This window comes from Sminthopsis crassicaudata, chromosome 2 (assembly GCF_048593235.1).
Source record: "Sminthopsis crassicaudata isolate SCR6 chromosome 2, ASM4859323v1, whole genome shotgun sequence".
NCBI classification, from domain to species: domain Eukaryota; kingdom Metazoa; phylum Chordata; class Mammalia; order Dasyuromorphia; family Dasyuridae; genus Sminthopsis; species Sminthopsis crassicaudata.
This window is the reverse complement of record NC_133618.1, coordinates 364,089,613-364,161,701: the sequence shown is the minus strand read 5'-3', so window position 1 is coordinate 364,161,701 and position 72,089 is coordinate 364,089,613. Positions and strand designations below refer to the sequence as shown.

Genomic DNA, 72,089 nt, shown 5'->3' with positions numbered 1-72,089 from the left:
AGGATCACATTAGAGGGGTCAAGAAACAAGTCTATCCAATCCTCCAGACTCAGATAGTGAGTATACTAATTGGTTGGTTTAATTATATGGCTGGGTCAGGGATGCTTTGTAGGACCAGAGGTCCTAGGCATGATCCATTTTCCCTTCCTTCCTCTTTCTACTATGTCAACTGACAATGCTTCCACTCTCTGCCCTAAGGCTGGCCTCTAAGGAATTGTTCCCAATCTCCATCCCACAGGTGAGCAGATCATATGTGGCTTCCCTAGTGAGGGCCCTGAATATGGGATGGGAAAGGTGATAGATTTGTACTTTTAGATCTGTACTTTATGGAGGTGTTGCTGGGGAAGGGATAAAACTCAATTTGTTCCTAGGATAGAGAGTGGGTTCTGAGAATGTTACTTGATTTCTATTCCATACTTCCTTTCCCCACCTCCTAACCTGGATGCCCATTTAATCTAGAGTCTCTCAATTTTTGAGGGAAGGAACACCCTTGTCAAAGAAACTGCTTTGGAAATGGGGCTAGCTCTGTTCTAACAGTTCATAGCACTAGCTGTGGGTATTAAGTGCAAATGATAGAGGGTACAAGCCACTGACATGCTATTCTTCCTCTGCCACTGAGACAGAAGTTTCTATAGAGGGAGTAGACAATGTGGAAGAGTTGGTGGCAGTGACAAGGATCAGCTTTATTTACAGGGAAACTAAGTCATTAATTGGATATTTTTCTTCCTTTCAAATCCTGAATAGATCTTGAAGTTGGGTGAGGACAGCCTATGATCTCAGACAACATCCTTTTAGAAGGATGAAGGAGTTAAAGTCTGGCATGTAAGTAGGTATGAGAGTGTAAGTAAAAAGTCCCATAATCTAGAACCTTCCCATAATCACAAACAATGATAACCATAAGTCCGTGGACAACAAACACAAATCTTTGATCACTGACTCTTCCAAAGTTTTGACCATTGTCCCTTTCAGGCTAGCTTTCTAGAAGTTTGGCTGGGAAAAAGAAGAGCTACAGCACAATAACTTGAGGAAATGAGAGTATCAATTATAAGGATGAGGGAGATCTGGGCATGTCTATAGATAGCAGGGAGGGAATAAGTGAATAAGGAGAGATTGAAAATAAGAGAAAGAGAAGAATGGCTCAGAGGGCAAGTTTCTGGAAGAAAACGGATTAATGAGATCAAGAAGACAAATGAGAATTCTTCACAAGGAGAAGGTTCATTTCTTCATCTCCTTTAACTAACTAAGGAGAGAATAGGGGATGTTGATAAGGATTGAAGTATAGAATGGGAGAATTAGGTCTTCTGATGTATGAACTCTTATTTTCTCTGTAAAGTAATATATAAGATTCTCTGCTGAGAGGGAGGGTGGAGGAGGAAATTTTGAAGGTCTAAGTAGACAAAGCTTGCAATAATAGCTACAGTAAAGATGTGATAGGGAATTAATAAGGAAAGAACAAAAACACTTATGTAACAGTGAGGACCAAGTTGAAATTATATAACAAATTATGAACTCCGTTGAGACAGTTTCATGATTTTCTTCAGGAATATTTAACACATTGGGTAGAAATAGAGATCTTTGATAGGAGTAATGTAGGATGGGGCAGCTAGGTGGTGAAGTAAATGGAACACCAGCCCTGAAGTCAGGAAGACTTGTTTTCTTTTTTAAATAGCCTAGTGGAGAGAGTACTAGTCCTGAAGTCAGGAAGGCCTGCCTTCAAATCCAGCCTCAGACAGTATCTGTGTGACCTTGGACAAATCACTGCCTCAGTTTCTTCATTTGTAAAATCAGCTGAAAAAGTAAAAGATAAACCACCCAGTTCCTTTGCCAAGAAAACCTCAAATAGGATCATAAAGAGTAAACAAGATCTAAAGGACTGAGTAATAATACAACATGAAAGAAAAAAAGAAAGATTTGTTGGATAACTGAATTAATAGATAGCTAATCTATTCCCCAAAGCTCTGGGTTGATCAATCAAGAGAACTACTCATTTGTTCAAGCTAGTTTTAATTCTGCCTATGTAATTCCGCAGGTCAAAAAGGTACACTGTTCCCCACCTACCTTTCTATACATCTGAAATCCTCAGGTATAAGACCTAGTTTGGGGGTGGAAGTAACTTGAATATTTTCCACCTGAACCATAGGAGTTCTCACTCTGCAGTGTGATCATGCCTAGGTCCAATCCTAGGATCAACAACATCAGAAATCCCACTTCTGACACCAATTGCTAGCTAAGGGGGAAAAAGCTTTAATAAAAAAAAAAAAAAAACTAAATTAAAAAAAATTTCCCTCATTAATTTCTGATTATCCTAAGTGAACAAGTATAGGACAAATGTTAGGTGACCAGTTCTTCATGATCACTCAGTCAATTAAATACATAAAGGATTCCCTCCCTCTCAGTAGGTCACATGGCTCAACTGATGACTCTCAAATTTGCTGCTGCCACAATATAGACAAAGACTAGGTATGTAGTTTATTTTTATTTTCCAACAGATATAGTAGAGTAAGAGAAGTACAGGAAAAGAAAAAGAAAGGGAGAGAGAGAAAAACATGTGTAATTCTTCTGTACATATTTCCACAATTATCATGCTACACAAGAAAAATCAGATCAAAAAGGAAAAAAACTGAGAAAAAACGTAATGTAAGCAAACAACAACAAAAAGAATGAAAATACTATATTGTGATCTACACTCAGTCCCCACAGTGTTCTCCCTGGGTACAAATGGCTCAAGTGAGAGAAGTTCTTATGTGAATTAGTCAAAATAAACTGTAGTCCAGAGTCGATCCATTCTTAGGCTGAATGCTAATACCCTACTAGTATGAAACTCCACTTCCCCCCCCCCCCACTAGGCTTTCTTTAAACTTTTCAAGAAAACTTTTATCTGGTGTCCTATCTAGTGTTATTGGTAGATTTCATCTTGGCAAAAATACTGGAGTGCTTTGCCATTTCCTTTTTTAGCTCATTTTATAAATGAGGAAATCAAGACAAACAAGATTAAGTAGCATATAAATGCATGTATATATATATATATATATACATATATATATATATGTATATATATATATATATATATATATATATATATATATATATATATATATAGAGAGAGAGAGAGAGAGAGAGAGAGAGAGAGAGAGAGAGAGAGAGAGAGAGAACAAACGAGAGAGAACATACAAAAAGCCCTTCAAGATCTTTTAGATCTTCCTCTACAGCTAATTCTTGACCCCCCATGAACAACACCTAGTAATGTGAGAAGTCAGTAGCCTAGGAATTTCAAATAAGTACTGTATGAACTGGAAACCTTGGCTATGAGAACTCTGCTACTGATTTACTACATGACCATAGGTCACTGATTTTCCTGTGTTGTCTCAGTTGTATATGATTATACATGTTACCATGTTACCTTACTAAGGTTCATTCTGTTTCCCATTGTGATATTTCTTTTCTGAACAGGACATTTTCCCATCTAGTTAAATTCTGATTAAATTCTACCTTTGATACTCTGTGAATAATATGAAACTTTGTTATGTGATTGGCTATTAAATGACTCTTGCCTAGAATCAAATAAAGCTAAGGGAGTTTTCTTGAAGGGACAATTTTGATATCATCATAATCATTTCCCTCCATTTTTCTTTCATGTTGTGTTATTGCTCAGTCCTTTCAATCTTGTTTCATTCTTTATGATCCTATTTGAGGTTTTCTTGGCAAAGGAACTGGGTGGTTTATCTTTTACTTTTTCAGCTGATTATACAAATGAAGAAACTGAGGCAGTGATTTGTCCAAGGTCACACAGATACTAACTGTCTGAGGCTGGATTTGAACACAGGCCTTCCTGACTTCAGGACTAGTACTCTCTCCACTAGGCTGCCCTTTTTCTTTTCATAGCAAATTTATAGAAATTTCTATCTCATATATATATATACATATATATATATACATACATATACATACACACATAAAATATAATCTTTGCAGGTGAACAATTGTGAGAAATGATTCATTTGGATCCCTACTCTTCCAATCATTATTAACAGTTTGATATAATTCCATAGGGGATAGTGATTATAATTATTAGGCCCCAGAGTTGTAGATTCTTGGTTCTATAGTCCCATAATCATAGAAAGTTAACTAGAGGGTGTTTTTCCTTGTTATGGTGACCAAGTCCAGTGTGGTAGCTGTGACTCAACTACTTAAAAAGTCCTCCAATTTATTTTTGGATCTCCAAACCATTGTCTCTAGTCCAACATGAGCAGGGACCTTTAATAAAGTACCATTGACTTAGAGCTCTGCCCCAGTCTTTTTTATTGTAGGTTGAACAATTTTAATCCCCACACAATAAACGTTTTGTAGTTGTAATACTAAATCTTGTAGAGGGTCAGAACTCTGAAAAGGTATACTTGAATCAAGTACAGCATGGTGCTTATGGTAATGTAATGGTTGTATGTGTTCAGTGTGTTGTAGTGATGTAATCGTATTGAGGTATTTAAGGGAGTCTCAGACACAGAAGACTCAGCACACAGACACAGAGAAGACTTCAGGTTCCAGACTCTAGATTCCAGACTCCATCTTTGACCAGCTACATGGTAGTTCTCCTGCCTCCATTTGGGCTGAATCTGAAGTTCTCCAGAGAGCTAGCTCAGACATTACATTTTGGCACCCCCCACATGGGGCCTCCAGAAGGACACTACAAAATCTATTGATTAATATATTAATACTAAAACATCTGAATTACTACAAGGGCAGTTTAACTTGTCAGAGGCCAATACTGCTTGTTGCCTTAGTGTTCTTCAATAACGTCTTTTTATCTTAATTTTCCTGAATTTGCTTTATTAATCAGGGCCAGATCAGATAAACATTTTACTTTTAGACAATCCTAATGATGGGCTGAATAGACCCTAGCCCAGTGTCCAGGTGGACCCCAGGAATTACCTTATTCCTAAATGCCTTTTATTTCTTGCATTGACAGGATTATCTTGTACAAATAGAGCTATATTGAATTGATACCCATCATTATTGTATACAATCTGGACACCAAGCTATTGATGTCAACTCTGAAGGTTATTTTGTGTAAACATTCCTTAATGACAGGTTGTTCTTCTGAGACAATCAACACACATAGTTAGAATACTTTGCTTTGAGTCCTTTCCTGTTTTTCCCTTATAAATTCTTGTAAGTTCTGCTAGGGAACTTAACCTGCCTTATTTGATTTGGAGATAGCCTAAAATGATATATGCTTTTGAGATATCTCATGACACCCAGCTTGGAACCCCAATATTTTTGGAGTGAATCATAAAATTAAGACAAATCAGTCCTTTCAATCTTGTCTCACTCTTTATGATCCCATTTGAGGTTTTCTTGGCAAAGGAACTATATATTAATATATTAATATTATTCCTATTCCTATATATTAATTAATTAATTAAATTCTGCTCTGAAGTTTGCTTTTTAACACAAAGTTATTTCTATATTTCAAATGGTTTCATAACTAATGCTTCAGTATGAATAAAAGCCCTGCTATTAAGCACAATAGAATGTGCATATTATTTCTTTTAGATAAAATATATGTGGCTCTTCTGAAGAATAATATATGCTTTAGAATCGTATTTTATTTCTTTCCTTTTGAAAACCATGTGTAGCCTTTAGTTTTCAAAGTTTTCTAAAAAGAAAAGCAGTTTCTTTGTACTTAACCTCTCCTTTGCTTGAATAGTATTTCTTCATTTTGTTCCAGTTCTGTCCTCATCTCATTCTCTTATTGTATTATTTTTAGATATACTTCAAGGTGCTAGGGAAGCTAGGGCAAATTTGTTTAGCTTAAAAAAGTTTTCTCTACTCCCTCAATCCTATATAGCATGTAACATTAGAAACTTTCTGTTTAGAATGAATCACACCAATTTATAGATTTTCCCATGGGGAGATATTTTGCTCTCCTGTACAATGGGCCTCCTCAAGAAAGTCTGGACTTTCTAAGGTTCCTTTGTGGTCTAAAATTTTATCCTGTTAACCAAGCATCCAAAAGATATTGAATGCTTTCTCTTCCTCTTTCCTCTCTTTTATTCTTTCTTCCACTTACTCTTTCTTCCTTTTCTTCTGTGCCCAGTAGACACTGAGTATTTATTGAGAGGACTTTATTCAAAGTGGAAATAGGGTATTTTGCAATGGTGACTCTAGAATGTATCATACATAATAATGTGTCTAATGTGTCATATTGGCTCTGGAGCCATGAGGAATTGGGTTTACTGGTAGACACTTTACTGGCTATGAAATCCTGGAAAAAGTCATCTAAGCTTTCAATGCTCTAGTCAATTCCCTAAAACTATAATTTGCTCAGAGGGTGCTAACATACACTGATAGAATTCTCCCATCTAGCAGATCCCCCTATCAATGAAATCACCCATCCAGGCTCTATCCTGTTAACAAATCCATGTCCAAATCACTGCCCCATTTCTAACCAGTCTAGAAGCTGGAGATCCAGGGAAGAAAGTACTTTGAAAAGGGATAAAGGGGTGTCAGCAGATTTTTTTTTCTCCCTTTGAAAAGCTGCATCTTTAAAAAGAAATGTCTGGCTGTGTGGGGCTCATTATCCAGTTTTTAGAATAAGAAATGCAGCAAAGTGGAACCTTCCCACAATGAGAGAAAGGAAGGAGGGGTTTGGGCCCCTTTATCATTAAGAATGAAAAGGTCATTCATCTCTGCTTACCTTAGGACTAGAATTTTCTTCCTCAGTTATTACCAGCACTCAGGTTGAGTGGCTGTTAATGGGTGCTTTAAAAGACTGGCTGCATAAGTCTCTTTTTTAATGTCACCTCTCTATCAGCTCATGGCATTTCTGCCCAAGTGGTTGAGATGGATATTACTAGTGTGTAAGGTCAGCCTTTATATTACCCTCACCCTACTCTTCCTACTTTAGCCTATGTAAGTTCATACCCTTTCTAGATATTTAGCCATCTTAAGGAATGGTTACTGAGATACAGGAGGCTGGCACCCTACAGTGTGCCTCTCTAGTTTCAGCTACCACCCCCACCTTTTCTCATAATTGGGGCTTAATTTGTGTACTTTTTTTCATTTAAACTGTAAATTGGAAAATGAATAGAAAAGGAACATTTCTCACAGCCCCAAGCCAGCAATCAAGCTGTTCTGAGCAATCTGCTCTGCACAAAGCCATACTTTTTACCAAGTGGATTTTATAAGCTTTGAGGATCTGCATTAGTATAAATCACTTAGAAACCAATTGTCAGGATTGTTGGTTCACATGTAAATCAGAAATAGAAGAACTGGAAATTTAAGTCAAACCATGGTTAAGGGAAGAGAGGGAGAAGAAAATTATAAGGAAGGGAATTTCAGGAGAATATTGAGAGGAGTGGAAACTGTTCTCAATTCATTTGGTTGAGGTCAGATCTCACTTTAGAGAAGTAATCCCCCAGCTCTTTAAAGCTTTGAAATATAAAACTATTTTTTCCATCCTGGAATAAATTTTGTAATCATTTTTCCTCTGCCAGTCTTTCTTCAAGCTGCCTTAAGTTGAGGCTCTTACTCCTTCCTCAAATCCTGTTACTATCCTATCTTGGCATTAATTTTAATTTGCAGATTAAAGTCCATTGGGAGGAGAAAGTAGGGCAGGGAAAGGGCAATTATTTGAGGCGAAAAGAAATCAAGAAAACACTAACCAACCAGCTTTTGAAAATCATTTAAAATAGTTAATGAGACAGAACGCTTGACCATTCAAGGCTGGTGAACAAGCAATCCTAGTCTAAATGTATGCTAACTAAAAACTTCATATGCAATACCAGGTGACACACACAGCATATGGTTATTCACCTCCTCAGAGATGTCATTCCATTATACTTCTCTATTTTATATCTCCTTATTTGTGAACATGCTGTGTCCCTCCAGCAGAATAGAAGCTCCTTAAGAACAGGAATTGTTTTATTTATTTTGTTATTGTATCCTCAGTGCCTAACATTGTGTCTATATTTGGCAATACTTGATGATTTGCATTGACTGATGGAAGAAAAGTTAATGATGAAAAATCCCAATTAGGCAATCAGTACCACTGCTCAATTTTCTTTATCTCTGGGATCATCCATTCTATTTATCTTCTTCTCTGTTTGCAGAGATGGGAGAAATGAGTCAGCTCTCTTAAGGAGACATTCTGAAATATATTAAAGTTTAAAATATTATATGACTATGACATGTTAACAATTAACTGCAATTAAAGCCTTCTGACTGCAAAATAATGCCAATTAGAACTGCCTAATTTAGTGACTGATTTCTATTTTTGTCAATCTAATTCAAGAAACATTAACCACCTATATCCCAGGCACTCTTCTCTGCATTGGGGGGTACAAAGATAAAATGAGATAGTCCCTATATTCAAGGAGCTGAGGAGGGGAGGACCAAGGAGAGAAAGGGAAGAAACCATCATATGTACAGAGATAAGCAAATATAAAATATTAAAAATAAAAAATTGGGGGGAGGGTTTTTCTAAGTGATTGAAATTGAGCTGATCATTAAATAGATTAGGGGTTTGAAGATATGGAAATTAAAGGGAATTCCAGTAATGGGTCACAGCCTATAAAAAAGTATAGAGGTAGGAAATGAAATTTCAGGTTTAGAGCATCTAGTAGGCCACTGTGACTGGACATATAGTATATATTGAGAGTAATATCTAATTATCCTGGAAAGATAAATCAGAACCAGACTTTAATAGGCTCTAATGCCAAATACAGGAGTTTATATTTATTCTAGAAAAGGAAACCATTGAAGTTTCTTGAGCAGGTACATGATACAATGAGACTTATGATTTCTTTTTCTTTTTTTATTATAACATTTTATTGACAGTACATATGCATGGGTAATTTTTTACAATATTACCCCTTACACTCACATCTGTTCCAACTTTTCCTTTCCCTCCCTCTACTCCCTCCCCTAGCTATGTTATAGTATATCTTAGATACAATATATGTGTGTAGAACCGAACAGTTCTCTTGTTGCACTGGAAGAATTGGATTCTAACCTGGGAAGAAAAACAAGAATGCAAACAGTTCACACTCATTTCCCAGTGTTCCTTTTCTGGGTATAGCTGATTCTGTCCATCATTGATCAATTGGAACTGAATTAGATCTTCTTTGTCGAAGATATCCACTTCCATCAGAATACATCCTCATACACTATCGTTGTTGAAGTGTTTAATGATCTCCTGATTCTTCTCGTTTCACTAAGCATCAGTTGATGTAAATCTCTCCAGGCCTCTCTGAAATCATCCTGCTGGTCATTTCTTACAGAACAATAATATTCCATAACATTCATATACCATATTTTACCCAACCATTCTCCAATTGATGGCATCCAATCATTTTCCAGTTTCTAGCCACTACAAAAAAGGGCTACCACAAACATTTTGGCACATACAGGTCTCTTTCCCTTCTTTAGTATCTCTTTGGGATATAAGCTCAGTAGTAGCACTGCTGGATCAAAGGATATGCACAGTTTTATAACTTTTGGGGCATAATTCCAGATTGCTCTCCAGAATGGTTGGATTCATTCACAACTCCATCAGCAATGCATCAGTGTCCCACATTTCCCACATTCCCTCCAACATTCATCATTATCTTTTCCTGTCATCTTAATCAATCTGACAAGTGTGCAGTGGTATCTCAGAGTTGTCTTAATTTGCATTTCTCTGATCAGTAGTGATTTGGAAATAATTTCAATTTCATCATCTGAAAATTGTCTGTTCATATCCTTTGACCATTTATCAATTGGAAAATAGCTTGATTTCTTATAAATTAATAAATTTAAATTAAATTAATTAAATTTAATAAGTCAATTCTCTATATATTTTGGAAATGAGGCCTTTATCAGAACCTTTAACTGTAAAAATGTTTTCCCAGCTTGTTGCTTCCCTTATAATCTTGTTTGCATTTGTTTTGTTTGTACAAAAGCTTTTTAATTTGATATAATCAAAATTTTCTTTTGTGTGATCACTAATGATCTCTAGTTCTTCTTTGGTCATAAATTCCTTTCTCCTCCACAAGTCTGAGAGGTAAACTATTCTATGTTCCTCTAACTTATTTATAATCTCATTCTTTATGCCTAAATCATGAACCCATTTTGATCTTATCTTGGTGTATGGTGTTAAGCGTGGGTCCATGCCTAATTTCTGCCATACTAATTTCCAGTTTTCCCAGCAGTTTTTGTCAAATAATGAAATTTTATCCTAAAAGTTGGGATCTTTGAGTTTGTCAAACACTAGATTGCTATATTGACTATTGACTATTTTCAGACTTATTTCAAATTAACAAGTTCACAGAGATACAGAGGCCAGAGTGATAAGAGTGACTGGAAGCAGGGACCTCAATTGGCTATTGGAATAATCTAAGAGAAATGGGATAAGGGTTTGAACTAAGGTGTTGGCTGTGTGAGCAGAGAAAATGGCATGGATGCAAGGTTGAATCTCTAGTGAAAAGAACCTCAAAGATTTACTTCAGATCTACTTTGCAAATAGTTATCTTTTTATGTATTTGCTCTTTAATCATGTTAGATTTTTTATGACTCCACGGACTTGGGGTTTTCTTGGCAAAAATACTGGAGTAGTTTGCCTTGTCTTTCTCCAGGTGTACCCATTTTACAGATGAGGAACTGAGACAAATTTTACTTGCCTGGGGTCATACTGCTAGGAAATGTCTGAGGCTAGATTTGAATTTAGATCTTCCTGACTTCAAACCCAGTTGTCTATTCACTGCACCATCTAGTTGCTCCTTGTACATGTTATTTTTGAATAGATACGTCATTTTTGACTTTGTAGACATAGTGACCAGCTTAATAACTAATATATAGTATTTGCTTAAGTGTTTGTTTTTTTTCCTAAATAAGTACTTTTTAAAATTGCATATAGGGAGAGTAAAGAGTTAACGATGTCTTTGTGATTGAGAACCAGAAAGGTTCAGGAAGGGTGAAGATACTCTGACAGAAACAAGGAAATGAATAGTTTTGGGGGGAATGTAATGAATTTCAGGTGTCTATGGGACATCCACATGAGGATATACAGCAGGCAGCTAGAGATGTGAGATCTCAGGAAAAAGATCTGATTATATAAATTATAGAGTCCTCAGCATACAGATAATAGCTGAATTCAAGGTAGCTGAGATATATTGTAAATACGGAGTCTTATAGTTATATCAGATTTCTATGCAGCAAATTCTACTTTGTTATTTTTGTTTGTGTGAGAAGTAGCATGGCATAGTGCATAAATGAGCTGGTCTCGGAGCCAGGAGGACCTTGATTCATACTTCTTTTCAGACATGAACCATCTGTGTGAACCTGAGTTTATTCATTTAACTTCTCAAGGTCTTAGGCAACTCTCTAAGACCATAAATTGCAAAGGCCCAACATTCATTAGTACTGTTTTCTCAGCTAGGAATTCCTTGCAAGATTAAATCATAGGTCCAAATTTGATCTATTATTATTTTTGGTTGGCAACTATTTATTTGAAAGGTGTCTCAGTAAACTCCAAATTCATTTCAAGAACAAAGGGGGAAAAGGGCAGCTGCTATGATTGTAGGATTATGGAAAAGATGCCTTTGGAATTAGATTTAGGGAGAAACCCATAGCTGGCAGAAGGCAGTAACTAACCTAGACCATTCCAAGAAGTGGATTAGGGAAAGGGTGGAACAGGGCAGGTAGTTCCCTACTTCCTCTAGGAGGGCTGACTCCAGGTTGATGTATTAGACTTAGGACTTGAAGCAAGGCAAGGCAAAGAAGCAGAAGTGGTCCTTGGCTAGCCAAATTCTGATGCCCCTTTCAATGTCTAATTTCTTCAAGGATATACTGTCATGAAAAGACCCAAGAAAGATAGTTTTTAGAGACTTGTGACAAATCAAGTTGTCATTTAGTGAAAGTTTTTTTTTTTTTTTTTTTTTTTTTTTTTTTTTTTTTTTTTATGGTAGAGGAAACCCAGGCTGAAGGAGGTAAAGAGATTTACCATACAAGATTACAGAGGAAGCTTCCACCAAAGCAAGGTCATTTGTAAACACTTTTGAGGCTGAATCCTCTAACCTTTTTATAAATACATTTGTAATTTCAAAAATACATTGTCTCTGGTTCTGATAGCACTTCAAAGAACAAACACTGTTTTCTAACATTTAAAGCTAAGTTTCCAAATCATGATAGTCCTAAATTGGGAAATATGCCCACACAATTTCACTGTACAAATAATATGCATTTTTACCTTTCAAGTACTATAGCAATTAAGATTGTTATAATCAACTGTATACAGGGACTTTTCTTGTGGACCAATGGATTTAAATGGGCATTTTCTATAGGTTAGCTTTTCACAATGGTAACCTGTTTAGGCTAGTAATTAAAAATTCAACATGAGAATTGTGACTTATTTCTATTACTTCATTTTAGCATATGGGGAACCCTTCAGTTGGAAACAATCTATAGTTTTTTGTTGTTTTTTTTTCCCTCAAATACTAAGTATTCTAAGAAATGCGCTGAGGAAGAAAGAAGTTACAGCACTATAAAATGTCATACTGAAGTACATCAAACAGACAGAATAAAGGAAGTATTGTTTAATTTTCTCCAGAATTAGAACATTCCAAACAATTTCAAATGCTTTTCTGTGTCTTAAAGAAACAAAATCCTTTACATTAGAAAAGTAGTCTACCATTTGATACCAAGATAACCCTTTAGAAATTGGAAACATCCCTCAATTAAAAAGGTTCCCTAGGTACCTTTATAATTAGAAAAAAAGACTATTACAATCATAAAATCTTAAGAGCTTAAAAAGAACAGAGAACACTTCATTTTACATATAAAGAGCATGAAGCCTAAAATCACTGAGCAAATAGATGCATTGTATTTTAGTGTTTTCTTTCATACAAACCTATTAAAACTGGTACCATATTCTTCCTGTTTGTTAAAAGACTAAATACACAAATCATTTCTTATGTGTAGACATTAATAATTAATAAGTTGCTCTTCAATTGGAATGCTACTGCACTATTTTCTTTAAATATTTAGCATGCCATATTGTATAATATCAACACACAAACATCTGTAAAGCTCAAAACGTCAGATTCACAGATTCAAGAGTATGGCACAAAGGTGCTGGATATATCAGAATTAAAAAAAAAAACATTCAAAATACTTCATACAAAAAAGTGGATTCACTGATGTCAAATGCCACTAAACTCATTTACACAACAAGTAACTAAGTCATTTAAATAAGACCCAAAAAATCAAGGGATAATTACTGCAAAAACTCCCTTTGAGAATAAGCTCCATGTTCCACTAGCAGATATCTGGGTATTGCTTCTTTTTAAGGTATAAAATGTCCTTGCAAGAAGAATCCCATTTCACATTCACAGTACGATTGGAATTACATTCACAATGGTCACTAATGGCTGTTCTGTGCCAGGTTTTTAAAAATGAGGTAGGTAGAAAATTCTGGAATTTCAGATGACTCATTTGCTAGTCTGTGTTTAAAACGTTAATCATGTGGTTTAAAAAGATTTAATGAAGACCTTACCTAAAAAGAAAATAAACATTATTTCAAAAAAAGGCAGACATTCGTAAAATGTGGATTCTTCTCTTCATTTAAGAATAAAATACAGCTGATTTGCCAATCCATCGTACCTCACAGGGTTAGATGACATGAACTGACTGCAAAAGTCCTTTACAGCAACTCACGGTTTTTGGCCTCAGGTATATGACATGTGGAATATCAGCAAACACTGAGTTACTTCTGATAAGGGAGCAGAGCAGCTGCTGCCCTTTTGGCCCTTTCACCCTCGGTACCCAAGGTTTAACAGTTCTAAGTGAGAAGTGAATCTCTGAGGATCGGACACCCGCCGGAGATTCGGGCATGAATAGGCGGCTCAGCGCCGCAGAGAAACCCAGATGAGGGATCTGGGTGGGAAGCGGGCCTGGCCAGTGGAGACCAGGTATGGATCACTACCGGGCAGTAGAGGCCAGACGTATGCGATGCTCACCTCACGCTGGCTAATGGCTCTGGAAGAGGTCGGTGGCTGGCCACCGCTTGGAGCCCGTGGCGGAGGCCTGGGCGGACATAGAATGGAAGGCAGGGAGGCCCGGCCTGGCCTTGGCCTTCTTGCGGGGAGCCATGGGGGAGGCGGCCAGGAGCTTACTGAAGGACCCGGACTTCCTGATGCCGCGGGCGAGGTCCTGCAGCATCAGGTCGTCGGCCAGCACTCCCAGGAAGGCGCTGGTGGTGGAGCTGAGAATGGAGGCCGCCACTTGCACAGGCCTCTTGGTGTGGCCGTCGTGCTCCGCTGGGCCGCGAAGGGCGGGGTCGCCCAGCAACAGCCGCAGCGCGTACGAGGCTCCGGGCCGCAGGTACTGGTAGGCGCGCCGGCCGCTGTGATCTCGGACTAGCACTTGCGCGCCGAGGCGCTCCACCAGCAGGACGGCCGCATCTTCGTGGCCGTGCAGGGCCGCCAGGTGCAATGGGGTGTAGCCGCCGTGCGAGCGGGCGTTCACGTCGACGGGCGCCCCCCCGCGGCGCGCCACCTCCACCAGCTGCAGCACCATGTCGCGGTCGCCGCTTTTAGCTGCCCAGTGCAGGGCAGTGAATCCGGACATGAAGTCGCGCTTGGCCGCCAGGCTCCGATCCCGAAGCAGCAGCCCATGAAGCTGGTGAGTCCAATGGCCGCCGGCCGCTCTCACCAGCCATTCGTGCTCGGCCGGCTCCAAGGGCACCGTGGGCGGCGGCTGGGGAACTACGGAGGGCAGCTCCTCGGTCTCGGGGCTTAGTAGGCGCGGGCCAGCCCGGGACAGGCGCCGGAGGTGAGGGGACCGGCCGCCTCCCAGCGCGAGGCTCAGCCCCGCCTCCTCCACCGAAAGCCGCCGCCGCAGCCGCGGGGAGTCCCCGGGCACTGGTAGCAGGCACGAAGCCACTTGCGCCGGCTCTTCGGACAGCTGCCGTCGCAGGCCCTGCTCCTCAGTGCGGATGCGGACTACTGACGGGACGCAACGGACGGGCAGCATGCAGGGCTTCCGCGGTTGGACTGGGGCTAGCTCCCCCGGTGCAGCTGGGACCTGTGGAAGAGCTGCGGGCGAGTCCGTCGACGGTGGGGCTGAAGCCGGGATGGGGGCTGCAGCAGCGGCTTCTTCCTGGTCCGGCAACTGGGGCTGTTCCTCCAACGTCGGGGACTGAGACGTGTGCTCCTCCTGGACATCCACTGCATCCGAGGACGCTTGTAGTGGCGATTCAGCCTGAGGGGCCCCGGCCCGTTCCTGAGCCTCGGAGGTCGCCGGGTCCCCCGGGAGCGGGTCCCCAGCGGCTTCGGGTGGCGTCGGGGGTGAAGGCCGTGGGGCGCAGGAGGCGCGCAGCTTCTTGCGCAGCACCACGAATTTGACCCCGTCTAATTCTTTGACCACTGCCACGTCGTTGACGAATTGCTTGAAATATGCCCTGCGAGCGGCCCGGCCGCCCGGGTCTCCAGCGTCTAGCAGCGGCTTGAAGCGGCTCACCAGCTCCGAGTTGCGCACCTTGCCTCCACGCTCCTGCAGGAAGCCCAGCACAGCCGCTTGGCTCACCCCCGCAGCTGCAGCCGCAGCCGCAGCCGCAGCCGCCGCTGCCAGCGCCATCCCTCCGGCCTTGGGGCTGTCCGGACCTTACCCTGCAGTGGCAGCCTTCCCCCAGGAGACGCCTCCTGCGGCCGGCCCCTCCCCTGGCGCGAGGCCGCTTCCCACCTGTCGGTCCTGGCGGGCAGCTCCTTCCTCGGGGCGCTGTTCCCAGGCACTTGCAGGTGGGCGCTGCCAGGGGAGGGTGTCTGCCGGGGAGGGGAGGGGAGAGGATCCACAGCAGAGGGATCTGGGAGTTGTAGTTTGGATAAGTTTAGGCTTACCTGAGTTTTAACCTTTGCAGTGCCCCTCCCCCACTTTTCGGGGGTGTTAACGCCTCAGCTGGATAGCCTTGCTCCTCCGGGATTCCTTCTCTTTCTGGTTTTTTTAAATCCCGGCCGCCCGGGTTAGAGCTGGTTAGCGCTGCAAAGGGCGCTGAAGCACAGCCCACTGTTGACGGTTTATACAGCCTGAGCTAAGAATTGGAAATACTCTTGACTTCTCCCGTTCCAATCCTCTGGGAATTCAGGCACATTTTAGTACCTACTTCCCCGACCTCCACTCTTTAGTTGGTTACTATTCCCCAGGAAGAGTTCAATAACCTTTAAGTGCCAAGTGTCTTTACTGTTTCATTTCTTATTCATTTGAAAAATTAAAAATGAATATAAATAAAGCTTAATGCTACCTGTAAGGTAATTGATCCATTTTGTTTATATTCTTCAGAATATTCAGGTTTGATTGAGTCAGTTCTTAGGAGCTCATGTACAGTAAAAGAATTCCGAGGTAGATTATCTAACAACTATTAAATCATCCAAAAATAGGAAAGACTTTTTAAAAAATTCAGTGTTGGAGCTGCAAAAACAAACAAACAAACAATAATTTCCTATTGGTAAAGCTGTAAGATGGATCATACTGTTTTGGAAAGCAATGTGGAATTAAATACTACATTTTTAAATTTTCTCACATTCTGTGACCCAGCAATTCCATTATTAGATTTATATCATAAAGAGGTTTTTGTACAAAGTAATACTATGTAGATAGTAAAATGTTAGAAGCAAACTATATTCCTAGATGGTTAAATTAAGTTGTGGTCTGTGAATGTATAGAAAACCTCCTAAGTAGAATAGGAGGCTTATCCTTGGAGTTTGAAATACCTGGGTTAGATTTATAATATCTGGGTGATCTTAGGCAAGTAACTCTTTTTAGTACTCCAGGTCATTTTATGAGATTCTGAATTACTAAATTAATAGCTGCAGGTTTATATCAGTGGAGAAAGGCACTTTGCCTTTCTTTTGCTTTAAGTGAACCAACGAGTTCACTTGTTTTTTTTTTCATGGAATTTACTTTTTAAAAAATCATAGGTTTATATGATAAACAGTTATGAAGTTATTTTTTAAACATATATTTTGTCTTCCCTCATTACATGTTAATCCAGCTTTTAAACATTTGAAAATAAGTTTGAAGTTCCAAATTCTATCTTTGCTTTCCTTCTCCTCTAGGCTCCCTGAGACTGTAAGCAGTCAGATATAGGTTATACATATTCAGTAATGAAAACATTTCCATGTTAGTAAGACTTAAAAGAAAACTTAGAAAAAAAAATGAAAAATAGCATGCTTCAGTCTGTATTCACATATCAGTATCTTGTCTAGCATCAGATAGTATGCTTTATTATTAGTCTTTGGGGATTGTCTTGGATCATTGTATTTCAGAGAATAGCCAAGTCATGCACAATTCTAGCAATAGTGCTAGTTACTGTGCACAATGTTCTCCTGGTTCTAGTCACTTCACTATGCATCAGTTCATGGAAGTCTTTTCAGGTTTTTCTGAAGTCATTTTTAAATTCTTTTTTATAGCACACTAATATTCCATTATAATCATGTACCACACCTTGGTTAGCCATTCTCCAATGAATGGGCATCTCTTGGATTTCCAATTCTTGGTCACTTAAAAAAAAAAAAAAAGATGGGATTTTTGTACATATAGGTTCTTTTTTGGGATGTCTTCTTTCTCCTTTCCACATTATAAAGACATTAGCAAAACAATAGTACAATGAACTGCTCCCTACTACATCAGACCATAGGTTATCTTGGAAGGAGCAGTTTTGATCCAGTCAAAAGCCAGATTTCACTAGAGTTGGAAGTAAGGAAGGGAAGATAATGAGTATTTTTTTCCCCTAGGAGCCCAACTCCTTTGAAAGAAGCCTTAAATAAATAAGAAAAGATTATGAATAGTTGAAGGAGCAGGGGCCCAGAACATACAGGAGGAACTTATATAAAGAATTCATACAGAAGTATTATTCTTAACAAGGACAAGGGCTAAGACTTCCTCAGAGTTTGGAGCAGAAAAGAAGAGAATGGGATATGATGTTCAATATAAGAAGTACTAAACTGTTGAAACAATGGAAAAACATGGTGATGGCCTCTTTTTTTTTTTTTTTTTTTCCCTAGTAAAGGGTAAGGCAAGGGCTAGTGAGGAGAAGAGGAAATGGAGTAGATAGATGGCTTGAGGAGAGGAAGTATCTTGGAGATTATAATTTTTTTTTTAAATCTCATTTTAAAAGATGAAGTTGAGCTCTGGAAGTGGAAGTGCCTTGCTCAAGGTCATATGGCTATTATGTAGTGTTGTGTTTTGCTTTCTAGAGCCCCCAAGTTGGGGGGATAAAATGTATCATACTTTCTAGAGCCCCCATGCCAGGGTGATTAAAATATACTGTCTTAATGGAGAAGTGATGAGGTGGGACACTTGAGGATGGTGGAAAAATGGAGTCCATTTATTCCAAGTTCTTTCCCCTTTTTATACCCTCATACCTTATGTAACAAAAACAACACTGGACATGCGCCAAGTATACTATGCATATGGGACCACATAAACAACTTACTATTGTATGTAGTTTGCCACCTGGTATCTCTCTTCCACCTGGTATCACTCTACTTCAATCACAACACAGGTTGTCACCATCCCCTGACTTCTCGGGAAGGCCGAGACCCTTTAGGAGAGATGGGAAGCCAAACCAGGCATTGTTAGCTGGTTCCCCTGGGCTGAAGGGTCTTATTCCTCACCCAGAGTTCTCCTACTGTCTGTAACCCTCTATAGTGTAGCAGTTCAGATATGAATCCATGTTCCCTGACCTTTTCCATTGTATCATTTTATGTCTCCTGCATCTCCTAATATTTTCTGTTATTTATTATCTAGGATGAAACCATTTAAAAGATTTCTGGGAATCCAGTTATTTCTCTTGCTAACACCTTAAAAAGGTGGGGTTATGACTTACATATTTGTTATTTTCCCTGGTAAATTATATGAATTATTATAATAGTCTTGAAGTACAAGTTTTTGTGATCATAAACATCCTCATTTAGGAAAAAGGAACTATTTTTTTCCCTTGATATTGTGAGTCAGAGTCAGACAGGAAGGGTTAATTAAACAAAGCCATGCTCGAATCATAGAAACTTTTTTTTTTTTTTTTTTTTTTTACAAAAATGATTTAATCAAACTTTTTAAAAATGGCTTTTAATTTTTCCAAATATATGCAAGGATATTTTTCAACATACATCTTTGCAAAACCTTGTGTTTCAAATCTTTCTCCTTTCTTCCTCCTCCTCTCCTCCCCTAGAAAGCAACCAATCCAATATAGGTTAATTCTTCTAAATATATTTCCATATTCAGCATGCTGCACAAGAAAAATTAGATCAAAAGAAAAAAATAAAAAAATAAAAAACAAAAAACAAGCAAACACAACAACAAAAATACTATCCTTCTATCCACATTTAGTCTCTGTTATATTCTCTCTGGATATGGATGGCTCTCTCCATCACAAGTCTATTGGAATTGCCTTGAATCACCTCATTCTTATAGTGTCAAATCCATTAGAGTTGGTCATCATAATCTTGTTGCTATATATAGTATTCTCTTGGTTTAGCTCACTTCACTTATCAGTACATGTAAATCTTTCCTGAAATTAGCCTGCTTGTCATTTCTTATAAACAGTTACATTCATATGCCATAACTTATTCAGCCATTCCCCAAATGATGAGCATCCACTCAGTTTCCAGTGTCTTGCCACTACAAAAAGGGCTGCTACAAACATTTTTGCACATGTGGGTCCTTTCTCCTTTTTTATGATCTCTTTGGCATATAGACCCAATAGAGACATTGCTGGATGAAAGTTTGATAAACAGTTTGATAAACATTTGGGCTTAGAGGAACTTCTAAATTACCCAAATCTGCTTCCATTCTGTCACTAGAACTTGGGAAATTAACTGTATCTCTAAGGAAATCTACAAGTCAAGTCGATGGCCTTGCCTGGTTTTCTTGAAAATCTATTGGCTCCCTCTGAGACCAGAGAACTGCATTAGCACACGTGATTATTATTACACGTGCAAACTTTGTAACAATATAACAATTTTGTTGCTTTGTAGGCTGACTTTATCACTTTAATCACCTTTGGTAGCTAGTGTTTCTTAACAATTTTAATACTCAGACTAATTTTATTTTAAAAATCTTTTATTAAGGCTTTTGAATTTTCAAAACATGCATGGACAATTTTTCAACATTAACCCTTGTAAAACTTTGTGTTCCAAATTTCCTCCCCTTCCCCACCCCCTTCCCTAGATGGCAAGTAAAACAATATATGTTAAATATGGTAAAATACATATATTAAATCCAATATATGCATACATATTTGTACAATTATCTTGTTGCACAAAAAAAATCAAATCAAAAGTGAAAATAATGAGAAAGAAAATAAAATGCAAGCAAACAACAACAAAAAGAATGAAAATGCTATGTTGTGATCCACACTTGATTCCCACAATCCTCTCTCTAGATGTAAATGACTCTCTTTATCACAATATCATTGGAATTGGCCTGGATCACTCATTGTTGAAAAGAGCCACCTCTATCAGAAGTGATCATTGTATAATCTTGTTGCTGTGTACAATGATCTCCTGGTTCTGTTCACTTCACTTAGCATCAGTTCATTTAAGTCTCTTCAGGCCTTTCTGAAATCATTCTGCTCATCGTTTCTTATAGAACAATAATATTTCAGAACATTCATATACCATAACTTATTCAGCCATTCTCCAATGGATGGGGATCCACTTAATTTCCACTGTCTTGCTATTGCAAAAAGGGCTGCCAGAAACATTTTTTGCACATCTGTGTCCCTTTCTCAACCTTTAAGATCTCTGTGAGATATAAACCCAGTAGAAACACTGCTGGGTCAAAGGGTATGCACATTTTGGTAGCCCTTTGGGGATAGGTCCAAATTGCTCTCCAGAATAGTTGAATCAGTTTAAAACTTCATCAACAATATATTAGTATCCCGGTTTTCCCACATCCCCTCCAACATTTGTCATCTTTTCCTGTCATCTTAGCCAGTCTGAGAGGTATATACCTCAGAGTTGTGTTAATTTGCATTTCTCTGATCAGTAGTGCTTTAAAGCACCTTTTCATATGACTAGAAAAGGTTTTAATTTCTTCATCTATCAGTTGGAGAATGGCTTGAATTCTTATAAATTTGAGTCAATTCAATATATATTTTAGAAATGAGACCTTTATCAGGACCTTTGAATGTAAAAAGGTTTTCCCAACTTATTGCTTTCCTTCTAATCCAGACTAATTATTGTACATAACTACTCTATTCTTTGAAGGAATCCTGGGGAAATCAGCTTGCTTCTGCTTTATCTACTTTATCTATTCATCCATCACTGAGGCCTAGCAATTCAAATCTTCTGACTGACATAGAATGCCAGAGAAAAGAGGAAGAAAACCATCCTCAAGATTTTTCCAGCCCTCTGAGTGGATGCCCATCAATTGGAGAATGATTGATAAATTGTGGTATATGAATATTATTATTGTTCTGTAGGAAATGACCAGCAGGATGATTTCAGAAAGGCCTGGAGAGACTTACATGAACTGATGCTGAGTGAAATGAGCAGGACCAGGAGATCATTATATACTTCAACAACAATACTGTATGATGATCAATTCTGATGGATGTGACCCTCTTCAACAATGAGATGAACCAAATCAGTTCCAATAGAGCAGTAATGAACTGAACCAGCTACACCCAGCGAAAGAACTCTGGGAGATGACTATGAACCACTAAATAGAATTTCCAGTCCCTCTATTTTTGCCCGCCTGCATTTTTTATTTCTTCCACAGGCTAATTGTATACTATTTCAAAGACCGATTCTTTTTGTACAGCAAAATAACTGTTTGGACATGTATAATAAATTGTATTTAATTTATACTTTAACATATTTAACATGTATTTGCCAATCTGCCATCTGGGGGAGGTAGTGGGAGGAAGGAGGGGAAAAATTGGAACAAAAAGTTTGGCAATTGTCAATGCTGCAAAATTACCCATGCATAGATCTGGTAAATAAAAACTATAATAAAAAAACAGATTTCTCCAGCCATATCCCATCTACTTGTCTTAGGCACATTCCTCCTTACTCAGTTGGTATGCTTTCTTCTCCCTCATCCTGCCTGCCTGTTCATACTCCCGGATCATCATCCCAACAGGTTGTAGTTTCTCTTGCTATTGCCATATACTGAAGGGGCTCATCCTTCATCTTTTAATCTTTCTTTGTGTGATTTGCCTTGGATTTGTTTTCAGTTATGGTTAGGGGGCCCTGTGCTGTGATATGTTTACATCTTTTTTATTATTATTTTATTTTGTTTTTTATTAATTTTTATAATTATAACATTTTCTTTGACTACATATGCATAGGTAATTTTTTACAACATTATTCCTTGTACTCCCTTCTGTTCCAAATTTTCCCCTCCTTCCCTCCACCCCCTCCCCTAGATGGCAGGCATTCCCATACATATCTTATAGTATATCCTAGGTACAATATATATGTGCAGAACCGAATTTTGTTGTTGTTGTTGCAAAGGAAGGATTGTATACGCAAGGTAAAAATAATCTGGGCAGAGAAACAAAACAAAACAAAACAATGCTCACAGTTTACACTCATTTCCCAGTGTTCCTTTTCTGGATGTAGCTGATTCTGTCCATCATTGATCAATTGGGATTGGATTAGCTCTTCTCTATGTTGAGGATATCCACTTCCATCAGAATACATCCTCATACAGTATCATTGTTGAAGTGTACAGTGATCTTCTGGTTCTGCTCATTTCACTCAGCATCAGTTGATGTAAGTCTCTCCAAGCCTCTCTGTATTCCTCCTGTTGGTCATTTCTTACAGAACAATAATATTCCATAATATTCATATACCATAATTTACCCAACCATTCTCCAATTGATGGACATCCATTCAGTTTCCAGTTTCTAGCCACTATGAAAAGAGCTGCCACAAACATTTTGGCACATACAGGTCCCTTTCCCTTCTTTAGTATTTCCTTGGGATATAAGCCCAGTAGTAGTACGGCTGGGTCAAAGGGTATGCACATTTTGATAACTTTTTGGGCACAATTCCAGATTGCTCTCCAGAATGGTTGGATTCTTTCACAACTCCACCAACAATGCACCAGTGTCCCAGTTTTCCCACAGCTCCTCCAACATTCATCATTATTTGTTCCTGTCATCTTAGCCAATCTGACAGGTGTGTAATGATATCTCAGAGTTGTCTTAATTTGCATTTCTGTTTACATACTTCTTTAAGGTTGTGGTGAAGGAAAGGAATCTTCCCAAGTGTAAGAACATTACAGTGATTATCCCATCACCCTGACTATCCACCTAGATTGCTCAGTATATAAACTGGAAGAAGTGTTTGTTTAAGATCATGTATTTTGTACTATATCAGTGCCTCACTGTTGTCACATGTCTTAGATGTCTTAGTGTCTTACTCATGCACATTTGCCTGTTTGTAAACATGAGGATACTGACCCTGTTGCTGCTTCCTGTAAGCTTGCCTTTTAGTCATCTGGATTCCCAAATCCATAAATGACTGTGAATACATCTACTCCTGCTTGCATCTCAGTGTCTCAACCTCCCATGACCACCTCTTCATCATATACTCTAACAATGATTGAACTATGTCAGAACCCCATTCAAACTCTTTCTACCCTGACAGTTCCTGAAACCTCCTGTATTCAATGGTTGCAGTTCTTCATTATCTTTTAGAACCTGACATTCTTTCTGATACCTTCTATCTGCATGACCTGCCACAATTACTTCATTAAATATGAGAAGAACCGGATTTTGTGCAAGGCATTCAAAAGGTGTGACACAGAGACAGACCATGATTCTTCTAAACCTATCTATATTACTTTCAAAGCTTGTTTTATTTTTAAAGATAGATATTTTATTCTTGCTGTTTGATGATCCTACACATTATTCATTATTACTTAAACAGTATGTTATAAGTTATGCACATTTTTTTTTCCTTGTTGCTATTACATCTCTGGGGACTATTCCGCTGGTATTTTGCATTGTCCTTTTGTCATTTTCCCTTTCTATTAGTCACACTGATGCGTGTGAGATAGTACCTCAGAGTTGTTTTAATTTGTATTTCTTTAATCTATAATGATTTAAAGTATTTCTTCCTATAACTATAACTGGCTCTTATTTCTCCATCTGAAGAATGTACCTCTTCATCCACCTGTTCAAATACCATAATCTATATTAATGTCTCTTCCTCTCTCCATTCTCTATTTTTGGTGACAGTGTCTAGTTTAAATATGTCAAATTGGAGTGTTTTTTTTTTTAACATTTTTGTTGGGGTTTTTTTTTTGTATTTGTATTCTTCTATTTACATATCTCACAATTTCTTAAAATAGTTTTTTAGTTTAGATGAATAGTTTTTATATATTTTTTATAAAATGGATGCCATATTTTAAATTAGTATCTCATTAGAGTACTAATTAGGCTAGAATGGCTGAGAATCTGCTTTAGGGCACAAAAATTTAGAGGATATGCAATTTTTAATTATGATTTTAATATGTGCAATTTAAATTCTTGTATTTTGATAGCACTTTTACTTTCTCAGCATCACAGACACTTCCAGTAAAAATAATTAGTTAAATTCAGAAGCAACTAGGTAGTGAGATTCTTGTGACCTCATATAAGTCGGGCAAGAAATTCTTTCCTGACCCTTAGCTGCCTCCTCAGCAGCAGTCTTTTCCTATATCTATATCTTCCTCCATGAAGGCTAATGACTTGGTGTTCTCCACTGTGCTCCTTTTCCTTAGTAGTATTTTTAAGAGGAGCATGTAGCAGATTTATGGTCACATTCAATGCTGCCTACTCCAGGAGCCAAAATTGATAGTTACATCTCTGATGTTTCTTCTTCAATGACTTTGTGGCCACGAGGTGGGTATTCCACTTGTGCATATCACAACTTCCCCTCCCATTCTATACTTAGTAAACACACTATAGGATTCCTAAACAGGCAACTCCTTTCCATTGAACCTGCACTTTCTGAGTCACAATAATGGCGGTATCTTTGTGTGTGTGTGTGTGTGTGTGTGTGTGTGTGTGTGTGTGTGTGTGTGTGTGTGTATGTCCCCACCTCTTCTCTGTAGCTCTTGAGGTTACATAGTCTATCTTCTTCTTCCAGGGGACACACTTCTCTTTTAAGAGAATATCTAGGTCCATGAACTCTCAAAATTGGTATTACTGGTTTAGGAGTAGTGTAACTCAAGGAATTTTCCTTGATGGTAGGTGAGCTTTTAAAAATTATGTTGCTAAAAAAATTAAAATTATACAGGATATTGGGCTTCAGAAACACTCTTCACAAACTCCTGCCTTCGGCCACATGACAAAACATGTTTTGCTTCCTCAATATGGCCCTAGCTACTGTCATCTTTTGGGAATATATGTTTCTAGGAATCCTCAGACTACATGGACATATCTGCCTCTGCCCTATTCTTCTTCCCCAAAGCTGGCATGAGCAGCTTTTTTCAAGAAAAGATTGTGTTACTGTATAAGAGCACAGACATCCCATCAAAATCCTACTTTTCTTTGCTCTGCTTGCTTTATTGCTAGTAAGTCCCATGAGCAGGAAAAAGTTGAAAAAATGACTGAGCAGTTCTATGGGTAAATATTAATATTAGGCTAGCACAAATCTATCCTCCTAAGTCCCTGCTAACTAATGACCTTGGCAGCATCCCCTGACAGAAACCTCAGGCACTAGGAACCGATCAGGAGTTGCCTTTGCCTTCAATATATTCTATAAGGGGAGAAGCATGCTCATCACATTCATCAGGAAAACTCTGCCATCAACCCTTTTAAGATGCCAAAGGACATATCTATAAACTGTTGGGATAGAGGTATGCTTATCACATTAATCAGGGAGCACTCCTAGGGAACTCCCTTATAAAATATGCCTAGATCCCTATTTGCAAAAGCAAGAAACCAGAAATAAACTTCATCAATTAGGGAATGGTTAAGCAAAGTATGATGTGGAAAACAAAAGGCTTTTTTCTGGCCAAAATAAAGCTTTAAAGCAACTAAGTATTGCACGTGACAGATAGACCTAATAAGTGCAGGAAAGGCAAAAGCTGACCTTGTCTCCTTGGGTTGTCTTTTGACCCAGTTCAAATTAAATACCAGCTAAGCCAGAGGAGATCTTCAGGGCATGCCCAACAGAGTCTGCTGGATCAGCACCCACTAAAATGCTGAGATTGCCCTGATGCTCAATCTTGGGCCTGAAATCAAAGGATTTTGTTACTGATAGCTACTTATTTTATGGCCTTATGCCTGTCAACAGCAGTTCCTAATTATCTGGCATTATGTTTCAGCCAACAAAAAGCCACTATCTCCCTACAATGGTTCAAGAATTAATGGAATATTGTTATTTCAAGAGAAATAATGAACTTGAAGATAAATGAGATGAAACGGTCAATAAATATTTATTAAGAAGCTTTTACATACCAGATACTGTGCTAAGTACTGGGGATACAAAGAAAGTCAAAAGACCACTTTGAGGTGCCACCCTTGAGGAGTTCAAAATCTAATGGGAGAATAAACATTCAATAAGGTGATGGCTGGTGGCACAGTAGAGACAACACTGTCTGGAGGGAAGAAGACCTGAGTTTAAATCTGGCTTCATTCACTAGTGTATAACCCTCTGTCATCTATCTTCTGCCTCAGTCTTTTCATTTGTAATAAGGGCAGAACAGCATCTATTTCCCAGGATTTTTGTGAGGATCACATGAGGAGGTAATTGTAAAACATTTAGCCCGATGCCTGATATGTAGCAGCACTATAGAAATGTTAATATTTTATTATTATTTTTATGGAAATAACAATGGACAAATAAGCTTCATTAACAGGATTAATTGGAAACAATCAATAGAAGGAAGATAATAGAATTAAGGGGATTGGGATAAGCTTCTTGTAGAAGGTGAGATTTTAGGTGGGACTTGAAGGATACCAGGAGATAGATGAGGAGAGAACTTTCTAAGTAGGGAGGATATCACTGAAAAAAGTCCTGAGTTGGGAAACAGAAAGTCTTGTTCAAAGGACAGCAAGAAGGGTGTTCAGATCACATGATGGGGAGAACTATAAAGTGAGAAGATGAAAGTGAAGGGCAGCGCTTTAAACACCAAACAGGATTTTAGATTTGATCCTGAAAATGATAAGGAGTTACTGGAGTTTGGTAAATAATGGGGTGACATTGTCAGACCTGTACTATAGGAAGATCACTTTGAAAGTTCAGTGGAGGAGATACCACTACACACCTGTCAATTGGCTAAGATGACAGGAACAAATAATGATGAATGCTGGAGGAGATGTGGGAAAACTGGGACACTGATGCATTGTTGGTGAAGTTGTGAAAGAATCCAACCATTCTGGAGAGCAATCTGGAATTATGCCCAAAAAGTTATCAAACTGTGCGTACCCTTTGATCCAGCAGTGCTACTACTGGGCTTATATCCCAAGGAAATACTAAAGAAGGGAAAGGGACCTGTATGTGCCAAAATGTTTGTGGCAGCCCTTTTTGTATTGGCTAGAAACTGGAAACTGAATGGATGTCCATCAATTGGAGAATGGTTGGGTAAATTATAGTATATGAATGTTATGGAATATTATTGTTCTGTAAGAAATGACCAACAGGAGGAATACAGAGAGGCTTGGAGAGACTTACATCAACTGGTGCTGAGTGAAATGAGCAGAACTAGGAGATCATTATATACTTCAACAACAATACTATATGAAGATGTATTCTGATGGAAGTGGATATCTTCAACATAGAGAAGAGCTAATCCAATTCCAATTGATCAATGATAGACAGAATCAGCTATACCCAGAGAAGGAACATTGGGAAATGAGTGTAAACTGTTAGCATTTTTTTGTTTTTCTCCCCACGTTATTTTTACCTTCTGAATCCAATTCTTCCTTTGCAACAACAACAACAAAAATTCAGTTCTGCACATATATATTGTACCTAGGATATACTATAACATATTTAATATGTATGGGAATGCCTGCCATCTAGGGGAGGGGGTGGAGGGAAGGAGGGGAAAAATTCGGAACAGAAGGGAGTACAAGGGATAATGTTGTAAAAAATTACCTATGTATATGTACTATCAAAAATGTTATAATTATAAAATTACTAATAAAAAAAAGGTAAAAAAAAAAAAAAAAGAAAAGAAAGTTCAGTGGAGGAAGAACTAGAGTGGGGAGAGACATCTAGAAAGGAAATCAACCAGCAGGATGTTGCGATAGCCTAGGTGTGAGATGATAAGGACCCACATGATGGTGGTAGTGGCAGTGTCAGAAAGCAGGGCAATATGAGAGGGATGCTAGAAAGGTAAAATCAAGAGGGAGAGCAGGGAAAAAACAACCATTTGTTAAATGTCTGCTTTGTGCCAGGCACCGTGCCAAGCATTTTACAGATGTGTCATAAGGGTGGGTGGTTGAAGATGATGCCAAGATGGTGAGCCTCAGTGACTGAGAAGGTGGTGCTACTCTCTATAGTAATACTAGAAAGTTAAGAAGGAAAGAGTATTTAAAAGGAAAGATAATGAATTCAGCTTTGGATGTATTGAGGATAAGATGTCTAGGACATTCAGTTCAAGATGTCCAATAAGCAAGTAGAGATGTGAGCCTGGAAGTTGGTAGAAATTATTGTTCTTAAAAAGATCAGTGACATCAAGAGGATGAGTTGAAATAGATTAAGTGAAGCGGAGATGTATAAAGTTAGCAGCCTCACTCTATCCTCCAATCTTTGAAATCCAGTGGTTAAGACCTAAGTCAAATCAATAGACATTGGCCCAGATGCAGTAGAGTAAATTTGAGAATTATGAGTTTAGAAATGATAATTGAATTCATGAGAGTGGATGAGCTCACCAGGTGAAATAATACAGAAAGAGTAGAAAAGAGGGTCTAGGACAGAGCTTTGTGAGACACACATGGTCAGTTGATATGACATGGAAGAAGATCATAAAGAAGACCAAGAAGCAGTCAGATAATAGGAAGAAGAATGGAAAAAAATGTTGGCCTGAAAAGCTAGAGAGAATAAAGTATCAAAGAGAAGAGGATGATTAACAGTGTCAGTGGCTGCAGAGAGGGATGAGGACTAAGAAAGGGCCATTAGATTTTGAATTAAACAATATTAGTAACTTTAAAGAGAGAAGTTTGAGTTGAATGATGAAGTCAGAAGCCAAATTGTAAAAAATTACCAGTTAGAGGAAAGGAAAGGAAGGCACCTATTGTAGACAGTCTTTTTAAATAGTTTTGCCACAAAAGGGAGGAGAAACTAATAGAATGATAGATAACTACATTATGTGTCAGCCATATTATTCAATATTGTTTTAGACCATTTAAAAATAAGTTGACAGTATAAAATATCTGAGATTATACCTGCAAAAACAGACACAGAACCTATATGAATATAAACACTTTTTATACAAATGAAATTAGACCTAAATAGTTGAAAGAATATTTATTGTGAGAGAAATAATTCATTTTGGATCCCTACTCTATTCCAATAACCATTAAGCAATTTGATAGAATTATATCAAAATTCTGTATATAAGGCCCCAGAGCTATGAGCTGCAGATTCTTTTAAAAAATCTTTATTAAAGATTTTAATTTTTCAAAGCATATACATGTATAATTCTGCAATATTAGCCCTTGCAAAAGCTTGTGTTCCAGTTTTCCCACCCTTCTCCCCTACGTGGCAAATAGTCCAATATATGTTAAACATGGTAGAAATATATGTTAAATCCAATATATGCAAATGTATTTATACAATTATCTTACTGTACAAGAAAAATCTAATCAAACCAGAAAAGAAAATGATGAAGAAAATAAAATACAAACAAACAACAACAAAAAGAATGAGAATGCTATGTTGTGAACCATAGTCAGTTCCCAAAGTCCTCTCTCTGGGTGTAGATGACTCTTTTGATCATAAGACCATTGAAACTGGTATGAATCATCTTATTATTAAAGAGTGTCATGCCCATTAGAATTGATCATCTTATAATATTGCTGTTGATGTGTAGAGCTGCAGCTTCTAAGTTCACTTGCTTAATGGCAAGAAGTTAGCTAAAGTCCTTTTACCCTTGTTTTGCCTTGTAATGATGATTAAATCCAGCTTGGCAGAAGTCATAACTACATGGAAAGTCCTCAAAAATATTTTTGTACATCTGAACCAATCATTTGTTCAATAAGAGCAGATGATCATCTTACAACCACTTAGGTCACTGACTATATTGGCTTGCACTATTTTCTCTTGCCCAAATTAAGGAGAAACCTGTCTATCTTATGTGGAGATATTCCTTGCTTCACCCAACTTGTGAGCCTGCTGACATATTGTTTATTCAGTGGAATTATTATATCAAATATAGCTGTTCTGGAATGACTAGACATCTAGCCCTATAAAAATAGGGCCCTGGAAGGAAGTGGCAATCTCAGATTGTAAGGAACATCTAAGATCTACTTCATTAAAGGGTACTATGGACCCTTTAATTAAGTACCATTGGCTTAGACTTCTGCCTCAGTCTCTCTTATTGTAGATGGGATAATTTTAATTTCCACAATTGTTCATGGATAAGTGAAGCCAATGTATTAAAAAAAATACAATTTTACCTAATATATTTATGTAATGGCATCCCAATTAAATTAATAAAAATTATCTAAAAAAAGCATTTGACAAAATCCAACACTTATTCCTATTAAAGACACTAGAGATTATAGGAATAAAGGAAGTTTTCCTTAAAATGATCAGTAGCATCTATTTAAAATCATCAGCAAGCATCATATGTAATGGGGATAAGCTAGAACTATTCCCAATAAGATCAAGAGTGAAATGGTCACCTACTATCACCATTACTATTCAATATTGTATTAGAAATGTTAGCTTTGGCAATGAGAAGAAAAAGATACTATGGGAATTAGATAGCTAATGAGGAAACCAAATTATCACTCTTTGCAGATGATATGATGGTATACTGAGAGAATCTTAAAGAATCAACTAAAAAACTACTAGAAACAATTCACAATTTTAGCAAAGTTGCAGGATACAAAATAAATCCATATAAATCATCAGCATTTTTATATATTACCAACAATGTTCAGCAGCAAGAGATACAAAGAGAAATCCCATTTAAAATAACTGACCAACAGTGATTTAGAGCACCTTTTCATGGTTTCAATTTATCAGAAAATTGTCTGTTCATATCTTTTGACTATTCATCAACTGGAGAATGGCTTGAATTCTTATAAATTTGCCTCAATTCTCTCTATATATTTTAGAAATGAGGCCTTTATCAGAACCCTTGAATGCAAAACATTTTCCCGGTTTATTGCTTCCCTTTTAATCTTGTCTGCATTGGTTTCATTTGTACAAAACCTTTTAAACTTTATATAATCAAAATTATCTATTTTATATTCAATGATATATCCAGTTCTTCTTTGGCCACAGATTCCTTCCTTCTCTACACTTCTGAGAGGTAAACTACCCTTTGTTCTTCTAATTTTCTTATAATATCACTCTTTATATCTAAATCATTAACCCATTTTTAACCTTATCTTGGTATAGAGTGTTAGGTGTGGGTCAATGCCCAATTTCTGCCATGCTAATTTCCAATTTTCTCAACAGTTTTTGTCAAATACTGAGTTCTTATCCCAAAAGCTGGGGTCTTTGGGTTTGTCAAACACTATATTACTATAGTCAATGATGTTTTGTCCTGTGAATCTAACCTATTGCACTTATCGCCTTCTCTATTTCTTAGCCAGGACAAAATAGTTTTGATGACTGCCACTTTATAATATAGCTTTAGATCTGGTATAGTTAGGCCACCTTCATTTGCATTTTTTCATTAATTTCTTTGAAATTATTGACTTTTTGATCTTTCAGATGAACTTTATTATTTTTCCAACTCTGTAAAATAATTTCTTGAGAGTTTGGTATGGCATTGAATAAGTAGATTAATTTAGGTAGTATTGTCATTTTTAGTGTATTAGCTCAGCCTACCTACCCATGAGCACTTGATATTTTTCCAGTTGATCAGATCTGACTTTATTTGTGTGGAAAATGTTTTATAAATTGTTCATGTGGTTCCTGACTTTTCCTTGGTAGGTAGATTTCCAAACATTTTATATTATCTACAGTTATTTTAAATGGGATTTCTCTTTGTATCTCTTGCTGCTGAACATTGTTGGTAATATATAAAAATGCTGCTGTTAATTGTTTACTTTCTTCCCCAGCCCAAAAAGGCTATAATTAAGTGTGGAGATAGATACATAGATAGTAGGTAGGTAGGTAGGTAGATAATCTTTAAACATATATACACATATCCATTGGCACTATGGTCCTATATTTATTTTTACTCATCATCTATTTTTCTGATAGTGAATAACCTCTTCTTTCATTAAGTCCTAGTCTTTCCATGTTTTTCTAACTCAACCAGCTCACCATTTCCTATACTACAGTAATATTCCAACCCAATCACATTCTATCCAAGAAATGGTCTATGAAAGACTTTGAATTTTGTGCATTCCTTATATTCTTGGTTGCATTTGTTTTGCTTTAAGATTTTATACTATTGAAACTGCTTTCTTTACATCTTTTTTCTCTTGGTTTCTTTAAAGTTCTTGATCTTTTGTTCTTCTAAAAGAATTGTTATTTTTCTAACTCAGATAATTTTTTAAACTTTTTTACAAAAGTTTTTTTTTTTATTTTCAAAACATATGCATGGATAATTTTCAACATTCACCTTTGCAAAACTTTGTGTTCCCAATTTTTTCCTCCCTTCCCCCCACCCCCTCCCCTAGATGGCATGTAATCCAATATATGTTAAATATGTGCATTTCTTCTATACATATTTCCACAATTATCATGCTTCATAAGAAAAATCAGATTAAAAAAGAAAAATGAGAAAGAAAACAAAATGTAAGCAAACAACAAAAATAGTGAAAATATTATGTTGTGATTTACACTCAGTTCCCACAGCCTTCTTTCTCTGGGTATAGATGGCTCTCTTCATCACAAGATCATTGGAACTGGCCTGAATCATTCATTGTTGAAAAAAACCACATCCATCAAAATTGATCATTGTATAATATTGCTGTTGCCATGTATAATGATCTTCGGGTTCTGCTTACTTCATTTAGTATCAGTTCATATGTCTCTCCAGGCCTCTCTGAAATCATCCTGCTGATCATTTCTTATAGAACAATAATATTCCATAGCATTCACATACCATAATTTATCCAGCCATTCTCCAATTGATGGGCATCCACCCAATTTGAAGTTTCTTGCTATTACAAAAAGGGCTGCCATGAACATTTTTGCACATGTGGTTCCCTTTCCCTTCTTTATGATCAATTTGGGATACAAGCCCAGTAGAAACACTCCTGGATCAAAGGGTATGCACATTTTGATAACCCTTTGGGGATAGTTCCAAATTGCTCTCCAGAATGATTGAATTGGTTCACAACTTCACCAACAATATATTAGTTTCACAGTTTTCCCATATCCTCTCCAACATTTGTAATTATTTTTTCCTGTCACCTTAGCCAGTCTGAGAGGTGTATAGTGGTACCTCAGAGTTGTCTTATTTGATCAGAGAACAAAAGAAAGCCTACCAGGAAGTTAAACAGTGTAAAAACTTATATAAGTTTTCTTGAAATTAAAATTTATTGTTTTATATTGAATCCTCTTTAATTTTTTGCTGTGTACATGACAATGTTTTTTTTTCTTATTTTGTATTTAGGTTTAAAATAAATTTTAAAACTTCTAAAAAAAGAGAACTGAATCAGTTCCAATTGATCAATGATGGACAGAATCAGCTACACCCAGAGAAGGAACACTGGGAAATAAATATGGACTTGCATTTTTGTTTTTCTTCCCAGGTTATTTTTACTTCAGAATCCAATTTTTCTTGTGCAACAAGAGAACTGTACAGATGCGCACACATATATTGTATCTAAGATATGTTTAACATGTATAAGACTGCCTACCAAATAGAGGAGGGGATGGAGAGAGGGAAGGGAAAAGTTGGAATAGAAGTGAGTGCAAGGGACAGTACTGTAAAAATTACCCATGCATATATTCTATTAATAAAAAGCTAAATTTTTTTTAAAAAGAGAATTGAGGGAACAAGCAACTTAGTAGCGAGGGAGAGATTGAAGATAAGTTGTTGATGTTATTGCTGTTGTTTGTCCTTCATTCTCAAAGAAGACCATGATATCAGGGAGGTGATTCCATGACATGAAGTGAATTGGATTTAGTAAGGGAGGGCTGTGCAAGGTTACTGGCACACTTTCCCCTCCAGAGCCATCTGGGTTCAGTGGTCAGATATACATCAGGACAATGGAGATGTCTCAGGATGAAATGGGAGACCTACGACTTTTAAAGCTAAGATCTTCAACAGGTCTCAGTTTGACAAAAAAAAAATCTAAATAAATAAATGAATGAATCTGAGAGGGGAAGACCCTCAAGGTTTCTGTCCAAAGCAGAAATGATTGCTGCTTACATTCAATCTGAGTCAATCAAGACCCAAAGAAATACCAAATGACACTTAGCCTAAGACCCATTGATGGCCAATGAGAAACAGTTTGGTTTGGGCTTAAGGCATGGTCTCTAAGAAAGAAATTAGTCAGTAAACCCCAAGATATCTTGAGAGGATTCAAAAGTGCAAAAGAGAAAGAAAATACTTTTAAGAGCATCTATAAGTAAGTATATGATATTCTGTGTGGACAGAAGGAAGAAAGAAATGAGGGGAGGAAGGAAGGAAAAAAGGAAGTAATGAAGGGGTCTTCCAAATAGCCAATTCCAATTTATGGGCCAGCTTTACTCATAGAGATTGTTGTTTGACCTTTGTTCTGGAAGAAGACCATGACATCAAGGAGGTGATTGCATTTGAGTGAGGGAGCACTGAGTCAATCAGGACCCAATGACCAAATGGGGCTTGGCCTGGGACTGGTGGCTAATTAATAAGAATCCAAATGGTTTTGGTTTAAAAATTGGTCATTAAGGTTATATTGTAACACATGTAAAATGTATGGGATTACCTGCCATGGGGGGAGGGAGTGGAGGGAGGGAGGGGATAATTTGGAAAAATGAATAAAAAAAAATAAAAATTAAAAAAAATTGGTCATTAAGAAAGCAATCTAGCCAGTAAACCCCAAGTGTCTTGGGAGTAAGAGTGGAGACATGGAGGAGACAGTGTACTAACAAAGACAGGATAGAATGATATCACTTGTGCAAACATTGTCATTTGTTTGCCTTGAAAGGAAAAGGGCTATCTGATTACTCAAGACATGGATGAAGGAAAAGATAGTGGCAGAAGGCATCTGGGTAATGTGAAATGAAAAGAGGGAGATCTCATCAGATGGCCTCAATTTCAACTAAAAGGGCAAGTAGAGAAAAATCCATAGTATGTTGAAAAGGATGAAAAGGTTGGGAAAAATCATTGAAGTTAATGGGATAATGATTTAATTAGGGATGTATTAAAGTGTGGCTTTGAAGTAGTGAATGCAGAGTTAGATTATAAAATAAATTTGTATTGGACCCCGTGAGCATGATTTTGTGATTTCTCCAGCTTCATTCAGGAACAGATTTGTAGGAGCAAAAGTAGTAAATGGTAGGAGTGACTCAAGGCTGAGGCTCAAGATGGGTTATAGAACTAGGAGGAAATTTACTTATGGAGAAGGCAGTAGAGATTAAATTGGTTTACCAATTAATATTGGGAAAGGAGGAGAATATAAGTAGTATAGGGCTGGACCTTGGAAAGGACTGAAGGATTGGGATTAGAAATCATAGTGTGACAAAAACCAGGGATTGGGGGTGCAAGCTAGAAGGATAGGTGGAATAACACCTGTCAGCAGATTTATGAATGATGCTAAGATGAAGTTTATGACCATCTTTTTGGGTGATTAAGATGGGGTGAAGAAGGTCATTAAGAGTGAAAAAACTAGAACCCTGTGCATGTGTGTGTGTACACAGACATATTACACACACACACACACACACACACACACACACACGCATTGACCAACAACTAAGGACAACAATAATGGCAATAAACCTATGATATATATATATATATATACACTAAAGATCAAAGAAGAATAAGAAAAACAGTATGATATAGACTACTTTGTTAAAATCAATATACATAGGGGCAGCTAGGTGGCGCAGTGGATTGAGCAATAGCCCTGAAATCAGGTGGACCTGAGTTCAAATTTGACCTCAGACACTTAACACGTCCTAGCTGTGTGACCCTGGACAAATCACTTAACCCCAATTGTCTGGGGTGGGGAGAATCAATATATACATCTTTTAGGATATAGTAAACAATAGAAATTACACAAAAAACGACAATTATTTAGAAATTTCGTTTCATTTTGCATGCTTCTTAGAATCTTTTAAATATATTTGAATAATTAATGATTTAAAATTCAATAAATTTAACAGAGGTGTGTATGAGGAATTCAGGAGCACTACAATTCCTGGTGTAAGGGTTTGCTGAACCACTTTTGTTGTCCATCTGATTAACCCAGTTCTCACCTTTGGCTCTAAGAATTTACATCATATGCACAGCAGCCACACCCCAGCAAAACTGTCTCAGCAGACAGGCTAAACCAGAGTAAGGAAAGTGACAGACCTCACATTTGTCAGTGAGTCAGGGGGATGTTTGCCCCAAGCATTTAAAGACTTTCCCTGATAGGATGGATGGATGAGGACAGTTTGTTTCAATGGCCATGAAGGCAGCTGAAACAGGGGCACTGTGGAGCACTTAAAGCTTGGTCAGGCATCAAAGACACCAAGAGTCATCCACTGCATCCTGGAACATTGTCAGTATTCTTTACTTTTATCCTGGTATTGGACTCTGATGACTGGAAGAGACAGTGAGACTGATGACTTTGAGCAACTCTACCTCATTTGAATCTAACTCATTAGCAAGTCAACATATCTTGGGAGGGTGATGTCACTAGTGATGCCATTGGTCCTCTTCAAAAACAAAGGACAAACAACAAACTTTATAGAATTATAATATCTTTAAGGTGAAAAAGATCTTAGGAAGCTAGTCTAATCTCTACTAGAAAGATCCTCATTGATAAGTAACTCAGTCTTTAAAGGAAGCCTATTTTACTTTTGGATAGCTCCACTTATTTAGTTTTTCCCTAACAGAATCAAAATTTGACTACATGTATCTTTTACTTCTTTAACTTCATTCTTCAAAGTAGCACAGCTCTTTAGCTAACTAAAGATTAAGAATTGTCTCCTTTGGCACTCACCTCCAGAATAAAAAGTAAAATCTGAAATTCTCTGGTGATTAATATTCTTCATTGTCTTTCCTGTCATAGCTTATAACCCTTCTCCACCATTTGCTATGAGATTTAGTGACACTGACCTCCTTAATATTCCTTGAATAAGCCCCTCAATCTCCTGAGTCTGGGCATTTTCTCTGGTTGTCCCCCATGTCTGTAATACTTTTTCTTCCCATGTCTGCCTTCTGGCTTCCCTGGCTTCCTTCAAGATACAGATAAAGTGGTACCTTCTACAAGAAGTTTTTCCTGGTTGCCTTAATTCTAGTACTTTCCTTCTATTGATTGTTTTAAGTTTATCTGCATATATTTTGTTTGTGTTGTCTCCGCCATTAGACCTTGAGAACAGGACTATCCTTTTGTTTTTCTTTGCATTCTCCCTGCTTAGCACAGTCCCTGGCACATAGTAGATGCTTAATAAAAAAGTTTATTGATTGACTTCCTATATCAAAGCTAAAGACCCCTTGGTTTCTAATCTCTTCATCATCAGTGTTACCTTTCTTATGGTTGAATGAGTGTGGCAGTTGAGGTGTGGGGTCACAGGTAGGTAGCAAACAGGAGTGAATCAAATCCATAGACCTCAAATGGAAACTTAGGCTGAATCTCTGCAGTTCTGCAATGGTTTGTCTGCCAGTGGCTTTTAAGTACCCTGTGTAGGCCATATCTAAATTTGATCAGTGTATGTGGGCCATTGTTGTTATTCGAAGATTCTTCAACTGCACTGGAAAGTTAAGAAATACTCTGAAGAAACATGGAGTTGTCTGCCCTTTGGATAAAACCATGGGAAGAGCAAAACAGATCTCTCAAGGTCTTCATCCCTACTTGTTAGGAATGGCATGTTAGAAATTCTTCTTTAGGTACAAGTTGCACCAGATGATCATCTCTGTGATATCTTCCAGTTCTGAAAGTCTAATTTTTGTGACTAGGCAGAAGGAAAGGTAATGTATGAACTAAAATTGTCTCTTCTGCTCCAAGTGAAGGGAGAGAGAGTAATGGTGTACAAGTTTGGCATGTACACCAGTCTGAATCTTGGCTCTACTATTATTTTGTGTGATCTTGGGCAAGTCACTTCTCCCTGAGCCTCAGTTTCTTTATCAGTAAAAATAAGGGACTTCCACTAGATGATCTAAAAACTCTCCGCAAGCTCTCTATCCTAAGACATATAGCAAACCCGCAGCCCCATTCTGGTTTATTGATCCAGAAAGCCCAGTTCCTAAAGGGAGATGACAGGTTTTCCCGCCCTCTTCCCTAGCCCTGCCCCTCTCCTTCCCTCCCCAAATTTCGGGAACTACAAGTCCCGACATTCCGTGCTGCAGCCGAATTGCTCGATACAGGGTGGGCTCCCCAGCTAGGCAGAGCCCGGGCTCCGACTGGGTAAGAAGGCGGAGGCCGGAGCTGCCGCGGAGACCGGCTTCCCCGGGGCTAGGGTGGGTAGCGGTGGCGGACGGCGATTCCGCAGCCTCTTCTTCTATCCAAGGGGAGTTTCCAGGAAGTGGCCATATTGGATCCATTCAGCCGCAGCCACCCGAGTGGAGAGCGAGCCTCGGAGCCGGCTCCAATTCCACGGTTCCCGTCTGGCCTCCCTCGAGTCAGTCCATGGCGGCTCCCGACCTGGAGCGCCGCTCGGTGAGGGACTGGCGGGATGTGTGCGCGGCTCCCCGGCCAGGGGAGCGGCAAAGTTTGAGGGGAGGAAGGGAGGGACGGAGGGAGGGAGGAAAGGAGCGCTGCGGAGCCGGGTACTGCCGCCCGCTGTCCACGCCGGGGTGCGGGGCTCTGCGCGGGCGGCACCCAGCCTAGCTCTCGAACCTCCTCTGGGTGCTGGCTCCTAGCTGCGGGGCCGCTGCGGAGCCCACGTCCCGGGCACGCGAGTCTGACCCTCTGGGTGGGGCGAGCCCCCAGGGTGCCGCTGGCCGGCACACCCAGAGACTCCTCGAAACGGCAGACTCCGCGGGAGGGGGCTCCGAGGGAGAAGGCTACCATGGGTGGAATGACCACCCTGCCCCTTGTAGTCAGCGACTGGCAAAGACTTCTGGCATCCCGACAAGCTCCAGGGACCCCCAGATCCCCTTAGCTGCACCTTTTTTCTATTGGGACATTTTTCTCCGCCCATGTGATGAAGCTCCCCATGTTTGTGTCACTGTGTGTGGGAAGGAAAAACCATATGATCAAGGCCTCTGTGGTTTGAATTGACCCCTCCCCCCCAAAAAACCAAAAAACAGATTAACTCAGAACAGCAGCAGTCACCAGGTAATGAGGGCTCCCGTGGATCTATCTGGCGGTCTCCTGGGAAGGGATGAGGATGGAGTTGGTGGGATCCACAGATGGATGTGGATAAATAGACATGGCTGAATGACTGGTGAGGCCTCGGGTTTCTAGGTCTGTGTCAATTTCTTCTGAGTCAGGTGAATTCCAACTTTAGAATGAATGAAGGCAAGGGCTGCAAGGCGCCTTCCCGGTTTGAATAGGTGGAGTTTGGCGGTTGGTCTGTCTCAGCAGGTAACCCTGTAAAAGGTTTCTTATAATTCACCCACACTTGGATTTATGCCAGGGCCTCGTTAGGAATTTTCCTTGTTGTCTGTGAAGTGTGTCTAGGTATGATACTGCATATGTCTGTTACAGTGAAAGCTCAGGGGCTGACTCAGAAGATTCCAGAATTCACTGGCTACTTTGTATCATCGTGTAGAATGTTGACCCCAGGTCTTAATGAGCCAACACTGGTTTAAATTTGATCGGCAAAGTAAACCACGACTAAATTGTAACCCCAAGCGGATGGATGGTAGATTACTGCTTTTTTTGGTAGTATGAGAGCTAATGTGTCTTTGTATGTAATTAGTCTGCCTAAAAAATAACTGAAGTTGTTCTGTGACCAGAGTTCCCACTTGTCTCATCTCTGCAAATAAATCCAGTAGTTACTAGGTTGTGTTTGTAAGAACATTTATAAATGTGATTAATGATGATTATGAAGATTGTCCCTTTGCATGTGAAAGGTCACAGAAACAAACCAAACAAGAAAACCCCCACTTTTTCCTATTAGATTATGCTTATCTCTATCCAATTCTCCAGGCTCTTCTGTCCTGTCCAGAGACACTTCCCATCCTAGTAAGTGATGTCATTAGCATCCTCACAATGAAAACTAATGAGGTATCACTCACTAGGTTGTGACTTGGCAAAGTGATCTCAAAAGTATTTTTCTAGGGTTTAGTTTAGAATCATTGAATTTTAGAGCTGGATAGTACTTTTGATGCAGTCTAGTTTAGCTTCTTTCCTCCCATTTTACAAGTGGAAGAAACTGGGACTTGGATGAGTGATGTGACTTGGCCAATATTACACATCTAGTAAGTGAAGGACCCCAGACTAAGATATAGGGCTCTTTGCCCAGTTTATACCATGATGGTGCCATTTGTACTCAGATAATTACTGGGGAGGACTGAGGCCTAGAGAAGGGGAGTGGCCTATCTGAGGTCATATAACAAAAAGCTATGACCTAAATTTGAGTTGCTTGTGTTCTATTATGAACTTACGAAACGGACTTCTTTTTGAAACGAGCATTGTGGGAAATAGATACATGTCTGCCTTGAGCCTTCTGAAGGTGATGAATTAGGTCTGAGCAATGGGCATCTTACTCCAATCTCATCTGACATATCTTGAAAAAGGCACTTCACCCTCCTCAGATTGCTCCTTATCTTCCCTGAGCCACTTAAAGGTTAATTACTTCAGTGCTTCAAGGTTATGTGATTTTGTGAGTGTAAATGATAGCCCCTCTGTGACTTAGGGGGCTGCTGTGGACCCAAGTACATCACTTTGCAGCTGATCTGATGGTGAGCCTCTCTGAACTTAGCTACACTTGTCTCTCTGTGGTAGGTCATTGCTGGACCAGTTATTCAAAGTTTTTGCAGCTTTACAGGACCTTTTAAAGACTGAGTAGCCTTATAGAAAAATCCAGGGTTCTGTCCATACCATAATGAGGCATTAGAATTAGGACTTTGATGAAAGTTAAATGACTGTTTTTGAATGCTTTGAGCTGCATTTATGAACATCTTCAATCCCAGAAAATATGATGATATTGACCATTGATATGATATGACCATTTCTTTTAAATGGCAGCCTGATGGCCTTAGGAGCTGCCTTGTAGATCAGATTTGTGATTAACACTACTCGGTCAGGAAACCCTGCTTGGCAGGCTGAACTGGATGATACCCTTGGGGCTGGGAGGTATTTGTTATGGAAGATGCAGTAATTTAGGGCCATGTTGGACAGTTCTTTACCTTAATGCTGTGATAGATTTGGGTTGATGACTTCTTTAGAACATCAGAATCTGGTGGTTCTTGTTCTGAGAATTGGAACAGGTAGAGTTGTTTCTGGTTGGCCAGGTCCCTCAGGCCAGGCTTATCTCTTTTGGTTCTCAGAGGTAAAAAATGAAGTCTCCTTGGTACCTAATACTATGCTATTGACACAGTGTGATTTTTTGTGACATGTCCCACTGGTTTACATGATAATATAGGTCTATCAGAACCTATCAGATTTTTACCTATCACTGAATCTATCCATGATTATGATCTGCACAAGAGAGAAAATTGAGTTGGGTAAGTGGGAAAGCTCAGAGATTGGGGACAATTCTGCTTTTTGGCATGACTGTCTCTTGCCTGGCATCTCTCCTAGCCAGCCTCCCCCCCATCATCTTTGCTTTATCCCTCGTACCATCTGCCACTTCCGTAGTCGCCCTGGTAATCTTAACACTTCCTAAAGCACCAGTGTTTTCTTGGAGTTCCTGTTCGCACTCAGAAGCCTGTGAGTGGGAGAAGAAAAGGAGAAGGGATGGAAAGAGGTGGGGACTGCTCTCTACCGTCACCAAAGAGAACCCACAATTCCATTCCTATTTCCCTGTTTTCTCTGCCAATGTGGCCCACTGTCTTCCTCTGTGATGTTTTTCCCTTTGGTTGTACAAACTCTCCCCAGCTATCTTGATAAATTGTCTTTTGGTACCTGGGGCAAAACAGATCAATTTTCCCACTCTTCCTACTAAAAAAAGTCTTTAATCACTGTTAAAAAACAAAACAAAACAAAACAAACAAAAAACCCCACCAAAACTGAAAACTCTGATAATTTGGGGGTTGAGTTTCAGTTCTATCTACTCACCTACCTCACTTACCTGAGGTAGTCACTGTACTTTAGTTTCTCTATCAAATAGGGAATAATAACACCTGCTCTTCCTATCTCACAGGACTCGAATGAGGATCAGAAGTGCCATTCAGATGTGAGGAATCATTATTACTAAGGGAAGACCTAGTGCTTCAGGGGATGAGCTCCAGGAAAAGTAAAGACTGTGTTCTGTTCTGCCTTATCCCACCTGGAGTATGTTCCCCATGCTGGCCCCCCAGAAAGCATTAATAGATGGGATTGGTTATAAATGAGCATAGGACTAATCAGAGTAGCTGAGTGGTGTACTAGATAAAGTGTGGGAAGATTTGAATTCAAATCCTGACTTTGTCTTTGGGCAAGTCAGTTAAACATTATATGCCTTAGTTTCCTAAATGCTAGTTAAGTGCTAGTCAAGCAGCAGTCCAGTTGAGGTGGGAATATAAAATAGAAGATCCTTGACCTCAAAGAGTTTAAACTCTTATTGGGTGAGACAAGTTATGAAGTAGACTTTTAGAGGAGAGAGAGATCAATAGAGGGGGTTGGGAGGCAGAGTCATGAAGGAGGATTCATGAAGGAGTCAATTCATTAGGACTGGAGAGATTCTTGGAGAAGATCTAATCCAGTGATCAGAGAGATGAAGTCTTTCCACCTTGCCCCCAAATTAAATCTGGAAGGATAAGTAATTGGAGAAGAACAAAGAAGGCATATTGATCAGCGAAAGCAAAGTGATCAGTAGAAAGATGGGAACGAGCATGGCATGTTCTAGTACCCACACTCACTGTGAGCAAATGTGACTGTGAGAATCCCTGGCTTAATAAATTACAGTCTAGAAAATAAAGTAGATATATTTGTATCGGATGGGATAGCCAATGTGGGAAGTCATTAAAATTTTTTGATTTGTTTAAAAAGTCTGCTTAACCCAAAACATTTCCCAAATATAAACTTTGTAACCAGTTTTGGAATCTTGAAATTTAAAAAGGGCAATAATGAATTTTAATGGAAAAGCTTAAATTTAATTTCAAATATACTTCTCCTTAAACTAATCTCTAAGTAATATATATTACGAAAACATAATATGTTGCAAACAATGCAAACATGTATTTCTTTGGTTGTTGAGACAGAAAAAAAGTTGTTTCAATTCAGGTGTTCCAATTTGATTCAACGACCTTTGTATTTACCCACCTATTAGAAAGAATGAGGAAAAAACTCATCAGTAAGTTATTTTATGTAGAATTTTACTTTATTGTAGCAATAAAAATCTTTTTAACAGCTTTCAAAGTATTATATTATAGTTATCAAACAAATGACAATGGTGAGCCATGTGAAAATTCAAATAAATGTAGAAAGACCATGTTGTAAAATATATATATATATAAATAAAATTTTTTTTTCATTGAGAAAATAACAATGAAATGGTTGTTAACTATTCTTCTTGCTGCAGCAAATGTAGGATGGATTGGGGGAGGCTAGAAACAAAGGGACTATTAGGCTTTGGAGTAATCACATATAAAATGGTAAGGGCCTACCTGCTTACCATAGAGGGTTAAAGAGACAATGGAAAGTAAGGAGAAGATGGGACGATATTTCAAAGAAGAAATCGATAAGACCTAGTCAAACTGGATGTAGGAATGATGATAGGGAGGAGTCGGGGTTGAGAATCTGAGCCTGGGATCGCTGAACCAGGGGATAAGTACATGTTTTGAGTAGTAACTAAAACAAGCTCCTCCATGGCCCATGTCCAGTCCATTAGAATAAGGAGCAGCTGCAGAATAACAGAGGAAAGGGTCTAAGGGTTGCCCTATTTCAAAAATGCCTTGAGCTTTCCCAGCCTTTCTGCTTTTTTGTTGCTCCATGGGGCCCCTTGGGGCCTTTCCCTAAGGCAAATGATTAGACTAACTAGAGGAATATAAACAAATAATTGGAGTTATTAATGGAAATCAAGGCATCTAAAGTGCCCTGTTCTAGAACTGCTCCCATGACTCAAATGACTGCATATTTTATTCTTCAAGGTCCCTCTTTCATTTTTGAGCCCTTAGCTCCTCCTATTCTCTAGAATATTTGAGTTCTTAGGGGTTGAGGAGAAGGACATTTGATGTACTAGGTAGTATTGCCAAGCAAGGAGTTCAAAGGCCATGAGCTGTAGAGCTGCTCTGTGAACAGCTTGCTGATTCAGGCTTATTAGGGTGATGTGACAGAAACCAGAGATGGTAGAGGCTTTAGTTCTGCCATTTTGAACCCTAGAGATTCCCATCTCTGATAATAAAGGTTGAAAACATGAATAGAAGATTCCCTTATAGTACAGGCAAGTACTATATATGTCTAGCTACAATTCTCCTGGTGTTCTTTGTAGTAGTACTCACTTGATTAAATGTTTCACATTTCACATTCAATGTCTGGGAGAAGGAGACATTTGGGAATGTCAGAATAGCTAAAGTCTCATGTTAGAGCATGTTTAAGCCCTACATACACTTCCTGGCCAATGTTGTTGTGGTTCAGCTGAGAAGCTCTGAGGCCTGAGGGTGATGGATAGTCAAGTGGAGTGGACCACCTCACTTTGAGATTGCTACCCTCCAATTTTATTAGTCTTGTGATGGCCATCCACATCCAAAGAAAACTACAAGAATAAATATGGATTCAAAGCAAAAAGAAAGACAGAGAGGAGGGGAGGGACAGAGGGATTGCTGCCCTCTCATCCTAATCCTACTTATAGGCAGCAAGATGGTGCTGAGGATAGACCTAGCTCTAGAGTCAGGAGGACTTGAGTTCAAATGGGACCTCAAGACATTTAACACTTAACTAGATGTGTGGCTCTGAGCAAGTCACTTAACCCCAATTGTCTTGCCTCCCCAAAACAAACAAACAAAAAAAAAAAAACCTAATCTGCTAGTTAGTGTAACACATTAAGAAAAGAACATCATCTCTCTCCCCCATGACTTTATGAGTTTTCCTAACTCCTTACTGCACCCCTAGCAGGGAACACATCTGCTGCAGAGAATCAGCTGATCAGAAACCTGGAGGAAATCAGAAAACTTCAGAGCATTCAGTAGGTCTGTTTGTGTCCATGTGTGTTCTTGGACCTTGGAGGAGGCTGAAGATGGGAAAGAACCTGGGGGCAGGGGAGCGCTGCCATTTTGGTTATTTCCTAAGGTCCAAGGAAAAGTTTTACCTTTTGTCCTGCTATTAGGGACAGCTTGCTTCATGAAGGGTAGAGGTACTTTGAGCTTGATATACCCACATTTTCTTTTATACCCACCATATTAATTCAGTACTGAAATCATTTGTGGTGGACTTGGGAGAGACAGATCTCTTTTGTCCATTAGAATTCAGGTTGCCAAGATTGGCAAATTGAACATGAGTAATGGAAAACCAGGACACGGGTTTCCTTCTTGTGATGACATCTGAATTGAGTGTGGCAGTTCACCTTTCTGTTGAGATGTGAGATTTCTGTATTGCTTTCCTGATCCCAAAGGACTTAAGAGCTTCCTTGTCTTGCCAGCTCCAGGCTAGGCCGCTTACTTACAGCCCTCAGTATTATGGCAGCTCTTGCATGATTCCATTTGTAACAGATACCTTGGCTAGGCAGGGACAATGAGAACCCAAAAAAGAAATCCTAACTAGGGAGGTGGAAGCATGGCACTTCATTTTCTAACCTCAAGTGTAGCAGACAGCATAATTGTCAATAGCACCTAGCAGAGCCTTCTATATAGGAGGTGCTTTATCATTGGTGGCTAAATTTATTGAACAATCACTTCCCTAGAAGTCCTATTTGTCACTGTGGCAAACTTTATATGGAGAGCAAGAGCATGACAAGATTCCTTATTGTCTAATGAAGGAACTGAAGTTTTGGCAGCAGTTCACATCAAAAAAACTGGAGCTTTTAGTGGACTGCAAGTTTGAGTCAATGGTGGTATATGGCAGCTAGAAAAGCTAAGGCTTCAATAAGAACAGGTAAGGTGGCCAGAAGGAGGGAAATGACTGTCCTGCTAGTCTCTGCTTTACTCAGACTATGTCTGGAGTATTGTGTTCAGTTCTGAGTGCTGCGCTTTAGGAAGTATATTAGTAAACTGGAAGCTATCCATAAAAAGGCTGCAGTGATTGATGAGGGTTCTGAAGACCTCATCACTTGATGATTTGTTGAGGGAACTATGGACATATTTTGCCTGAATATGAGAGGTTTTAGGTAGGGAGCTGATTCAAGGATTTGAAGGGTTTTCTTATGGAAGAAGAATTGAACTTCTTGCTAGGGTCTTAGTGTAATTACTTCATGTAATGAAAAACTTCCAAACAGAGTGATATTGAAATAGAAGGGCTTATCTTGAAGAAGGTAAAGAGCTTCCCTATTTAGAGGTCATTTAGCAGAATTTAGAGAATCTCCGTAGGAAAGTATCTTGGAGGTTAACCCATGCCTGGAAAGAATACCCTTCATGATATTCCTAACAGAGTCATCTTCAAACTAGGGAAACAGAACTGTGTGTATAGAATCAACTTAAAATGACTTTTTAAAAAAAGGGACAGTGTGAAATAGTACGTGAAATAATGGACTTGAAGTTAGGAAGAACTGGGATGAAATCCTACTATTATCACTAACTAGTGACCATGGACAAGTCAATTAATCTTCAGTATCTTTATCTGTAAAATGGGGATAGCAGTTCCTATCATACATTCCTCTATCATACATTCTTTACACAGGTTGTGAAGCTTGAGTCAAATTTTATATACAACACACACACGCACAGACACCTCTTTGCAAACTTTCTGTCTGATACAAATTTTTGTTATCATTTTTTTAACGAGAAATTAATAAAATGCAAAATGTGTTTGCTTAGGGGAAAAGGATGTAACATGCAGCAAGATAATTTGTTTGTCCCCAAACGAAGATAAGGAAGATAAAGGAGCATGCTAAACTTACTTCCGTGGCCCAGAAACTCTCATGGTGGCTCCAACATGAATTAGATAACTCCAGAATTAATAAATCTAATGACCTAGCCTGGCTTGGGAAATTTTGGATTAGAGTCCAGGCAGTGTGGGAAAATACTTGGATTTCTTCCCAGACCCCTCAGTCTGAGAGTACAATTTCAGTCTAGAAGTTTTCTGGCTACTGAGATCAGGGCTGGGTGGAATGACTAGTAGGGGCACAGCTAGGAAATAAGTGTTTGGAAAGTGACTAAGGTTATCCAGGGACCTCCCGGCTCTGAAAGCAAAAGGGCTAAGAGAAACAATTGACAACTTGGGATTTATTTTTGAATTTGCTATTGAGTTGCTATGTTAGCATTTTCCTCTTAATTTGTGTCAGACTAGTAAAGCTACATCTTTTAGAGCAAAAATATATGACAGATCCTGACTGATTGCTACTTTTTTTTTTTTTTTGCTCTTCAGATGACTCAAGCATTTATTCAGTATCTACTCAGTGCTAAGGGTTTGTGACACAAAGGCAAATAATAAAATAGACCTTGTCCTCAAAGCACTTACATTTTACTCTGGAAGATAAGTGGGTTCAGATATAATATGGCCATAACTAAGTAAATAAAAGGGATATTCAAAGTAATTTCAAGAATGAATTGGAGATGCTACTTAGGTGATGGGACATATACCTATCATTGGAGGAGAGATCTGCTGGGTAACCAGGCCACTTCACTTGGTCTTTGGGGCAGTCAGTTATGAACTCTGGCCAAGAGGTTAAGTACACATCTATATACCTGGTGCATCTCTAATTACGTGGTCTCTTGAATACAAAAGAAAACTGTGTTAGAAAGTCTGGTTTCTTTATACTTTGTATGGTTTAATTTGAGGTATGAATTTTAATAATATTCAGTGATTCTTTTCACCCCTTTCCCCACTTTAAGCAGAAGATGATACAATCAATCAGTCAGTTACCATTTATTCAGCACTTACTAGGTGCTAAGCACCATGCCTCAGGGCTGTATATAAAAACAGAGGTAAAAGACAGTCTCTGTTTTCAAAGAATTTAACAATCTAATGATTCTTTGAGGAAAAAGCTGAAAGGAAAAACTTATCATGCAATCAGAATACTTCCTTACTGACTGAGAATGAATTATTATAAAATGAAGTTGAGAACTTGATCAAAATCACCCTGATGGGCAATACCAAATTTGCTCTGGGATCATGAGGTTATAGATTAGCAGGTTAGGAGAAGGGAATAGCCCAAACTATAGGTGTAGGGCCTTAATTCAAGATTTGCTAGAAAGCTTCAACACTGACAATTATGTAGTTAACTATCCTGTGGGTATTATTTCTAAGTTTATATGTTATAGCTCATAATGGGATTATAGATTTAGAGAGCTGGGAAAGAGCTTTGGAGACCAGTCCAATCTCTTTGTTTTACCAAAAAAATAGTTAAAGCAGAGATTTTGCCCTTATAAATAAATTCTGGAAAACCCCATTCTTGTAGTCTATCTTCATGGATAGCAGTCAGAATTATGAAGGACATAAAAAACAGATATCAGATTAGGACATGCAGCTAACTGAGGCAACAAAAAAGAGAACCAGCAATTAGGATTTAGATGAATTCAAGAAGCCAAGTACCATTAGGAATCAAGGAATGGCAGGAGGCAGAATGGTTTGAGCTGGGGGTCAAGGAAGCTGCATCACTTGAATTATAATTATTTTTTCTCTCTTTTGCTACTACAGTTTTACTTCCAGTTTTAGGGACTGGAAAAGGGGCAACCTTTGATTTTGTCTACAGCAACAGCTCCAAAAAGTATCTAGAATCCCTGGGAAGTCAACTTGTATTGGCAAAGCTTTTGATGTATATAAAGCAGTCAGGAGTTACATCACAAGGGCTATTGATATTTTGTTTCTTATATGAAGGCTGATTGACCCAAACATTAGAGAATAATGCTAAAGATATAGAGTGGTCTTAACTAGCTTACTCTGACTCCAGGCTGAACATTTCCTCTGTCTTCATCCTTGCTTTGAGGTATGTATAACTAAATGTTGCCATTTGGTTATGTTGTTGAATTGTTTCAATTATGCTTTACTCTTCATGACCCCATTTGGTGTTTTCTTGGCAAGGATACTGGAGTGATTTATCATTTCCTACTGATGGGTTAAATGACTTGCCCAGAGTCATATGGCTAGTAAAGGTCTGAGGTAGAATTTGAAGTCATGAGGATGAATGTTCCCAATTTCAAAGCCATTCGTACCCACCTTGCCATGTACATTTGCATAGCGCAATCCCTTGCCAATATGTTTCTACTATGAAGTCTATAAAGTCTACTATTAGCCAAGCCCTTTATAGAATTGGGGTACCATGCCAAAGGGTCTCTGAGAGTACTTTTTGTGTTATAGGTGGACCCAGAGACTATGATTAAGGCTTATAGGGGGGAAAATCTATTTTTTCTTTCATTCATAGCTCAGTGATTGGGAAGTGAGGAGTACTGAAAGGAGCTGGAGGAAGGGAGGATTAATGAGGGATGCAGAGAGGGGAGGATTCTCAGTACATACAGCTGGCTTCTTGGTTTTTGGCTGAGCTACAGGACGTTAGATCATGTCCCGATTGTGTCACCCTTGGAAGAAGGGAGGATGAACAAACACAGCAGCCATCTGTGCAAACATAACACATCTTTAATTCTGGGCATTTTTAGCTCCTCCTTTAAGAAAAAAAAGAAAAGAAAAGCTACAGATTCAGCCATTCTAAGCCACTGAAAATTTTTAAGGAGGAAATTTTGTGATTTGAGAATTGGTTTTATTACAAGTAGAGGTGGGAATGAGGAGGTACTAAAGGCAGAGAGAATAGGTAGAAGTCCATTGTAGTAATCTAGGCATGAGTTGTGAGTACCTGAATTACATGGTGGCTTTGGAGATGGAAAGGAAAATATAGATGTGAGAATATAGATACCATTCACAAAAATATTGACAAGAGGATCATTTTTTTACTGAAGATTATTTTATTTTATTTTATTTTTTCCCTGAGGCTGGGGTTAAATGACTTGCCCAGGGTCACACAGCTAGGAAGTGTTAAGTGTCTGAGACTAGATTTGAACTCTGGTCCTCCTGAATTCAAGGCTGGCGCTCTATCCACTCCGCCACCTAGCTGCCTCCTTTACTAGAGATTATTGAATTTTGTTCTTTACATACTGAATTTGAACTGGTGGTGCTATAGTAGGCTACATTATGCCTACATGAATTATGAGATATGGGAGTTCAGCTATGTGGGTGGTTGAGCTTTGTGAGATAGAGAGTAGTAGAGAAAAAGATTAGGTGAGTTGGAGAATCATTTTTGGATTTGAAGGGGACAGAAGAGAAAACAGGAGATAGTGAAGGTTCAGTGCCACAAAATGCAGAAAAATCAAGGAGCACTAAGAAATTAGCCATTTATAAGCCATTGGGGACTTTTGAGCAAACACACTCAGGAAGATGAAGGAAAGCAGAAGCCAGTTTTGAAGAGAGAATGGGAAATTTAAAAGTAAAGGCTGAAGTGGAGCCCAAGAGACTTTGGGCATGAGAGATAGGAGAGAGATAGAGTTAGGAGGATGAAGGCTTTTTTTTTTTTTTTTTTTTTTTAAGAACTGCATAAGATTAGAATTGGACAAGGAAATGGCAAACCACTCCAGTATCTTTGCCAGGAAAACCCCAAATTGGGTCATGAAATGTCAGGAACAATCAAAATAACCAAACAACAAGAAGACTAAGACATCTGATGAAAGCCCTAATGATTTTGTGCTGTGAAAGCCAGATGCCCATACAGCTTTTTCCCCCCCAACCATACTCCTACCACTGTTGTAGAGTTGCTTCTTTCCTCAACTGAACATACTCCTGTTTCTTTTCTCTCTAGAAAACCTATTCTGAAATCCTAAAGTTGATGCTGTTGCCTAGAAACCCTAGTTCCTGGGGACATTTTTATTCTAGTTAACAACCATCAATAGTTACACTGTTTGCTTCCTCCCTAGAGATGGAAGAAGTGTGGGTAGGCTTATTTTTTACTGATGATCTCTTTTCTCTTGTTAATTCAATTCCCAATAAATTAATCTCTGAGGATGGAGAAAATAATGGGAGATTAGAAGGGTATTGGGACCAGGAGAAATTGTAGTTTTGGATACAGATTCCCAGGAAAGAAAGATTCCATTGGGAAGGAGAGTAGTTTGTTTCATCAACAGAGTCACTAAGAACATGGTTTTCTGAGCCTGGGAATAATCTCTTAGAGGGTTATTTTTTTTTTTTTTTTCCCATTCCAGGGAGAAAACTTCCATCTAAATTGGAGGTCAGCTCATCTAAGTTAAGGAATCTTAAACAAACATATAAATAAAAGAATCTTCCCTGATATAAATAAATGAATCTTCCCCGCCCCCAATCCTTTCTTCTTTTTCTTGTGTGCCTTATTGTATTTTTATAGTGCTTTGTTTTTTCCTCCTTATGGGATAAAATACAGCTTCTGGTCCTTGTTCTGTCCAAAACAGTGACTTCCAGGATTCTGGATCTATAAGGGAATTTTATGACATGAACCTCAAATGACAGGCAAGGGCAGGATTTTAAGTCCTTTGTAAGGCAGATTTTGCTGTTCATTTGTCACTCTTTCCTTCCCTGTCTTCCTATCCAGTGGTTTGTAGCCCTAATGTCTTTTTCTTTTGGCAGAAAGAAGAAATGCGCCTCCTCGATCTGGGGGGCCATGTGGGTTTTGACAGTCTTCCAGACCAGTTGGTCAGTAAGTCCGTGTCTCAGGGCTTTAGCTTCAATATCCTCTGTGTGGGTAAGTCTCTGAGAAAACCTGGCAAGGAAATAGACTCTGCACTGTAGTTAGAGGACTTGACTCTAGGGATACTGAAGATACACTGTCTGGTCACTTCTGGGACTTTCTAGTATGACTATAACAAAAGAAAAAGAATTTGGAGGGTAGTGCTGGGTTCAAAATTACATGAAGGCCAGAATTAGGATACAATAAAAATGACCATCATAATCAACTCTGGATATCAAGGAGTAGAGGGAGTCTGGATGGGAGTTATGATTCTTGGTCTAAAGAGGAGAAATCTAGGGTAGGTTAGGAGAGATTGTTTGGAAATTCTTAGTATTTGAAGATTATTGTATATACAGTATATACTATATATATATGTAATATATATAGTGTATATATATCTATATATATAGTACATACAGTATATATATATTGTGTGTGTGTATATATATATATATATATATATATATATACAGACTAAGAATAGATGGACTTAGGTATAAGGGAGATGTTTAGATTCAACATATGGAAGAACTTCTGCCACAAATTAGCTTCTGCCCTGATATGACCTGACCATCCTGCTCCCCACACCCCTCATGCTTTAGTTTTAATCAGAGCTTCCTGAATCCTTAGGAGAAAGATTTTAAGTTAAGAAGAGAGCAAAAATCCCTTTTCCCCACTGACAGCTTTCTGTGCTTCCCCAGGGGAGACAGGCATTGGAAAATCTACACTAATGAATACACTCTTCAACACAATCTTTGAGACAGAAGAGTCTGGACACTATGAGGCTTGTGTACGCCTCCGGCCACGTACTTATGACCTCCAAGAGAGCAATGTGCACCTCAAATTGACCATTGTAGATGCAGTTGGTTTTGGAGACCAGATCAATAAGGATGAGAGGCAAGTGGTGTGATGTTTGATTCTGTCTCATCCCCTTTTCATTGTATTTTAATAAACAATGTCTACCAGTGGTCACCCAGGTGTCAAGTGCCCTCTTCTACTGTCATTCTCCTGATTAGTTAGATAAGTTATAGGAGTTCTTTATTATTATAGATGCATACAGGCCCTGACAGCATTCTATGCTATGGATTTGTGACTAGGACAGCTCATCTCTAGATGTATACAAAATTTTGGGAAAATTCAATATGACAAGAATTATATATGATGGAACCATAAAAATTTTGTTTTTGTCTCCTTGTAAATGTATCTTTGAAGGGAATAGTTTCTATGTGATTCTGCCTTTCTAGGAGTTGATATGAAATTCATCAGTTCAGAGACAGTGTAATTTTTTTTTTTTTCATATAAAGTAGAATGACGACATTTTGGGAAAACCTCTTTGACCATATAAGCCATTTCTGTTCTTTTTATTGGACACCAAGGAACTAGGGCTAGTTTAATAATGGCTTATCTTAATGTTCTAGAGGATTTTTCATAGAAAATTATCCTTTGTAGTCCGTCCCACATAAATTCTTCATTGGGGTTTAACCTGTGAAATCCATCTTGTGAAAATCACCTTTCCATTCCATGATGTTTTTTCCTGAACTTAGTGGAACAACAGAAATTTGCTTCACATGAGGGGCTGAGGAGAATTTAGATTTAGAGATTCATAGAATTTTAGAGTTATAAACAGATCTTCAGGCTCATAGGATCCAAACTCTTCAATTAGCATATGGAAAAACTGAACCTGAGAGACAGAATACTGAACCTGAGAGACAGCATCCTGGTGAGGTACAGAAAGTTCTGGATTTAGAGGCACAGGACTAAAATATAAGCTGTGCCCCTTTCTACCTGTGTGACACTGGCATGTCATTTAACTTTTCTGACCTCGATTTTCCCCCATGTGGAAGTCTAGCTAACCTCTGAGGTCCTTTCAGCTCCGATCTATAATCTTAAAATCCTGTAATCCAAGGAGGTAATGTCTGATCTGAATTATCAGCCTTAGCATTTCCTAAAGAGACTCTATATATGAATATCTAAGTGACTGATCTCTTCTACTTGGGAGGGACTTTTTTTCTCATTGGTCACAGACTGGCATTGGGCCTAGCCTGCAGAGAGCATCCCTAGACCAAGTATCTCCAGTCCCTGTGATACACTCGATTCTGGGGCATTCTGATGACAAAATCTAGTAGTTTACTTCCTTTCTCTGTAAGTCAAGCTGAGGCTTTTGCTCACAGGCTTGACAGGATTATTTTTTGAGATGGCAGAGGAAATAAGGACCCCAAACTCTTTGGCTTCTATCTTAGAGCTAGGAAAAATATCTTTTTCACTGCTGCTGGAGGAATGTACCCCAAGGGTTTTAAAGCAAAGTCCTAGTTCTTCTAAGAAAGTAATAAACAGCTATGGTTTCTTAGGCCTTTTTGGCCTGGCCTATTTGTTTGTCCATCCTTAGGCTTGACTGAGTCTGTCTGTAGTTACAGGCCTATAGTTGACTACATCGATACGCAGTTTGAAAACTACTTGCAGGAGGAGCTAAAGATTCAGCGTTCTCTGTTTGACTACCATGATACAAGGATCCATGTCTGTCTCTATTTTATCACTCCTACTGGACATTCTCTCAAGTCCCTGGACCTGGTGACCATGAAGAAGCTGGACAGCAAGGTGAGAAGCACCCCTCTCCCCTCCTGCTCTGCAATGTTCCCACTCCAGGCAGGGAACCTGAGTCCAAGTTGGCTGAGGATCCAGCCGCTTCTGCCCAGTGGCTCTTGCCTCCAGGAGTCTGATTATAGACATGTTGTCCCAGAGCTGAAGGACCTTCCATTGTCACTGGGAGAATTTTCTCTGAGCATAACTTAGGGGAGGGGACCTTTTTGACATCTTCCTCAGTCCTGTTTTTGAGTTCCTTACACAGTTGCTCACACAGTTCTCTCCACTGTTCATCTTCCCTATTTCTAGTTTCTGCTACTAAATGACCCTTTTGTCTCTTTCTCCACTGACTCTTCCCCAAGTCAGTTCCATTTCTAATAAGTATTCTCAGCTGATGCCATTTCTCAATTCATCTATTCTCTGCTTCTGTACTCCATACTCGGTTGATCTATTACCACCTTCTGCCTTTTTATGGCTTTCCTCTTTCCTTCCTTGGCTCTATTCTTTTATTCTCTGTGTGTCTGAAACAACCTCTTTCAGAAATCTCCCCATTCCCCCTCCCCCACCCCAAATCCATCACAGTATATCTTTTGCTTATTCCCTTCTTCTCAAACTTTCTTCTTTTTCCCTCCTTTTATCAGTCCATAAATATCCCTCATTGTTTGTACCCAACCCCATTGAAAAAAAGATATTTTAGTAGGTAGAGCATAAGTGTTTGTGTGTGTGTGTGTGTGTGTGTGTGTGTGTGTGTGTGTGTGTGTGTGTGTATGCATGCATAAAGATTAAGGCCACAAGAGTCCTTGATCATAATAAGAACACCCATACATATATATTCATGTGTACATATATACACATGTACACATATGCATATGTCTATACACACACACACACATACAAAATATTTGGGAAAGGTTGCTCCCAACGGTGCTTGCTGATCATCAGAATGAAAGACAGAAATGGAACCCCTTCATTTTGTCCTTTGCCCTGGGTGGAGGAATGTTCTTGTATCATCATTTACCTGTATGAGAAGTAGATTGAAGGATCACCAAGTTAGAATTCAGCTAGATTACCCTCAGGAGTGATCTAGACCAGTCTCCTCATCCTAAGTATAAGAAATCTGAGTTCTAAGACAGCTAAATGACTTCAAGGTCACAAAGATTACAAGTTGCTACTTGTTCTGTGAGATATTGGGTATTTATGAATCTAATGTTATTTGGGCAACTGGGGAGGGATTCCATTTAGAACATGGGAGTTCTGCAGGGTTATCTTTCCTTCTTAGTTAGAGAAATCCTGCATGGACTTTAGTTGTTCCTAACCTTTGGACCTCACTTAGTTTGCAGGTAGATAATTTCTGAGAAGAATGATTTTTTTCAGGCATGACAATTACTACTTTTGCAACTGGGGGGATCTGATATGTTTTTTGTCATTGCATCCTTCTATTTCTGGTGCTATTCAGCACCTACCAAATTGTGGTGTTACTGCTGATCCCAGAATGTTCAACGGCTCTTTTTGCTGCCCCTGTCAGAGCTCCCCTCCAACCCCTAAATTCCTTGCCTCTCTTCCTGTCAGGTGAACATTATTCCTATTATTGCCAAAGCGGATACCATTTCAAAAAGTGAACTACACAAGTTCAAGAACAAGATCATGAATGAGCTGGACAAAAATGGGGTCCAGATCTACCAGTTTCCTACAGATGATGAAGCAGTAGCAGAGATCAATGCTGTCATGAATGTGAGTGAGATGCTATGCATCCTAGATTTGGGGACTGCTGCAGGGATAAGGGTGAGACACACAATAGACTTTAACTGCTAAACTTTTAGTCCTTGGGCCAGGCCAAAGCCATGACAGGACACATAGGCTTCATAAGATAGCTTGTAGAGACCTAGGGGGTGGAGGTGGGTCTGAACATTCCAAGGAGGTGGTTTTTATTGTCTCCAACTTCAAGAGAAACTGAGGCCTATGGTGCAGATAAGAGTTTGGGCTTAAGGGATCCTGATGGATACTCTAGGTGTTTCCCCTGTTGTTGCTTAGCTGGAAGACATTAAGCTGAGAAGCTTAGATTTCATGTCATCGGTATTCTTCCTTGTAACTCTGGAAGCTGGATTTTTGAGGGAGGCAGAGAATCTATTTGCTCTGAATTTTTACTTACTCCTGATTTCTATTTCAGGCCCATCTACCATTTGCTGTGGTTGGCAGCACTGATGAGGTTAAAGTTGGGAACAAATTGGTTCGAGCTCGGCAGTATCCCTGGGGTATCGTGCAAGGTGAGTGAGAGCAGCGAACCTCTAGAGACCCCTTCCCCCTCTTTCTTCCAGGAATGTGGATTTGGGGGGAGCACTGTTCAATTTAGAAGAAATTAATTTACTCACATCTTTTCAGGAGCATATTTGTTTTGCAAAGGGAGGTGCATGTATATTCATATGGTATTTTTAAAGTTTCTATCTATCAGCTGTTTTAATGATGTGTAAATAGACATTATATATGTACTTGAAAGACTTTCTTTATTTTGGTGGCTGGAAAAGTAGCATTCCCAGAATCTCTTTGTTCCTTGAATATTTGAACTCTGTATGTGTGTGTGTGTGTGTGTGTGTCTAAGAAAAACTATCGCCAAGTTTAGACTAGGATTAAACATTTTGCACTAGAAAAAAGAAAGGGGAGAAGAAATTGTTTGAGAAGAAAATACAGAACTTATCAGATAAGATTATATTGCAGAATGGATTCTTTGTTCAACCCCAAACTGTACTGTTCTTCAGATCTTGGTTGGATGCTCTTAAACTAGATATTCAGGGGTTCATAGAGTTAGGACTCAAATGAAAGAGTCTTAATTGTAATGGGCAAATTTAATTTGTGTCTGCTTAGGACTAAAACAACAGTGTGGTGTTGAAAATAAAGACAATGAACTTAGCATCATTTGGGGTGAATTTTGTCACTCTTGGCCCCGGATTCCTTACCTCTAAAATAGAAGGATAGAGACTATGCATCAAATATGTATTTTAAGGAGCTCTTCAGCCCTGAGGTTCTGTGAGTCTGTGAACTTAGGTTCTCCCTCACTGGATGTACCATCATAGGGCTCTAACCCCATCCATGCTCCATTTGTTTGCCCTATGATCACCCAGCAGGTACCCCATCTGTCTGCTCTGTAATCCCTGAGTGTCTGTCCATTTGTCCCCTTTGAGTGCCTGTGTCTGTCCCATGCCCTCAGTGGAGAATGAGAGTCACTGTGACTTTGTGAAACTTCGAGAGATGCTGATCCGTGTGAACATGGAGGATCTCCGAGAACAGACACACAACAGGCACTATGAACTTTACCGGCGCCATAAACTTGAAGAAATGGGCTTCCAGGACACAGCTGCAGAGAGCAAGCCCATTAGGTGACACTTAGATTGTCCATGTAGGATCCTTTTCCCATGGGAGACCAAAACCCTATTAGTAGGCCCCTATTTTTCAGGGACCATGGACCTAGATTATCTTAGTTAACGGGGGGAAGGTTTGGTCATCTTTATTTAGTAGAAGAGTAGATTTTATCAAATTTGGCTGACTTCCTAAATCTGTATTTACTTTATCTCAGGTTGTGGGACCCTTAGAAAAGAGTTTCTATAATCCCTTCCCTCTCTCCAACCCCAATCACACTATGCCTATTTCCTTACTAGCTGCCTAATCCTCCAAATCACTGGTAATCATCATACCCTGCCCACCCTTCTCTTCACTGTTGAAACTTTCCCTTTCATTCATCTACCATCATTCTGTAACCCTTCCCCTTTGGCCCCTTTCCCTGGGCACTGCCTGGGCCTATTTAGCCTCCAGGAGACCTATGAAACTAGGAGGAAGGAGTTCCTATGTGAGCTGCAGAAAAAAGAAGAGGAAATGAGACAGATGTTTGTGAATAAGGTGAAGGAGACAGAGCTGGAGCTGAAGGAGAAGGAGAAGGAGGTAAGTAATAAGCCAGAGGACCCTGAGTGGGATGTGTCAGTTGACTGAAAGATAAGAGAATGTGGGAGGAAAAGGATGCTCTCTTGAGGTGGTGGGTACCCCAGAAAGACTTCTGTGTTATTCTTGCATCCTTGGAAATACTCTAAGGACCTAGAAATTGGGCATAAGCGTTAAGATCCACAAAAGAATCAACATGGGAGCATAGGGGACATCTCAAGAACTAGATAGGATTTTGGAGGAGGACATTTCTTCCAATAAGCAGATTTCCCCTCTAGCTTCATGAGAGATTTGAGACCTTAAAGAGGACCCACCAGGAAGAAAAGCGAAAGGTGGAAGAAAAACGACGGCAACTGGAGGAGGAGAAAATTGCCTTCAACCGGAGGAAGGCAGCTGTCGAGACCATGCAGGCCCAAGCCTTACAGGTCACCTCACAGCAGCCACTGAGAAGGGACAAAGACAAGAAAAAGTAAGTGGCTGATGCTTGGCCCACTCACTTTCCTGCTTTTCTTTCTGTCCATTACAGGGTTCAGGATCACCCCTTTTGGCAAATTTTGGTTCTGGCCTGCAGTTGTAAATGGCCTTGACTTCAAGCCCAGAACCACAGTCAGGCATTTTAGTGGTGCAGTATCACAGGGAGTATCTGCGTGCTTTCATCTCTTTTCCTCTTGCCTGATTATTTAAGAAATGAGGTCAAAGTTAAGCTGTCCTTTCCTACCAGATGTCCCAGACTAAACTGTTTTGTCCTAGGATGTAATGAGGACTGTGTGGGTGGAAGAGCTGCCTTGGGGAGAGGACAAGCAGAATGAAGGACAGATAGCCTTAGTCCAGAGGAGACACAAAATGAGGGACATGTAGTTTTCCAGGTGGTAACGGCTGACTTCATGGGTATGGCTGCACACTAGTCCTATTGCTCAGCAGAGTGAGAGAAAAGGGCACTAGAGTCAGGAAGGAAGCTCTGTCTTTAAAGCCTGTTTCACACATTTGGTGTCTGTAGGATCCCCAACAAACTACTCAACCCGCCTGTGCTACAGTCTCCAACTATAAGAGAAAGAGTTTGGCCTCTTCCAAACTTTTCACAGTCCCTTCCAGCTCTTGAATCTAGCATTCTATGAATCCATGATTCTTTTAATATCTTTAAACTACTGATGCTCTATAGCTGGGAAATGTATTAGTAGGAACTATTTGAAATTTGTGTCTAGTCAGGATTTTTCCTTATTAAACACCTCAGCCATTACCTAGCTGCTCTAAAAGCAGTCATAGTTCTAGAGCTGGATGTGGTGACCCTATCTTTGGGTCTTTGAGAATCAGATACAAGAAAACTTGGCCTCATAGAGAGTTGTCCCCTCTAGGAGGAGTATGTGCAAGGACACCTCAGGAGATAAAAGACCAACAGTGGGTTAGTTAGCAGATCTCTTGGAGCAGCCAAATGACTTATTCCAATTCTAAAGTATTCAAATTCACTGAATCTCAAAATCATCTATGACTCCTATTCCCCAAAAAGCTAGGAGACACTTACTATTTCAAATGTAGTAAATTTCCTCTCCCAAATCTGGAGTCTCAGCATAGCAATACCTTTCATCCCCACTTAAGATTTGGAATAAAAGATCCTTCAAAGAGGGTAGAAATGGACAAAGGTTCTTTACAATTTCAGCGTCCGGGGTGTCAAATTTGATCTCAGGAACCACAGATGTCTGTGTCTCTTCTGGTTTTTTGAGCCTCTGACAAGGGAAAACAGGAGGTAAAGGTCCTCAGAGGCAGTTATTTTGCCCTATCCCAGATTACTGCTAACTTGGTAGCTGCTATGTGGGGAAGGAGCTGAGATGAAACTCTTGAGTTGGCAGAAATCAGTATTAGCACTGAGAAAATGAGTTGTAAAGGATCAGGAGGGTCTCAGAGGATGTTGGCTGGATATTAGCCACTACTGCTCTTTAATCTATTTCCATATGATCCTTTTCCTTTGAGATTTTCTAATTCATTAGATCTGACTCTTAAATATTCCATGTTCTTTGATCCATTAAGTTTTTAGTTAACTCAGATTTCTATTTGCATATGAGTTGCTCATTTTTTTTGTTGACATTTGTGATGACTATAGTCAGCTTAGCAAGGAAAAACTTGGGTTTGAATCTTGCCCCAGACACAGGTAGCTATGTGAACATAGACAAACTAATTTTCTTTGAGCCTTCATTGTCTCTGCTATTGGTAGGGATGTAGAACATTTCTTATGGAATTACTGTTAAAAATAAAATGAGGCAGTATTTATAAAATGCAAAATCTTCAAACATGCTATGGCAATATCAACTCTTATTTAAAAACTTTAAACTTCTATCGAAGATCTGGTTTCTTTAGGGACCTGTGCTAGTGATATTAAAGATGTGACATAGGCCCTGATCTCAAGAATCATGTGGCCTAATGGAAAGAATGGGGAAAATTGTCTCCAAATACTGTGATACAAGGGAAGAAAGGAGTAAAGGAAGGTTTAAGCAAAGAGCAATGAGAAATTTGAGGAGGGAGAGAGGGGGAAAGCGGATCAAGGAGATCAATGATATCTCAGACCCTGAGCCTGTCAGACTCAATCTTTTCCATCTATTAAACCACAAATTCATTAAGTTTGATGGGAGAGACAATATAAGCAAAAGTCTTGATGGGAAAGTACTGGAGGAGGAGGGAAATAGAGTATATGAAGGGGAAGTAATATGATATAAGGTTGAAAATGGGGTATAGAGCCTTGAATTCCAGCACTGAGTTCTTATCGGGTGATGGAGAACCACTCCCAAGTTTCTGAATAGAAGACTTACATTCAAACAGCTCATGAGGAAGATGGGTGGTAGAGAGGGGAATGAATAGGCTGCAGAAAGAACAATTAGGAGGCTGTTCCAATATGTAGGAGAAAAGAGATGAGGTCTATTGTGGTTGTAGTAGGAGTTTAGAGGAGAGCCTTGCTATAAAAAAGTATTTTGAAGTAGAATGAATATATGTTAGCAACTAATTGGTTATATGCAGGAGGGGAACAGGAGTCAAATATGACTCTGAGGTAAAGAGATCAGAAAGATGGGCATACCATCAAGAGTAACAGAGAAGGCAAGGAGAAGAGAGAGAAGACTTGTAAATAGGTGATAATGATTTTAGTTTAGAATATTTTGACTTCAAGGTATTTTTAGAATATCCAGGTAGAAATATTGAACATTAATAGGAAATTCAAAGGCAGATTCTTAAAGAGTTTGAGAGCACAGACTTGAAGACATGGATCACGAAGATGACCTCAAGGGAGAGAACTGAATACATACTGAAGATAGGGCTGAACCTTAAGGGGATATACATGTTTGAGGGGTGAAGAAAAATGAGGAGTTTGAAAAATAAGAGAAAAGGGACCATGAGTAGAGTTACTACCAGTCAGTGTGAGTTCAGGGATTCTGACACAATTAGCAATCTGTCTCCCCCCAAAAAAGATATATGGGGTCATTCAGACTCACTCTTATTGTTACATATATTCTATAATATAATAAAATAAAGATATAATGGAGAGTAGATTCTTTTCTGTGCTTTTTTTTTTTTTTTTCTTTTCTATGCCTCTCAAATGAACTTGTTGATCCATTTTCCAGGTGTTTTTAGTAATGAGGGATAGATATTTCCTTTTCTTCTCTTTCACCTTCCAGCTTCTCTATTCCCTTTGATCCCCAGAGCCATCTATTGCCTTCAGATGCCAAAGCATTATCACTTATCCTGTATGTTTAGGAAATATTTGTCTCTGCCTTTCTTTATTGACAGCATGGCGGAGCATCCTTGGCTAGGGTTTGAGCCCTTGAGGTATTAATTTTAATCTCAAATTGATCATAATTTGCTAAATGTCTTTGGGTAAACACCTCTTCATGGAAGGCACATGTTACAGTGGAGAGTGCTGGACTTGGACTTTGGAAAGCCTGGATTCAAATCCTGCCTTGGCTACTTAGAAGCGGTTTGACCATAAACTTATGATCACTTACCTCTCTGAGCTGGTTTCCTCTTTTATAAAATAGGGATGATAATGCTATACCTGTAGTATCTCCATCACACATTTGCAAATGCTTTGCTAACTTTAGCATACTATAAAACTGTCAGCTATCATTATTTTTATTTATATTGCTCTTCTACTCTCCAACTTTCTTTACTGTATGAAGAAAGGTCAAAGAGCTTTGAACTAGAACCTGACAGGTATAGGGAAATAGGAAAGCTTAGGGAAGCCCAGCCCAGTGTTTCAGAAAGAGAATTTCATTACCATAGCACCTGTTGTCCTAGAGAAGTTACCCCTGCTCAGGGATGGGCTGTGCCCTTCTGGGGAACACTCTCTCTTTCTCTGCTTCTATCTCTTTCTCTCTCTATCCCTCTCATGTTTGACTATCCTATTTGCTGTTCCTTTCTAATTATATAGAGAATTGTTTTAGGGACAGTTGTTTGCAAGACAAATTAATTCTGTTTTTGCTCATACTTTCTGAAGGAGAACCTCCAGTTTTTCTTCTCTCACATGGATTTCACAGTTGCCTCATTTCAGCCTTTTACCCAGACCATTTAATTTGCATGAAGCTTACCACTATGGTCTTTGTGTCTGAATTCTGTTTGTCTAGCAGCAGATGCTTACAGAAACCTAATTTCTTCCATACACTGTATATAGTGAAGGTATATCAAGGGAAGATATTTTACTTCTGGTATTGAAAGAGGAAATAGATGAATTATTGGGTGGTAATCAGTTTAGACTCTTAGATTAACTTTGCTAAAAAGGAAATTGGGGTAATGCCTGCATAGCAAAGAAAAAGCATATAAACTCATCCAAAAAATTATCAACTAAGTGAACTTGGAAAAGTGATTCAAGCCCTGGACTCAGGCTGGGAAGAAGGCTGACCTAGGGCAAGAGTTTGGGCAGCCAGGCCTAACTATAGCATGATGCTAGTTTCTGAGGGGAATAGCAGATGAGGATCTCTTGGACCAGCTGGACAGACAAAGCCATTGAGCCCTTCTGAAAATGTTGGGAAAAGAAAACACTCTAATAAAGGGATACTATTAGCTTGCGTTGGTTCCTGCTTTTTCATACCTTGTATTTACTCAGCTAATTTGCCTTTTCATTTGGGTTGTAAGCCCAGGTTGATTTTTTTTTTTAATTGTTAATTAGAAAGCTTCAGTCAGTCTGAGCAGTATATGGGAACGCCTAAGAGATTTGGGGAAAATACCATTTTTCTCATCCTTATGAGGAACAGAGAATACTGGGAGCCCCACAGTCAATACACAAGCTATCTGTTTAATGACAATGTGTTAAAAGGTTTTGGTTGGTTGTAATTGCTTATTAAATATTAATCTCTTTTTACAAAGCCACTTCCAACTAGATCATGATTCTCAGCCTGGAGTATTAAAAACTGAAGCTATTTCTCTGATTTGGTTGTCACAGATGCCAAACTGACTGCTCTTTCCCACTGTCTGTCTTGTCATATTTTGCTTCTTTTTGATTTGGTCTGTACATATCTTTTAATGTGTGTGTTTTTTTGTTTATTTTTATTTTTCAGTTAAAGCACGTACAGATATACATGTCGAACGGACTTTAGACTTTCATGTGTTAAGTTGCTTGAGTTATCTACCACCTTGTGATACTTCTCCCATAACATGGTGTGAGGACAAACTGAGAGCCAATACAGACTCCAGTGTTTACAGCAAAGGCTGAATACTCCTCATGGGGGCTGTCAGACCCCACAGGCTGGGCTGCTCCCCAACCCCCATGCAAAGACAAAAAAATAATCTAATGTTGGAACTGAAACTGACAAGGTTTATTTTTTTCAGAACCAGTGGTTGGTCTTCCATTTATAGTGTCACCATCTCTTGATGGAGCAGTTTGTGCCGATTTAATGAAGCCCCACGACCCCAGCTACGTTGTATTTAACTGTTCAGAGTTGAGATGGCTACTTACAAGGTGCCTGCCCTAGGTGTAACCAAACGATTGGTATATGCACTGTGCTGTGAGATTCACTTGCTTTAATTTTTTAAATCATAGTTTAACTTTCCTAAGAATTTAAACACTACTAAATTTGTATCTTGATGCAAATAAAGCCAAGTAACAGTTCTTATTACTTCTTACAAATAACACACTTCCTATTAAAACACACTACTAAAGTTCTCTAAACCTTTCCTTTGTATTATTAAAATATACACAAAGAGATGGGTAATAAACTTATATTATGACAGTACTTGGAATTTCTTTACTGACAAAAATGATACACACTACTACTGGTAGTGTAGTTTTTACTGTTGGTGTAAATGGAATGGCAGATAATAATAGTATGTGACCAGTGGTACTTATTGCAAATGGAAGAACAATTATCCCTGTATCTTTTTAAATTCTTGTCACTTGAAATACAAAGTCTGCTCCATGTACACCTATAGAGAAGAAGCTAGTCAGCTAGAAGAGTGTTTCAGTAACATTCCTTCTAAAGTTATAATTTAATTTTCCTGACTGAAATAAAGAAGAAAAATTATGAAGATATTTGACTTATACAAATAGTATGGGAATAGTTAGTAGCACTTATTTTTCTCAGCTAGCTGTGGAGACAGTGCAATTTGGTTTGCCAGACATTGGAAAGATTGGGATTAAAACCCTAAAGAGCAAGGCACTCACACATGCTATTGGTTATTATGCTGAAAGGAAACAAATGCCTTTAGAATCTTTCATTTATTGTTTAGGCAATAATGGTTTTGCTTTGTTTTGTTTTGTTTTTGCCAATGTAGAGATGTCGGTTTATTGCATAACTTTTAGTGTATCATCTCTAAAGAAAAATAAAGTCTTTATTATTCCCTCTTTATTTCCCCTTGCCTTCTCCCCTTCCCCCACTCCATACACTCATCTGGTCTATTTTAACAATTTCCAGAACATATTCTTGGGTTCCCCCTTGCACCTAGACAGGACAGTTTTCCATTTTTGGAGTGATATGAACAGTTCCTGCTTTTGGTATATCTGTTCTAAGGAGTAGCATCTTTGTATTGGGAGATGAGCTCACCCTGGGATAGAACAGATGTTTTAATTCTCAAGTTATCTGAGAGAAGAGGTTAGATGTTTTTATGAATTTATTAAATTCACATTGTTGTGAAAGTGGAAACCTTATGAGAAATTAGGGCAAATTTATATTAGACAATCATGGTAGGGTGGGGCTTGTTGCCTTTCCTTTAATGTTTTAGATCCAATTCAAGAGTTTGCTGAGAAAAGACCAGTATGGCTTGCCTCTCTCAGCTAAATTTATTGAGAAGTAGGAGGCCCAGTGATTCAATGTATTCACAAGTACGTAGGAAAATAGAACAATGTGTTTATTACTAGATAGAGAGTGGGTGTGAATCTTGGGATTTGAAAAAGAGCCAGAAGATCAGTCAGCAACTACTGACTGCCCTTGAGGCCAGAAATACTAAGGTCTGGAATGTGGATATCCAAGGAAATGGAGATATAAATAACTGTATCCTGATTGGCTGCCCACAAGCACATGAATTCCAGATGTTTCTGACATACAAAATAAAGGAACTTTGAGGTTCCATTTAGGCTGTCTTTGTTTTACAAAATGTTAAATCTCAGTCTTACTAGCCTTACTTATTGCCTACTCCTCAGCAAGTCATACATATCAGCATAAGCTTATACATGTATTAATTTTTTTATGCTTATTTGGGTTTGGGTTTTTGTTGTTGAGTTTTTCATTGGGTTTGTTTATTTGTTAACTGAAACCAGACTAGTTAGTAGCCCTTGGTACATGAGGTGAGTAGAAAATTTATGATTTATTTAACAATCTATCATTATGGTATGACACTTATCCACATGACTCTTATTTCTTGACACATAAAGCATGACTGTCCCTTCCAAAGGATCATTTGTGGGGAATGAATGTCCAGGGTTCTCCCTGCATATGCCTATTGGTTGTCATTATAAGGACGCTTTTGGGGATTACCCTAGCTTTTCTTATCATGTCTTTTGTGACGTAAATTTACATGCAAAATTATTTGGATGATTTGAATTTTTCAGACTTTCTACACATGTGTGTTGTATAAATGTGAATGAGACAGTCTACATTAAATGTTACTGGGTAAGGAGGATGACTTTCTGATTGTTGACATTAATATGCTTTTCCAGACTGCTTCATTCATACATTCATTTTTTGACTGTTTTTGTACCTTTTTGTTTATCTTGTACTCATTTCTTATTAAATTTAACTTTTTTTTTTGAGTTTTGTGGTGTCTTTTTTTTTTTTTTTTGGCAATAACCTTTTCCAATCTAACAGCATTACTAGAAAATTTGCTATAAAAGCCAAGAGCAGTGGCATTTGTGTTGAGTTAGACAATATGTGCTTGCCTAGCCATGTAAAAGCTGCAAGTGTTGGATACTCAAGGGCAAAAAGGGATGTGGGATCCCTGCTTTGTGTGTCTTTTGTGTTACTTAGCTGTTTTCCTAATTGTTGAAGGAAGAAAATGGGAAATGGTTAAGAGTGTATCAACCAATCTCCAAGTATTGCTTATTTCTTGTGTCCTCAGACCTGTATTAAACTCTTAAGGGCCAGACCAATGGATAAAACACAGATCCTGCTCTCCAAGAATATATAAATGCATTAAGTAAAGAATAATACAGAATATTAAGTGTTAAAAATAATAGATTCATACAAAAGATGGAGACCAATCTTTTCTATGGAGTAGTCAGGGAAGATTAAATAAATCTTAATTGCAAGATTTATTAAAGATTGGACAGTAAAGTTGGAAATTAATGTTTGTCATGTCATGGTAGAAAAGAGTATAGTAGAAGGATTATAGATAGACCATGATCACTAAACTTTTTAATCTCTGTAGCCTCAGAACATCTGGTTCTGAGCATAAATTCTAAGGCTTATTTAGCAGCCCAGCTGCTCCGATAGGTTGTTTGCATCATTTAGTTTTCTCTGTTAATTTGGTTTCAGTGAGAATTTATGAAGCTGGCAAATCAATCTGGATTACATTGTTTGATGGTGGTAACCAATTCCATACAATGCAAACTCTAGTACAGATTCTTCTTTTCTGCCTGATGATTTGTCATATGATTGTTATTTATATGATGAACACTTTGCCATCAGACCTGTTGGCTATGAGTGAGAGATACCTCAGCAAGAAGTAAAACAGCTAAGAAATTAACAAAACAGGGTATGGCTATAAATGAATGGCTAAGACTCCCCCTAGTGTGTAGTTTCTTGGTCAAACTATCCTAGAAGGATATCAGGAGTTACAGAAAAGGAAGCCATTCAAGAGAATGGAAGACAGATTGTCAGGACAAAAGATAAAACTTTTTAATACCTCCTTTTGTGGGGATACTGCTTGAAGACACCAAAAGGGCAGGAAAAGTCACTCCCAAAGCACTGAGTTTTGAGTCCATTGTATTTAAATGTAGACAATTCATCCAAAGAATCATTTAGCTATATAACCAAGTCATGGAGCTTTCTAACTAGGAAGACATTTTGACTGGGCCTTTTCATCCCTGCTGAGCAGATGTATTGGGATATTGGCCTTAAATCAAGAGAGCCAGAGATACAAGGCTACACTACAATATCACTTTCATTGCCTAGATAATTATGGAAGTGTGATTTGTTCAACAACTTCACAATAATGTTCTGTGTGAGACTTAAATGGACCAGGGGGATGGGGAGGAAGGAGAAAGAGGGAGGGAAGGAGAGAGGTTCTGATCCCAAACAGTACTACCGAAGTCACAAATGGTTTTTATCTCTATGGAGTCTCTAATGGAGGTAGCTGGAGCATGTTTGATGAGTAATGACTTAAGATAATAAAAAATCAAAAAGAGGAGATGAAAACTCCTGTGAGATATATAGATGGATAGAAATCTATCTAGTCACCTGCTTATCTGTCTACTTCACAGCCAGACAGGAAAAATATATAAATAAGTATAAACTTACTTATACTTATATATTTATATAAACTTAGATAAATATATGCCATATATATATCTGTATGACATATACAGATATATGTATATTTACATATATATATATATATTGCTTGAATTGCTTAATAATGAATCATTTCAGATATCATTTCATAACATTTAAAGTTTACACAAAGTGGCTGTTTCAGTAATGGAATACATAATTCAGTAGAAAGAACAGTGGCCTTGCCATCAGGAGACATGGGTTTTTATTCTATCCCTGCTACCAACTGGCCCTAAACTGACCAGTCACTTCTCTTCAGATTTGTTTCCTCATCTATAAAGAAGTGTTAAGCCAGATAATTTCTCAGGGTACAGTCTAGCCCCAACATTCCAGGACTTATTCATTAAGTGTTTACATCGAGATAGAAGTTGTTTTCCTAAAAACATTGGTGTAAAACTAAAGAATATAGACTTTACAGTCAGATCAATTTTAAAAAGTATGATGTATTTACATTTGAACATATAAAACTATAAAATTCCAGAGAGCAATGGAGGGGGAAAAGATTGGCCAATCCTAGAGTATGTTCTAGGGAACGATGAATGGTAAGTCTCTACAGGCCAGTTCCTCAGGTACAGTTAAATTATGGCCTTTTTCAGGTACTCCTATGACTCCTGGTTCAGATATTTATGAGTTTACATGTACAAAAGGACAATTTGTAGCCAATAATTTTAATAGCCACTGAATGTTTGAAATGCTTTCACTTTTACATAAAAACAAAAACATCACTGGCTAAAGAGAACAAGTAAACAAGGTTTACTTTAAGTATTAAATACTTAGAAAGGTAATTCAGTTTGGGAGAAAAAAGAAAAAAGGAAATAGTATTCCTTTCCTTTGGATAAATGCATGCTATATGCTACTTATTTTTTTCAAATTCTGTCAAAATTTATCCTTTAATAATGCCCCTTTGTGTTGGCTAGAGCAGTTGTTATAAACTAAATAATCTGGAATCAATCAAGGAATGATACACGATTAATGACAAAGGCAAACATTCATAAAAAAATCTCATTTCTGTTTTTATAAGAGTGATTACATTATTTCCTTGTTCATAATGTATAATCCAGCCTTAGTGACAAGTGAGGTTATAAATCACTCTCTAACAAGTGATAGGGCATACTGTATCTATCCATTGTAATTTGATCCCATTTGAACAAATTTATCAAGGTATTTAATGTTTGATCTCTTAGATCTCTTTTAGATCTCACTCTTAGAATGATTGGGACCTTTTTTTTTTTTTTTTTTTTTTTTTAAGTATTTCTATAACCATGTAGCTTGCCTATAAAAACACTCAGTATAAAAAGTGTTGCTGTAGCCTCAGAAGGCCAAGAGCTATCACCCCAAAGAGATCTTCAAAATTTGATAAAATTACTTAAGAAGGCCCTTTGTTGCCTGCTTTTAGGACTGTTTGGCTGTGGTCATTCTACTCTGTGTGGGACTTTGTTTACTCCAGCTTTATATTCAAATATCTTCAAAGAAAACACTAAGCAAAAGGTTTATAATATATATAATAATGATAATTATACCAAGTAACCTATGTAATACTTTTAAGGTTTGCAAAGCTTTTCCTTTACATACAGTTCATATGATCTTCCCAGTAATCCGTGATACTATTTTCCTCATTTTATAGATGAAGAATCTTGGACAGGGGTTCTCAAACTATGGGCCACAGGTCAGATGCGGCCCGCTGGGTTATGGCAAATGGGCTGAGGGGCGGAAACAGTGTGAGGTTTTGTTTTTACTACAGTCTGGCCCTCCAACAGTCTGAGGGACAGTGAACTGGCCCCTATTTAAAAAGTTTGAGGACCACTGATACTAGGGCATAGAGAAAGTGAGACCTCTCTTGGGGCAGTTAAATGGCATTTTCATGGCTTTATTGGCCTACTTATTTCTAATTCTGATAATAGCCATTTCCCTAGCTGTAATTTTCTAGTTTGTTTTAGAGTAAAATAACTTTCTTAAATTTATCCAGTCTATATTACATAGATGCTCAAATGGAAAGAGACAGAGCTGCAGCTAAACTGGAAGTTAACAGATTTAGACCCTAGGGTCTGAATTCTGCCCTTTAAGGCAATGATAAAAGAAGGTAGTTGTGAAACAGGGGCAAGAAGTGTAATTGGAAAGTTAAATATGCAGTCAAATATACTTTCTAGGTGGAAAGCTTTTTAAGCTACTGATTGACAAAGAAATAGAGCAGCTATAACTAGAGCTATGCCATTTTACTTTCAGAAAAGAAGCATGTACCCACACCACTAAGGCGTTTCATTTCATCTTTAACCAAAGAAAGCAATTAATCTTCCATTTTAAGTACATTCATCTTCAAAATCAATAAAATGACCATCTTCTTAATGTGCATATTTCATCTTAACATGTTAATTATAAGGGAATTTGAAAGTGTCAGACTTGCTTCCTTGTTCCTGTCCTGTAGCTCCCACAGTCACATCCCTGGGGATAGGGAGATGAATCTAGAAATTACATCCCAGTCCTAATCCAATGTCAGATAGATAATGCCTTATTCTGAACAAGACAAGTATCTCAACCACAACTTTCCTTCATCTAGGATGGATTATTGACCAAGAGTGAAACAGAGACCCCAAGCACATAGTAGAATAGCAAAGGAGCAATTATTAATCCTGTAGTCTGACCTCCTAGCTCCTTAGAAGAGGAACAGTCTTTTTCAAGGAGAACAAATTTAGACTTAAATTTTCTAATGCATCAGCACCTTTGTGGTATGAGCACTTTGAAGAACACAAAGGAAGCTTGCATGCCATTGGGGAGGGGGATGAGGGCCATAGAGCAACTGTTGGAGAAGCTGGTCTGGGGTGATTTTGATTCCTACTTGTGCTTTCTACCTTTCCAGCTCTAAGGGGATGATCACAAAGTCCAACGTGGAGCCCTTAAAGTACAGTAGCTGGTGGCAAGCCATACAGTGCTGCTGCAACTGCCTGGTCAAGAATCCGACGGGGCAGGAACGATTCCTCTGAGGCAGCTCATTTAGTAGACGGGGACAGTTGGATAGCACCATAACGTGGAACTGGAGTGAAGAGATTTTTTTTTTTCTAAAAAAGTAAAGAAAAAAATTAGAACATCAGCAAACTCTTTACTTTAAACTTCTCATCAACCCAAAATACAAACTAGTTCAGATTCACGTCAGGGAAATTAATTTGTTGCCTAGCCCCCATTACAAAGGGCAACAACATCGTGATGTGCAAATGTAGAGTACAAATCATTTGAATACAGTTAAAGAATCTTTTCTTTCTAACAAGCTTATAACCTCACAATCCTGAAATGCCAAAATTGCTAAAGAGCAAACAGGAGCTTCCAAGCTAAAAAAAAGTTATGTATGTCAGTTTCACATGGCAAGAAGCTTCTTAGCTTGGTTGTGATTCTATCCCCAAAAGAAATTGCTCCTGGTGACTTCTTATCATTCATCATCATGCCATAGACTCTTTTTTTTTTTTTTTTTTTTTTTTTTTTTTGTTCTCTTCATGTTGCATAATTTTGCCTTACTAACAAATAA

General features: G+C 38.6%; 2 protein-coding genes across 14 annotated transcripts; one reads left to right on the top strand and one right to left on the bottom strand.

The window, feature by feature from the left end:
• Positions 1–12,554: 12,554 nt before the first annotated feature.
• Positions 12,555–16,606, bottom strand: SOWAHA (sosondowah ankyrin repeat domain family member A). Its single transcript, XM_074291010.1, has one exon. The coding sequence runs from the start codon at positions 15,607–15,609 to the stop codon at positions 14,002–14,004; it is 1,608 nt and encodes a 535-aa protein (XP_074147111.1). The 5' UTR covers positions 15,610–16,606; the 3' UTR covers positions 12,555–14,001.
• A 21,957-nt stretch (positions 16,607–38,563) lies between these two features.
• SEPTIN8 (septin 8) lies at positions 38,564–71,660 on the top strand. Of its 13 annotated transcripts, none has more exons than XM_074291003.1 (11): positions 38,894–38,908; positions 42,504–42,596; positions 52,013–52,127; positions 52,814–53,009; positions 54,521–54,707; positions 56,262–56,423; positions 56,860–56,956; positions 57,895–58,063; positions 58,490–58,622; positions 58,898–59,088; positions 71,430–71,660. In XM_074291003.1, exons 3-11 carry the CDS (start codon positions 52,022–52,024, stop codon positions 71,551–71,553), a joined length of 1,365 nt encoding a protein of 454 aa, XP_074147104.1. In that variant the 5' UTR covers positions 38,894–38,908; positions 42,504–42,596; positions 52,013–52,021; the 3' UTR covers positions 71,554–71,660. The 13 variants fall into 13 exon arrangements, with proteins under 13 accessions (XP_074147101.1, XP_074147095.1, XP_074147106.1 ...); XM_074291002.1 differs by lacking the exon at positions 38,894–38,908 and adding an exon at positions 39,207–39,529; XM_074291000.1 differs by lacking the exons at positions 38,894–38,908; positions 42,504–42,596 and adding an exon at positions 38,564–38,656.
• Positions 71,661–72,089: the final 429 nt, after the last annotated feature.

Excerpts from the sequence above, each read along its gene's own strand:
- SOWAHA (XM_074291010.1), bottom strand. The coding sequence starts at position 15,609 with ATGGCGCTGGCAGCGGCGGCTGCGGCTGCGGCTGCGGCTGCAGCTGCG.
- SEPTIN8 (XM_074290994.1), top strand. The coding sequence starts at position 38,879 with ATGGCGGCTCCCGACCTGGAGCGCCGCTCG. Across the intron at positions 52,128-52,813 it reads CTTCAATATCCTCTGTGTGG|GGGAGACAGGCATTGGAAAA; the intron begins GTAAGTCTCTGA and ends GTGCTTCCCCAG. Across the intron at positions 58,064-58,489 it reads GCAGAGAGCAAGCCCATTAG|CCTCCAGGAGACCTATGAAA; the intron begins GTGACACTTAGA and ends GGGCCTATTTAG.